This window comes from Squalius cephalus (assembly GCF_949319135.1).
Source record: "Squalius cephalus genome assembly, chromosome: 4".
Lineage (NCBI taxonomy): Eukaryota > Metazoa > Chordata > Actinopteri > Cypriniformes > Leuciscidae > Squalius > Squalius cephalus.
The window spans coordinates 26,569,388-26,641,476 of record NC_137125.1 but is presented as its reverse complement, the minus strand read 5'-3'; the positions used below and the strand labels follow the sequence as shown (position 1 = coordinate 26,641,476).

The 72,089-nt window shown below is 40.6% G+C and overlaps 1 protein-coding gene across 2 annotated transcripts; it reads right to left on the bottom strand.

Moving 5' to 3' along the window:
* Positions 1–14,496: 14,496 nt before the first annotated feature.
* Positions 14,497–61,668, bottom strand: LOC307157466 (uncharacterized protein). 2 transcript variants are annotated; one of them, XM_079869379.1, is made up of 3 exons: positions 32,633–32,697; positions 31,865–31,984; positions 14,497–15,861 (listed from the first exon to the last, which is right to left on the bottom strand). In XM_079869379.1, the coding sequence occupies exons 2-3, from the start codon at positions 31,938–31,940 to the stop codon at positions 14,852–14,854; spliced, it is 1,086 nt and encodes a 361-aa protein (XP_079725505.1). In that variant the 5' UTR covers positions 31,941–31,984; positions 32,633–32,697; the 3' UTR covers positions 14,497–14,851. The 2 variants fall into 2 exon arrangements, with proteins under 2 accessions (XP_079725505.1, XP_079725504.1); XM_079869378.1 differs by lacking the exons at positions 31,865–31,984; positions 32,633–32,697 and adding exons at positions 55,454–55,575; positions 61,611–61,668 and having other exon boundaries at positions 14,522–15,861.
* Between the last annotated feature and the right edge of the window lie 10,421 nt (positions 61,669–72,089).

The window sequence follows — 72,089 nt, the reverse complement described above, 5'->3', positions numbered from 1 at the left end:
TGTATCAAATGGTATAATTTGCAGAAAAACCGATTGACGGTATTTTTTTTTCTGGAATCATAAGCTATGTGAGTACAGCATGAAATATCTCATCGATATTTTTTTAAAGGGTAACTAAACCCTAAACCAACTTTTTTTAGTTAATGATCTGTAAGAATGGGGCTTTATTAGTGCTGTTCATTGATTCGAGTAACTTTTTTGACATTTGGGTATAAAGTGTTTTAATTCTACAATATATGGTGTAAAAACGTCTGAGTGCTGCCCTCTTCAGGTTGAACGGTGGCTACTGCAGTTGAATTTTCCTATTGGATGTTGCGGTACTGCGTGACGCAAGCGGTACTGCGTGACGTAAGCAGGTTCCAGCTCACCACGCCCTCCCTTGGTACGAGCTCACCACGCCCTTGGATGAGCTAGCGTAGATTTATCTGTATTTTAGTACAGTGGTAGGTGTAGTGTTGCTAGTGGCAACAGCACTGCTGGACTGCATAGCTTTCCTGCAGACTTGGAAATTAGGCGCCAGTGTTTGCATGCACTTGGCCTGGAAGACCGTGAGTGTGAAACCTGCATTTTACGCGGAAATGCTTTTCCAACGCAATAGAGGTGAAAATGGGCTTCTCCACACAGCTCGCGCTGAAAAGCGACGCAGTGCCAAACGCTGCTCCTCCTGCATGGACTCCACCACCGCAGCGGCGTCTTGATGTGAGTGATCATATATATTTTAATCACAATTTATGGTTAGGCTAAAGTTAATCCTCTGGGGTCGACAAACGCGGCAGCGCATTTTGCTGGATTTTTTCACATAGCGGCAAAATATGAAAATGCCTATAGAGAGCGCGCGCTATTGACATCAACTCGATAAAACTCATCAGATGCATGTACTTTACGTCGTCTTGCGACCCTGTGAGTCACTCTCCATTTTAGAGAGTCTGACAGCAGGTCTCAGGTGCACGCCCCCTCCCGCTCACGGTTCGTCCCCTCTATCTCCGCTGGGGTCTGCCCACTTTTCTAGCATTTTTCAAATATTACCAGTGGGTGGAGTCAGGCTCTCACCAGGGGTTTAGTTACCCTTTAAGTCTGAAATTACTTGAAATAAAAAAAAGTATACACATTTAATTGCACTTGTTTCACACTTTTTTAGAGGATGTTTACATACATTTAAGTAAAAGTAAGTGAAGAATCTGGGGTCAGTTAGGGACTGTTTGGTATTTATGGAATGGGCCAACGGAGGAAAATAGGGGAGGGTCATGTCTTTTTTTTCTTTGTTGAGGGGAGGGTCATACAACTTTTTTTTAGTCTAGGGTGAGGGTCACTCAACTTTTATATTCATGAAAACAGCAAAATTTCAAAGTGGCTTGTTTGGTGCATATTTTCCATGTAGCTCCATGTAGCTCCCTCAGTCTCGGCCCCCCATTGCTAGTAGATGGGTCTGACCCAACAAAAATCACACCGTCCCCCACCCCCTTAATGCACAACACCTGATCCTACCCCCACAATCACAGGTAGGCTTACTGTGAACAACGAGCTAGCTTTTGTGAATGCGCTTATTTCAAAATGGATCAAAAATGGAGGACAAAAATAAGGACCGCTAGCTGGAAGCACTAAAACCTATGAGTTTCACTCCAGACGCTGTCGGGTGAGGAAACATAAAAAAAAAAAAAAAAGATTTTTTTATAGATACATTTGACGATCCAAAATTACGGGGAGTCCAGAGAGTGTTGGAGGAGTTGCTGGTACCCTATGAAGACAAGCCATGTGGTGTACTGAACATGGATTTTGCCTTCGAACTGTTTGCGTCATTTTTCTAGAGACAAAGAGTCGAAAAAGAATGGTTCTGGGACTGCATACTGAATCCCAAATATGGGATACCAGTTTTAATATATAGACAAACAGGCAAGCAGTGGATTATATTGGCCGATGGGTCGGTGTCAATGGACAACATTTTCCTGCAGCTTGTCAAAGACGAGGACGAAAAACATGACCAAGTCATCGAGGACGTCAATACTGAAACGGTACGTACAGTTTGGTTTTGAGCTACTATGCATGTGTTTTGTTGAGGTTTCTGGTGTAACGTTGCGACTGGATCGCAGTATCACAGAACAGAAGAGTAGGCCTAGTCCACAGAGCCTAGCCTACTGTACATAGTACAAAACATTTTAAGAGCCAGAGCTGCTGCTGATTCTGTGTTTACGTCCTACTCATCCAGGTTTGGTTAAAGTGAGAGAGATTGGAAGGAGACTGAGAGGCTGAGCCCCCAAAGGAATTGTAATATTTTATGTTTTCACTTTCATTTGTCGATTTCATGACACCAACATCCAGAAACGTCTATAGCAGCGGTCCCCAACCTTTTTAGTGCCACGGACCGGTTTAATATCAGACAATATTTTCACGGACCGGCCTTTAAGGTGTGGCAGATAAATACAACAAAATAAAATGATACGACCGGCATAAAAACTGTGGTATTTTTTAAATATAATAATAAATGTGAATCCAATGTGGAGGCCTAGTCACAACTTTATTTAACATCACACCTAAAGACAACTGAGAAAGCCTGAACACAAACAAAATGCCCCCCAAAAGAAAAAAATCTCCATGTTTTCGGTGCTGATGCATTCATGTAACATGTAGCCTAATGGCGCTTTTCCACTACACAGTACCAGCTCGCCTCGACTCGACTCACCTTTGTTTGGTTTTCCACTGTGTAAAAGTTGTACCTGTACCTGCTTCCAGGTACTCTTTTTTGTATCACCTCCGGTGAGGTTCTGAGCAAGCTGAGGCGAGCTGAGGCGATACTAAAATGTGACGTGAAAACACGGCAGACTGCTGATTGGTCAGAGAGAATCGTCACTATTCACTGCGTCATCATTGCACGCACCAAACGGAGTATCCTGAATAAAAAACAGCAAAAACAAACAAAAAAAACATCCAAAAACAGCATACACTCGATTTCCTCCATTGTCCTGTGTGTTTGGGTAGCGGGTGTGTGTCGCGTAGAAGATTATGTCACGGCAGTTTCCTGCGGCGTCGCTATGACGACCAGGTACTATTGTGGAGGTACTATCTGCAATGGAAAACGGAGCGAAAAGCGAGCCGAGCCGAGACGAGATGAGTCGAGTCGAGTCGAGTTGAGCTGGTACTGGAAATGGAAAAGCGCCATAAGGGTGGCTGCCAATAAAGCACCTAAAAGCTGTCACAACGGACCGGCAAAATAAATAATTATACATATGTAAAATATAGCAGGAGACATTTTAATTGTTTACTAATAAACCAGTTTTTTTTTTTTTTATGTCAGTGTCAGCTGGAAAGATGAAGTTGACGATGCTGACTCGCGATCTTCGCAGAAGTGAACGCGCTTGAGAGAAATGCACATTTCATACAGATTACATAAGCAGAGAAGCAGTCAGTTTTCTTTCGTTTTGAATTGTTCTGTTTAAAAGTAGACATTTCAAGCTTTCTATATATGTCTTAGGTCTATGAGGCAAGTAGGCTACCTTATCACTGAGTTTCAGTTCACGCGCCGGCGCCTCCGTGTCGTGATTATCTATTTTCTAATATATTTACTTCTTATTTATTAAATCCAGACAATTGGTTGATGAAACATTGATTAAAATTAAGATACAATTAATACAAAACTAGACAGGCAGGCTTTGTGCTTTCTGGTTGAGGTCTCTGTGAAAGTTTTAAAGCAGTCTTTTAGTGCCGCTTTCAGAGCGCTCACGTCCAATGGGGTGAAGAATCAGTCATTTTTTTGAACAAATCCTCAAAGGAACACTTCACCGTTTTTTGGAATAGGGCTTATTCACCTTTTTTCCTACATTTAGATAGGTGGGCAAATGCATTTTTGTCTCAGTGCATGCATTGTTTTAGTTTGACAGGGTCGGCGCAAGCTTAGCTTAGCTTAATGCATGGAATCCTTTGTTGCCAGCTAGCATGTCCTGATTAAAAGTGATTAAACCCCCCCCCCCCCACCTAATTACTTTGTGTGGCCTGCGTATTCACAACGAGTACAAATAGCAATGCAGATTAACACTAGGCGATTTCCTAGGCAGATTTTGACTTGGGACTATATTAGGGTGAAGCACAGGCGAAGCACTGCTACTTGGCGCAGAGATATCACGCAACACATGAAATCCTTCAACTTGTGAATACAGGTATAATATGGGTTGATCTATACATGCGTCATGTTTAAAATAATCACTTACTCTGTGGACAGCTGTCCATTTGGTCCATTCGGCGTTGGGCGTTTTTTCCAGTTCACATTATCACACCGGGAAAAAAAATCGAGTACTGCAGGATGGATCAACGGCGTTCTCCACACAGCTCGCGCTGAAAAGCGACGCAGTGCCAAACGCTGCTACTCCTGCATGGACTCCACCACCGCAGCGGCGTCTTGATGTGAGTGATCATATATATTTTAATCACAATTTATGGTTAGGCTAAAGTTAATCCTCTGGGGTCGACAAACGCGTCGGCGCATTTTTCTGGATTTTTTCACATAGCGGCAAAATATGAAAATGCCTACAGAGAGCGCGCGCTATTGACATCAACTCGATAAAACTCATCAGATGCATGTACTTTATGTCGTCTTGCGACCCTGTGAGCAAACTCTCCATTTTAGAGAGTCTGACAGCAGGTCTCAGGTGCACGCCCCCCCGCTCACGGTTCGTCCCCTCTATCTCCGCTGGGGTCTGCCCACTTTTCTAGCATTTTTCAAATATTGCCAGTGGGTGGAGTCAGGCTCTGACCAGGGGTTTTTTCATTACCCTTTAAATATGTATCTGTTTATTAAAGTCAAACGTTTTGTTTAATTATCGATTGTAGGCTAGCCTACACTACAACATACATTTTCTACATTCCAGTAGAGCCTCACAGACGACAAAACTTATGAAGGAAGATTGTCAGCCGATCGCACCAGAAAATTATGAAGCTCGTCTTTAATCTGCTAAATTATTGTTTTGTGAATCATTCACGAAATTGAGATGACTGACAGTGATACCCGGCCATAGCAACGGAAGACATTTTTCAGAACAGATTTAAAAAAAGAGAAGACTTTCAATCCTACAGTATTGCTTTCAATAAAAAAATGAAAATGTAAGAGAACACTAAATTAATTAAGTTTGAAACCCCATCGAATATTTCAAGGTATAAATAAAGTGTCGGGACAGTTTATTTATTTAAAATAGGTTTGCATCAAGTTTAGAGTTTATTCCCTTTGCGATGCAAAACACGGAATCTTATTCTTGCAACATTTTAAATTTGTTTTGCCAAAGAAATTGCAGCCAAGTTAACCAATTAAAACGGTACAAAAAGAAAATAGTTCAAAGCAACATTAATTAGGCGCTACAATCACAGACTTCGCAAAGTGTCAGTTTAATTCTCTCTACTGCGTAATCTGCCGCCGCGCCGCGGCTCATTGAGAGCTATTGAAAGCTGGTAGCAGATCAATTCAAATGAAACATTTAACGAATTAATCACAATACTGAAATTACTGAAATTAAATTGAATACATTTAATAATGAAAAATATCAGGCTACATCAACGAGGCTTTGCAAGAGCATAGACGTTAACTTGACTGCATTCAGACGATAGCTCATAAACATAAACATAACATAAACCTTGCGGAGCTTCAACCGATTCAAGATCGAATTTCAGAGTAGCCGACAGCGTTTATGTTTTAACGTTCTTGATGCTTAAATATGTATTTGTTTATTAAAGTCAAACTATTTGTTTAATTATCAATTGTAGCCTACATTACAACATAAATTTGCTACATTCCATTTGAGCCTCTGCACAGACGACAAAACTTATGAAGGAAAATTGTCAGACGATCGCACCAGAAAATGAAGATGATGAAGCTCGATCGTCTTTAATTGGCTAAATTATTGTTTTGTGAATCAATCACGAAATTGAGATGACTGACAGTGATACCCGGCAATAGCAACGGAAGACATTTTTCAAAACAGATCGAACAAATCAGAAAAAGACTTTCAATAGCTATTGCTTACACACACACACACACACACACACAAACAAAAACAAAAAAAGTAAAACAACACTCCCAAATGAGCACATTTCAAGGTTTAAATAAAGTGTCGGGACAGTTTATTTATTTAAAACAGGGTTGCATCGAGTTTAGAGTTTATTCGATGCAAAATAAGAAACAGAATCTTATTCTTGTGACATTTTACATGTGTATTGCCAACGAAATTGCAGCTAAGTTAAAAAATTAAAACGGTACAAAACAAGTATAGTTCAGAGCAACATAAATTAAGAACAGGCGTTTTTCTTTGCTTTTCTCTCGCGCTGGATCTCTTTTTAGTAAGTTTATTTTGTCTCCCTCACAGCGCGCCGGGTCTCTCTCGAAATTAAACATTTCAGGGTAAAAACACACCATACAGCTGATAATACTGTATATGTCGCTGTGTGTCATCCACACAAATCACAAAAGAAAAAACTGTAAGAAAAATACCTTTGTTGCTTCAAAGACACAGCATGCCTTGCTGAATTCATCTTACAATAAAACGAGGTTGATCGCGAATTAAAGAGCTCTGTATCTGCTAAATTGAAATTGTGTGTGGAAAACCTTTAAATACAATAAATAAAACTACAATCTTTATAATTTAATAAGATATAGTGGCTACAATGGACTTTTGGAGATTTTGAGATTTATCCTTAAAATAATTTTGCCTTTGCCTGCTCATCAGGCTGGCTATCCGACACTCTGCATATGAAAGACGGAACATTAACACCGCTTGTCCTGCACCCCCACGATAAAGCCACTATACTGCCTTCTCCAAACCCCCCACAGGCTAGTTTGAGACTGACTTAAAACAAAGAGTTTGCAATTCGAAAATTGCAATCGCTATTCTAGACATTAGCAATAGGCTATTAAAGTGTTGATAATGAAGGAATTAAATAATTTAGGCTATGTAGTAATATTTCTGTCATATGTTTATTACTAAATATTTAATTATTTCAATAATTGAAGAATTAAAACGGTACTTTGGGCCAGCTTTTTCCAAGCAAAACTAAATACAATCTTCAAACGCATGTTCATTTGTTGTCATGAACAAAATGTTCAACTCAATATTAAATTCCACAGGGATCTTTGAATCCTTACAACCACGGTGCGATTTGTGAATAAAGTTTTTTATTTTTTTATTCAAATAAATCTCGAACCAGTGCTTCGTGCCAATGACAAATATATTTATTGGATCTGTTTTTACAATTTAATTCAGGGCGATTTAGCCTACATTTAATTAGAGCGAGATTTTCACCCTTTCCTTGTCCTTTCCTCATTGGGAAGCGCTCACATGATAGCTAAACATGTTTGAGTAGATCCTCTGTATCTTTCGGTTTCATTTGGATTTCATAATCAGGCTTTAGACATAGACAATTTCGTATCGTGACTGAGCTGAGGCGAGTGGCTTTCGGTTCATTTTTGTGACGCGCAGTTCCCAGAGACAGAGACGAGACGACAGACAAACTTTTGTAGTTAGCCTAATATGAATAAAAGTTTACAGTTTTGAACGATGTAGGCTACTCTACTCTTATCTGTATGACCGAAAAATTACAGAGTAGCCTATTAGGTTATTTTATCTGTTAAGAGTAAAATAAATCCAAATGAACGTGCCGCCGCATTGGTTTGTCGAACACTAATTCAACATGCCAGAATAAAACCCGACTTTAGAACAATGCATAGCGCCACTCGTCATGGTGTGCCAAAACACTTAATTATAAACTTCAATATTTCATTCAAAACAATCTCAAACCGCTTTGTGACATTTTGAAAAGCCGTGCATGCATTACTGCCACTGGAATCATGAACGTAACAGAATACTGGTTCTGATTTTATTGTTTGTCGTTTAAACGCGCCTGTTGCATATCTTTATTTTATATATTTTATATGGTTTATTGGTGAAGTAGCAATATATATACAGTGCAATGCAATAATGAGTACACCCTCTTTGAAAAGTAACATTTCACACAATATGACAAGGAACACAAAGATATATTTCCAAAATGTTCCCAGACTAAGTTAAACACAGGTTGTGTTGTGCCTTTGAACTCAAAACAAAGGCTAATAATATAACTTAAATTATTTTTATTTCAGTTTTAGTGAAAGTGGGGTGGAACAAAAGTGAGTACACCCCAGTACATTTAGTACTTTGTATGGCCTCCATTATTTGCAATGACAGCCCCAAGTCTCCTTGGCATGGAGTGCACAAGTTGACAACATTTGGCTACATCAATCTTTTTCCATTCTTCAAGGATGACATCTTTCAGAGCCTGGATGTTGGATGGAGAATGATGCTCAACCTGCCTCTTCAGTATTCCCCAAAGATGCTCTATAGGGTTCAGATCAGGTGACATACTTGGCCATGGAATCACTCTCACCCTGTTCCTCTTCAGAAAGTCAGCAGTGGCCTTAGATGTGTGTTTTGGGTCATTGTCATGTTGAAAAATGGCACGACGACCAACGGCCCGAAGTGATGGAAGCATCTTAGCTTTCAGTATAGAGCAGTACATTTGAGAATTCATGATGCCATCAATGAAATGCAGTTCTCCAACACCCGCAGCACTCATGCAACCCCACATAAGAACACTACCCCCTCCATGTTTCACTGTGGGCACCATGCATTTTTCCTTATACTCCTCACCCTTGCGACGCCAGACTGTTTTGAAGCCATCAGTTCCAAAAAGATTGATTTTGGACTCATCACTCCAGAGTATAGAGTCCCAGTAGCCTTCATCCTTTTCAGCATGTGCCCTGGCGAACTCTAGACGGGCTTTTTTGTGACTGGGCTTTAGGAGAGGCTTCCTTCGGGGACGACACCCATGCATGCCATTCCGCTGCACTGTACGGCATATTGTGTCACGTGACACATTCACTCCAATTTCAGTCTCTACTTCCTTAGATACCTGTTGTGCACTTGCATGCCGATTTTCCTCAACTTTTCTCATTGCAAGCCGCTCCTGCCTGGGTGTTAATTTTCTTGGCCGGCCTGTACGTCTCTGTACTTTGGCTGCAGTTCCATCTGTCTTGAATTTTTGGATCACTTTTGCAACCGTGTTCTTACTGATAAGTAAGGCTTTACTGATCTTCTTGTAGCCCTCACCTCTCTTGTGTAAAGCAATAATCCGCTTTCTCAGATCCAGAGACATTTCCTTGCCATGAGGTGCCATTGCTGACAGCAGGAAATGGGAAAGGGTGGTTTGCTTTAGGTAACAGCCTTTTGTAGGCAACTGCCTACTTAACACCTGTGTACTTACTAATTAGACTCACCTGTGGTTAATTGTTTGTTCAGGTCCACATTGGTAGCCTAAAACGTTGCTTTACTCAGAGCCCTTCAGTGGGGTGTACTCATTTCTGCACCACCCCACTTTCACTAAAACTGAAATAAAAATAATTTAAGTTATATTATTAGCCTTTGTTTTGAGTTCAAAGGCACAACAGAACCTGTGTTTAACTTAGTCTGGGAACATTTTGGAAATATATCTTTGTGTTCCTTGTCATATTGTGTGAAATGTTACTTTTCAAAGAGGGTGTACTCATTATTGCATTGCACTGTATATATAACAGAAATGCTTTTGAAATTACGATTGGAATTATTATAGGCTACAGATGTAAAGTCATTGCATAATATTTGTTCCTTAGTGTAAAATGGAAATGCATGGTAATTTTATTTTATAAATATAAGCAAAAACTTTTTTTAGAGTTTTAGAACTAGACAAATCTCTCTGCATCAATAATAGGCTATAAAATGCATTAATAGGCTAATATAAAAATTCCAGTAGTCCAAGTTGGTTTGGGATTTGAACCCGTGTCATCTAAATGATCGAAACGTAAGTTCTACCACTCGGCCATGACTTTACTCTTTGCGAAATGCCCAAACGTTCCAATGTGTGTTCGCTCACACGAGCGAGAAGCGCTCTTCATTCGTCTCATTCCTCAATAGAATAGTACAAATAATCAGCTTCATTACACATAATTTACTTTTGTTTGTTATTTTTGGTATTCATTTTTGTGTGTGTGTGTGTGTGTGTGTGTGTGTGTGTGTGTGTGTGTGTGTGAGATCGCACTGCTCCCCGGGGAATAGGCTTGTCGCCCACAATATGAAATACAGGTTATATTGTTATCGTCTCTATTTTTAATTTGTTATTCTATTTTTCTGGCCTTATAAAAATGTTCTATTCTGTTTACCATAGTTGTAGTATTTCATCCTTACTGTTAATTGACATTAACCCCACTTACGGCAATTGAAAAAAATGCAGCAATTGCTGCTGTTTTGCACAATATCCCTTTGCGCCACCTGGCGGTCATTTCGCGAATGACTTTGAAATGCGACTGTTTTATTTTTGCGGCGGTAATAGGCATTCTGGTTGAGTACCATCTGTACGATCACAATGTTTACTGTAATAAATACGGTTATATTTGAAAACTATACGATCACTAGAAGTTTACTTTGATAAGAGTTAGATGTAAAACCACTATACGATCAACAGACATATGGAAGAATTAAGTCCATGCATGAATACTGCTGGTCTGCCATTTCTTTGTTTTCTTGTGTTACATGTAAGGCAAGGCAAGGCAAGGCAAGTTTATTTATATAGCACATTTCATACACAATGGCAATTCAAAGTGCTTTACATAGAAGAAATTTCCTAGGCCATTGAATGATTTATATACCAGTAATAATACTTTAAAATCAATCCTAAATCTAACTGGGAGCCAGTGTAAAGACCTGAGGACTGGTGTGATATTGTAAGATATTTTTAATTGTAGTGATTCGTCAATTTAGCTCAAAGGAATTATTAATTATTTATAGGGAATTCGAAAGAGTCACTTATTACAACCGAGCAAATGACTCGTTCGCGGTTCATTTGAACTGGCTGTAACTATCAACTCTGCAACGGATATAAATATCCGAACTATAGTGAAACACTATAGTTAGCAAGGTAACTTAGATCAGAAGTTTAAGACATTAAATTCGTAAGCAGATAACACAAGTAATCTCTTTTCAAATACAAACAATACTTTATTGATTATATACTAACACATAAAACTAATGTCTAACACAAACACACGCACACACACATTAATACGCGTTGCAGAAAGGGATAGAGTGAGGAAAGAGTGGGTTTAAGAGTGAGAGGATGAAATCTCAAGATTCCATATGCACTTAGACATGACCTGAACGAACCATCAAACATTAATTTAACCCTTCTATCGTTTTAAGCAGGTTATTAAATTTATATCAATACACCAGTTCAGCTTTTAGTCTGGAGGTACTTGCTTGTCTTTGCGTTCCTTTTTGGAAATTCCCTTCGTTGCGTAAAAGGGGGGTTTTCCCGGTCAGTTCGTTGGCTGGTCTCCTCGTGCCTGATGTCTGGGACGGCCCGTCACATGGTGTGCTGGCGGAATGAAAGTCTTTGTTTGAAGCTGGCTTTGCAGAAGAAACGTGGCTCGAAATCTTGTCGCAAAACTTAACTTAGAACCGAGACTTACAACGGAAAATAAAGGAAATGATAACTCAGAAAAGAAAGAAAATTGAGAATAGAGTAGGCTAGTAAGATGGCTTGAATAAAGCTGTTGAACCCGTTCTTCTGATCTTAATTTGGGTTCCTTCGTCTGCGCGTTTGTTACATGGTTACTGGTCGGGTTTAGATCTTCATCTTTTTCTGCTCATCTCTCTTGAGAGTGATAGCAGAGCGTTTCTTGTCGGTGAACCCAGAGAGCGAGAGCACAGAGATAGAGCAGCACAGAGAGAGAGAGCTTTGTTTCGTGTCTAAGATTTTAAACTCAAAGTTTGTCCCCCCTCCTGAAGAGATCGGACCAATTAGACACTGGCTTTGTTTGTCTCATCGTAAATCATGCATTATCTGGGATCTCCTTACTTTCCAAGCTCTAGCAGAGAGTACAGAGGCCACAGTTTAGACATCATTACTATTATAAGAATACGAAACATTTTACCCAGATTTCAATCAAGCCATCTTGCTAGTTGTGTTCGTAAGATAGCACTGATATGAAACAGTACACACTTTCATTCACACACCTAATAGTTATACAAATACATGAATTATATGGGATTAAAGCATATTAAATGGACACATATATCGTAGAAACACATAGAATGATGTATGATGTTTATAAGTCCATTGAAAATTGTTCTTGAATGTGTTTTATGGATTTTGATATGTAAAGTCTTTTTGGTGTGTAAAGTTTAGACATTCCAATCTGAGGTCATGGATAGTTCCTGCTGAAAAGAGGTTTTGTTCATCTCTCATGGGACCAAGATGGGGTCTGTTAGTCGCAGGGGTCAGCAGTACCATCTCTGAACCGATCCGTCTTGCAAAACTATCAAACGTTGACCAGTTCTTCCTTCAGTTAACCAATAAAAGTCTTTGGTTAGAGACTCTCTGGAGCCTGGGTGATTTATGGCTCTGGTTTGTGATTTGAGTCTGGGATGTGAAGACTCTTTGTGGGATTATGTATGAACAAAATCACCTAAAAGCTTCAATTGTGTTTGGTTCATTCTCGTAGTTGTTACAATATGTTCATATTTTCTGGTTCTGCTCAGAATCCTGGCGGCAGCGTTCTGTATGAGCTGCAACTGTCTTATGGTCTTTTTGGGAAGGCCAGTGAGGAGTCCATTACAATAATCCACCCTGCTGGTGATGAAAGCATGCACAAGTTTCTCTAAGTCTTGTCTGGAAACAAAGCATCTAATTCTTGCAATATTTTTCAGATGAAAGTATGCTGATTTAGTAATTGCTTTGAAATGACTACTGAAACTAAGGTCTGACTCTAGTGTCACACCAAGATTCCTGACTTGATGTTTAGTTGTTTGACCCCTAGAGTGAAGGTATGCGTTCACCTTGAGAACTTCATCTTTGTTTCCAAATGCAATGACTTCAGTTTTGTCTTTGTTTAACTGAAGAAAGTTTTGGCACATCCAACTGTTGATTTTATCAATGCATTTGCACAGGGAGTCAATGGGGCTGTAATCGTTAGGCGATATAGGGCTAAGTAGATCTGTGTGTCGTCTGCATAGCTGTGGTAAGCAATTTGGTTCTTTCTCATTATTTGGCTCATTGGGAGCATATACAGGTTGAACAGGAGTGGTGCAAGAATTGAGCCTTGAGGGACTCCGCATGTCATGGATGTCCACTCAGACTTGTGGTCTCCTATACTCACATAATAACCTCTCCCATCTAAGTATGACCTGAACCATTTTAGGACTATCCCAGAAAGCCCCATCCAGTTTTCCAGCCTGTCAAGAAGTATGTTGTGATCGACAGTGTCAAATGCAGCACCGAGGTCGAGTAGTACTGATAATTTGCCTGAATCAGTATTTCAGTATGTATGTGTGTATGCCATGATGTCTTCACAAGCGGCAACCTGGTGTAAAGCATCACCTCAGATTTCCATGAACAAGCCTCATGAGGGACGAGTCATCGTAGCGACTTTACGTGGGAAATGGACTCTACAGGAAACAGAGTTCACAGCTATTCAGGCGCCATGGATTTTCAAGACTTCCACTCTTACGCTACATGGTTTTGTGTGTAATCATGTAGTTTATACAACATTTTACCACCCTGCGTCGTATGTCAACAGTTATGGTTTTGAGAAGAACTATGACACGACACAGAATAAGTTATATGTGCCTGTAACTTTCAAGTTACATGACTGGAAGATGGGCTTATGCTAACAAACAAAAGCTACAAAATGGACTTATGAAGGTTTAAATTAGTATATTATGTGAGAGTTATTAGAACTCTCAAAGAAGGGACTTGAGTCTTCGACTAACAGTTTAGGAGTTATGAGCAATTTAGTACTTTTGATCACTATAGTGTCACCGCTGTGGCACTGTGCGTTTGAACCCCTTATTACTTCTTAATGGAACGTTGACTTTTTGTAAAAAATGGTGAGACAAAGGATATTGCATCCGCCAAGTTCCCAAAAAAGTTTTTCTGCACTGCAAATGTGTATTTTGGGATACTCAAGGTTGAGGGCATAGATCAATCAATCAACATTATACATGCAGTAGTTCTGTTTCCACACCCGTTCAGCACTTTGTTACCCCCTCTATAACTACACATCTGCAGGGTTCTCCTCAGCTATGGGATTGTGCACCTTTATTACTTGGGTTGTTTTTGAATCTGCTCAAGGAAAATTACTGATCAAGTACCCTGTGTTTTGGATAATTTGATTCAGTAAGTAATGGCTCTTCATTTCCAGTTCTGAAGGGCCAGTGTCCTGCAGACTTTAGTTCCAACCCTAATAAAACACAAAAAACTAAACTAAACTAAACAAAGTTTTTGGAGATGGTGGCCCTTTTTTAAGCTGCAATCTGCATTGTGTAAAAAACAGGGATGAGCAACTTTGGCCTTGAAACCAGCTTCCAGATTTTAGAAGATGAGCCCCAACAGTAGTCATGATCAAGTTCATATTGACAACATATGCTTACCTGTGCAATCACTCACTAAATGAAATAAACATTGCCATGTATTATTTAATTTCATCTTTAGTTTATGTCCTTTTATGTGCAATCTTTCATTCATATTTTGGCATTTCATAGTAAAACTAATATTTTGATTTTGAGGTGTCAATATTAAGAATGGAGTGACTTCGCCATACAATTGAAATTGTTCAATATTTGAATATTGAAAAGATAAAGAATATAAAAAGCCTATAGTCAAAGTATAAAGAATATAAGAATGCAAATAAAATAAGCATTCAGTAAGGTGGACGATCAGATTTGGCCAACATTCAGCTGCAGTGTGAACATAGATATACAGATTTAACAGATACATATTTCTTTTTTTGAAACTCATTACACACTAATGACATTTAAACAGTTTCTCTCGAGTGAATCCTCATGTGGATATTAAGGTTTACTTTAATGCAGAAACTTTTCCCACATTGACCACATACGAATGGCTTCTCTCCTGTGTGACTTCTCATGTGGGACCTTAGGTTTCCTTGTTGTGAGAAGCTCTTCCCACACAGTTTGCAAGTGTAAGGCTTCTCTCCAGTGTGACTTCTTATGTGGGAATTAAGTGTTTCTTTACGATTGAAACTCTTTCCACACTGAGCACATACAAACGGCTTTTCTCCAGTGTGAATTTTCATGTGAGTCTTAAGACTATCTTTTCGTGAGAAGTTCTTCTCACACAGTTTGCAGGCGTAGGGCTTTTCTCCAGTGTGAATTTTCATGTGGAAATCAAGGGATTGTTTATGTGTAAAACACTTTTCACACAGCTTGCAGGTGTAGGGCTTTTCTCCAGTGTGAATTTTCATGTGGTTTTTAAGGCTTTCTTTTCGTAGGAATTTTTTTCCACACTGTTGACATGTGTAAGACTTCTCTCCAGTGTGAATTTTCATGTGGATTTTAAGACTGTATTTTTCAGTGAAACTTTTTCCACACTGTTTGCACTTGTAAGGCTTCTCTCCAGTGTGAATTCTCATGTGGACTTTAAGGCCTCGTTTTTCAGCGAAACTTTTTCCACATTGTTGGCAGGAGAAAGGCTTCTCGCCAGTGTGAATTCTCATGTGGACTTTAAGGTGTCCTCTTTGAGTGAAACTTTTTCCACATTGTTGGCAAGAGTAAGGCTTCTCTCCAGAGTGAATTCTCATGTGGACTTTAATGTAGTCATATTTACCAAAACTCTTTCCACACTGTTGGCAGTTGACATTACTTCTAGCTCCTGTCTTTTGAACTCTTTTTCGTGAGGAAGCTTTTTCGATCCCTGAGCAACTAAAATAATTTTCTCCATTTATGAAATCACAATGTCTCTCATACTGATCTTTTTCTTCCATTTCATTTAGTTCTTCACTCTCTTCTTTCAGCTGCATCAGGTCTAAGGCAAAAAATAAATAAAGAGAAATACAAGTTAACCTGAGTTTAATACAGGGGTTCCCAACCACGTTCCTATTAGAAAAATGGTGTGCTCTCAACTGTCTCAAGAATTTCTGAATTACCCCCCTTTTGGCATTTGGGGGTTTATCTCACCTTAATTTTTGCTGATGGATATTTCTGAAGAACATTAGGAAGAGTTTAACTGCTTAACAGTTTCACAAACAAGAGACTCAAGAACAACATCACAAAACAGACAAAAAAAGTTGTGGACACAATATTAAGAATCAAGGATATGACAACTTTTGAATGGGGTTAATTTTATAACCTCAGCAATTTTTTTGTCTTGTGGACTATGCAAACATTTAATATAAAATGTCTTATTTAGGACAGTACTAAATTGAAAATAACATGCATTTTGTATGATCCCTCTTATTTAGATTCTGCAAGGTGTATGTAAACCACCTGTGGCTGTGATCTACAAATGCATGATACTATTGAAGACCAATGGTTAATTATTTACATATTTAATTAACATACATATAACATGAAGAATATTATGCTGCTTCATGGAGTTCAGGAGAAAAAAAAACACTCATCCTTGAATAACTTATGATGGTAAATTTACAACGGAGGGTGATTGTTAGGATTCAGATTGTTTTGTTTCTCTTTTCAGGTTTGATTGGTGATTGGGGCGTGGTCTGAGAACACCTGAATCCTGTCTTGGCTCCTATTTAAGCAACGCAGTGTGGCTAGTAGGGACGCTACTAAGTTGTTGCTTGAATGTTACTTTTACACAACCATGCACATTTCATACTGACTGATATTACTGATGACTAACGGTTTTATGTTATTTTGTTAATTTATATGTAATAAATTATTTCTTTTGAGCTTATTTTTCTGTGTCGTCTTCCCTTAATGTCACATCGTTGAGCCAGCTGTGACATATGGGGGCTTGTCCAATTTTTTGTTGTTTGATTTGATTCGTTCATAAATTTTGTAGGTTTAATTAGTTATGTGGGGTAGACCATTTGACGGAAGTTGTGACTGATGCGTCAATTTTGTTGTCAGCTTTGAAAAGGTAAGTTCTTGAGGTTTAAAATTGTGTTTAAACTCCCCAGCTAGGTTATAGCAACGCTTTGCGTAGATTTTTGTTTTAGTTTATTCTTTTTGTGCGGCTCCTTGGCTGAGTGCACTGCTGTGGTGGTGGCTCCGAACTGTTTGTTCTATTCCACGCCATCGGTATTTGGGTGCTTCAAAGGGCTCGATTGTTGGAAGTGCACGGAAGACTATGAGTTAGTTAGAGGGTGTTTTTAGGATTAGATGGGGAGATGAGAATGTGCACAGTTTTGACCATTAGAATTACCTAGGCTGAATTGTATTTTTGGGGTAGGTTAAATTCGTTATTTGAATAATTTCGTATGTAGATTTGACTGGATATATCTGATGCATTATAATGTTAGGTTAAATTCATTATTTGAATAATTTCGTATGTAGATTTGACTGGATATATCTGATGCATTATAATGTTGATTGAGGAATTTCGTAACGCTCCTTTTGAGGAATTATTGAATCATTGTTCTGAAAAACAGTTGTGGAAAATTGCAGAATTACATGATTTGAATAGAATAGATAAGCGATTGAGGAAGGATGAGCTTAGAAAGACCATAAAACAAGAATTGAGTGATTTGCAGATTTTGCCGAATACATCAAAACGAGTAATAGCTGCTGCGGTTCAAAGTCCTTCTGTCATTTGTGGGTTTGACATTTGAACAGCAAAAATAGCTTATTGAATTACAACAGTCACATGAGAAAGAGATGCGAAAGCATGAAATAGACATGGAAAGGCTTTTGAGTTAGTTCCAGAAGCCTATCACCAGTGTTTTCGTACTTGGAGGAAGAGTGAAAGACAAACACACATTGAGGTTATGAGAGAGTTAACTAATCATTTTGATCATTGGTGTGCAACGTTCTAACGTACAGTCCTTTAGCGAGTTGCGCAAGATGATGATTATTGAACAGTTAAAAAAACATTTTTTATTGATCACATTGCAATGTACATTAATGAAAATAAACCTCACACTGCTGCTGAAGCTGCATCCGTGGCAGACGATTTCGTTTTAACACATAAGAACCAATTTATTCCTGGGAATCAGGGAAACGAAAATCATAGCCTTAACCCTTTCACGCATAGTGGTCACTACAGTGGACAGCTATTAAAAATGCATTTTCTTGAATTTGCACGGGTTTTTATGGCAAAGTTGCACATCAATCTCTTCATTGGACCCTTGTGCATCATCCTATAAATTGCAATCAAGTGGCAAGCCTTTGTGTTTCGATTTTTCCCCCCTCCAAACTAAGATGGCCAAGGGTCAGTCAGACATGCCAAGTTGCTCCAGAATATCCACCCATTCCTTCGAATCTAGGAGACTCTTGGAGGTAAAAAAAATATTGCAGCTCTGATTAATCACATGTCCACTGTAGTGGACGTCATGCATCAACTGCTATATTTCAGCTACAATTCATAATTATAATGTGAATATTGTTTTTGAAATTTAAAACTTAAAAACTTAATCTGCAGTGACTTTTTTACTGTAAATAAATGTACTTGTATTATTAGAAAGTAATTTTCATTGACATTGAAAAAAGTCATGTGATTACATAATGTATGACACTTGTAATGCATTACTTTATTTGTTAGATCAAAAAGTAATCTGATTTCATAATGCACGTTATTGTAATGTGTTTTTTTACTCATAACATCAAAAAGTAATCTGATTACGTAATGCATGTTACTTGTAATGTGTTTCTTTACTCATAACATCAAAAAGTAATCTGATTACATAATGCATGTTACTTGTAATGCGTTTCCTTACTCATAACATCAAAAAGTAATCTGATTATGTAATATGCATTATTTTAATGCATTTCTTTACTCATAACATCACAAAGTAATCTGATTATGTAATGCATGTTACTTGTAATGCGTTTCTTTACTTGTTACATCAAAAAGTAATCTGATTAGGTAATGCACATTACTTGTAGTTAATTACCTGTTAGATCAAAAAGTAATCTGATTAGGTAATGCATGTTACTTGTAACACATTACTTTACTTGTAACATCAAAAAAGTAATCTGAATGGGTCATGCATGTTAGTTGTAGTGCGTTACCCCCAACACTGATCATTTCAGATGAGATTGAAAAAACGTATCGCTAGGTTTTCTCAGAGGAGGGCTATGATAGAAATGTGCATGTCCATCTTGAACATAATCAGAATTATCAGCTAATAAGGGTAAATCTCCATACTCTGGTGCACTGGAGGGAGCATCTGAGTGGTTTCCACAGTTGTACCTTGACAGACTGTAGAAAAATCTGATGGAATCATGTCCTCATGTTCTGATATCAAAGATACGCCAAGTGCAACTTGTATGAAGTTGTATGAAGCCTTTGCAATATTTTGCATTTAGATTTTTTGTATATATTTTATAGTTTTCACATGATTTGATATAATTGTATTGATTAGTTCGTTAAATTCACATACTTTATGTGTTTGATTATTGTCTTATATTAAATCTAGTATATCTTAAGTTTAAACCAAATGCATGCTGTCCACTCAAGTGGACATCTGAAGATCTCTTTGAAAAATTTGTAAAAAAATAAAATAAAAATCAATTCTTGTTTTTCATGCCCTAAGAGCAATAAAAACACATAGGAAAAAAATCCTGACTGAGGATATCATAATTCATGCATGAAAGGGTTAAATATTTGCAAAGAAACGGCCGAGGACCACCTTCTCAAAAGGTGATAACTAACTCTGTGTCGATATTGTTTTGAAGTCAGGCACTGGAAAAATGAATGTCCTGTTCCAAAAGGCAAACAGGGACGCAGTAAGAGAAATTCTGCGCCTGTACTACTGACTAGTTGCACGCAATCTATACTACATTCAGAAAATATGTATGTCAATGGTAAAGAGAAATTGCTCCAACATTGAACAAAGTACAGGTTATGCACCATTTATTTCTGAAGTTTTTGTCTCTCAGTCAAAAGTAGATGAGGATGTCCCCGTGAGAATTCTACGAGATACTGAATCAACGGAGTCATTTATTTTGGAATCTGTACTTTCATTTTCATCAAGTTCATGATGTTTTAATTCAGGGAATTGCACTTCAAACATTATCTGTCCCTCTGCACAAGTTTATCTTGGAATCTCAGTTAGTGAATGGGTTAGAGTTTTAGAGATGCTGTACTTCAATTGGCTCACGGCGAGATAGCGGGCCATTTAGGGCTAAAGAACACATGTGACAGAGTTTTGCAGTATTTTTATTGGCTGCTATTGAAAAGATAATTTTTTTATTTTTGCAGTTAATTAAAACTTGTCATACGTGCCAAATGACTGGGAAACCTAACTACACCTTAAAACGAGCTCCACTGTGCCAAATACCTCCAGTGGAACAACCGTTTGAGCATCTGTTAATAGATTGTGTCGGTCCGTTACCTCCTTCAAAGTCTGGAAATAAATATTTTTTGGCCGTGATGTGTCAGAGTACTCGCTATCCAGCAACTTATGTGATGCATAAAATCACTACTCGATCTGTAGTTAAGGCCCTGTCGCAATTCATTTAAATTGTTTATATCCCTAAGGTCATTCAGAGTGACCAGGGAACAAATTTTATATCTAATATGTTTGCGGAGATATTAAAACAGTTGGGAATTCAACATCACCAGTCCAGCGCGTACCATCCACTGAGTCAGGGCACGCTGGAGCGTTTTCATCCTAGTCTCTTTTACGTGCATATTAAAATGAGACTGGGAGAAAGGGGTTCTGTGGCTTCCGTTAGCTGCTAGGGAGGTCACTCAGTCTAGTTTGGGTTTCAGTCCAAACTAATTAGTTTTTGGACACAAGGTGTGCAGTCCGCTTGCTGTTGTGTGTAATCAGTTAAAGGGTAAACAGCCACCAAACAGTCTGCTGGAATATGTGGATGGTTTTGGCATTGTTGCCATTGCCAGGTTCTCTGTTCTGCACTAGGTTTTTGGGGCCATATACTGTTGTGCGTGCACTGTCCGACAATAATTATGAAATTTCCACTCCAGACAGGAGGAAAGAGACTTGTAAATTTATTGAAACCATGTTTGTCCCACAATTATGATCCAAACAAGGTTAAATCAGCCGTAGTGGTTGGTTCAATGTCGGATTATTTTCCAATTCCATTGGTAAAAGCATTAGTGAGAGTGCAGAAACTGCTTTGCAATGATAAGATCTTTATTCACACGATCAACAGGCTGTCATCTGCTCAATGCTCATCACTGCACCCTTTTATGTGATGGGAATAGATCTAAATACTTTAAAAACTTATCACGATTCGTTACTCTCGATAGCTGTGATAGTAAAAACAGATAATAGCTGTAATAGTAAAAGTTCCCTTTCAAGGCGGTCACTTCGACATTACGCCGTGTGACGTATATGGGAACTCCTCCCCTCCTCCACTTCTGCTGAAATCTTATGGCTAATGCCAGCTGAAACAGCTGGCCAATTGACGCAAATATGCAAATACTGACAAGCCCGCTGGCAGTATAAATTGCGTGAGCGCGACAATTGCGTCAGACTCTCTTTCTTCACGCTCAAATCGAAGTGTGCTACTTATCATATTAACTACTTCGCCATCGTTGAAGGTGCAACCAGAAGATACTTACCTGTCTTCAGCATCCAATGGCGTCCTCTTGCAACCTGTGTTCGGGCCCTATTGGGCCGCCCGACACCCATCTGTTCTGCGTCACCTAACGGATGAACTCTTGTGCGCCCACTGTGCGGAGATGCCAATGCGCACCCTCAAAGCAAGAAGGGAAGTGGCTCGAGCATCCGCGGGGATTGGGCCCACTGCTGCCAGCGAGCCGCTGGTGGGCCCTTCCACCCCCAGGGATAGGGAGCTTGACGCTGTCAGCTTCCCGGACGCGAGCTTCCGCCCCCCTCGCGACGTCGCGGACTTTGTCTCCTTCGGCGCTGGTGGGGAGGATGACTCCATGTCTCTTTCGGCGTCGGAGAAGGACTGGGTGTCCGAGCCGGCCCCTCCTGAGCAAGAGAGCCCCGCAGACCTCCAGGAGGAGCTCTTCAGGGTCCTTAGCAAAGCCATCGCCGAGCTGGACCTCTCGTGGAACGCTCCGGACGAGCCAGCGAGGAGCAAGCTGGACACGTGGTTCCTCCAATCGAGCCGCCGTCAGGCCACGTCGAAGAGGGGGACCCTGTTTTTCCTGGACGTCCACGAACACGTGGTGAGATCGTGGGCTGCTCCCCAGTTGGCGCGCACCTACTCTGCCATTCAAGCCATGTTTGCACACGTCGCCGAGGCGGAAGCCCACAGTTACGTGCACATGCCCCCCGTCGAGGAGACCGTCGCCACCCACCTGTGCCCGTCGACTTCTGCATTGGGTTCGGACCGCAGCTTGCCGTCCAAGCCATGTAGATTCACGGCCCACCAGGCTGATAAAGCCTACGGAGCAGCGGGAGAGGCAGTCTCAGCTCTCCATGCCATGGCTATCTTGCAGGTGTTCCAGGCCAAGCTGCTTAAGCCCCTGGATGGCGTCGCCTCTGTAGACGCTGACGTCATCCGGGATCTTCGCTCGGCAACGGACCTCGCACTAGCGGCCACCAAACGCTCCGCACAGGCTGTTGGCCGCTCCATGGGATTCCTGGTGGTCCTTCACAGGCACCTGTGGCTGACACTTTCAGATGTTAAGGACGCGGACCGGAAAACGCTGCTCAACGTGCCGATCACTCCAGCCGGCCTCTTCGGTGACGCCGTGGAGACAGTCACGGAGCGCTATTCTGAGACTCAGAAACGCGCCAAAGCAATTAGCCATGTCATTCCGCGCCGGGCACCACCTGCTCAACCTCATTCCCGCTCTTCATCGACCTCTTGCCAACCTCAGGGCCCGGCTAGACAGCCAGCGGCGCCCCGCACCGAACCGGATGCTCGCGCCGGCCAGAGCAGACAGTGGTCGGGACCTAGGAAGAAGGGACAGGCTCAGAGAAGGAGCCCGCGCCGAGGGAAGGTCAACGCATCCCCCTCTACATCCAAGCCGTCTTCCTGATGGAGCGGGCAAGAGGGAGAAAGAGCGCGAGGGATGACCCTCCCCCAAGCGCCGTGTTCTCATGAAGTCCCTCATGTTCCGTCGAGTGACGAATGCATGTCAGTTGTGAATGTTGTTTATTCTGTTCAAATAAAAACAAAATGTATCCCTTCTCAAAGAGAGCTTTTTCATGTGCTTTAGTGGATGTAACAAGGGACGTGGGGTCTCAAAGCAGAGGCTTGCTCACTGGATTGTGGACGTTATTGCTCTGGCTTATGATTGTCAGGGGGAAGAATGTCTCCTTAGCATCAGGGCTCATTCGACGAGGGCGGTCGCCTCTTCGTGGGCCTGGGCTAGAGGTATGTCTATACAGGACTTATGTTTTGCTGCTGGCTGGTCTTCTCAGAATACGTTCGCCAGGTTTTATAAGTTGGATGTACCCTCTGTGGCGTCGCAAGTGCTTTCAGTGAGTTCAGGTTTTTCCCATGTGTAGCCCAGTAGTTACCGTTGCTAACTCTGTGCTTGGTTCACGGGTTGTCTCTATTGGAGAATGTGTTGTGCTTATGCAACTGTCACCGCTATGCTGTTGACACTGTATTAAACCCTTTCTATTGCGTTGTGTCTGCCCTGAGCGATTCAGTGCAGCCTTCCTCTATTTCGTTTGCTTGGGATATGCAAATTTGACAGGGTTTTAAAAAGCACACCATTGGCCCGCTTCAGCCTATCAGATGCTTTTATTCCTAGCAGCATGGCTATTGGCTGTGGGTTCTGTCAGTCTCGAGTAGGGTGGCTTCACTGCTCCCACGGCGGGATTTTATACAGTTCCCATATACGTCACACGACATAATGTCGAAGTGACCGCCTAGAAAGGGAACGTCTCCGGTTACTTTCAAACCTCGGTTCCCTGAATGGCAGGGAACGAGACATTACGTCGACCGCCGTGCTCGGTTGTTCAGATTCTAGCGTTCAGTCATGATTCTAACGCAATTGTCGCGCACATGCAATTTATACTGCCAGCGGGCTTGTCAGTATTTGCATATTTGCGTCAATTGGCCAGCTGTTTCAGCTGGCGTTAGCCATAAGATTTCAGCAGAAGTGGAGGAGGGGAGGAGTTCCCATATACGTCAAACTGCCTTTCAGGGAACCGAGGTTACGAAAGTAACCGGAGACGTTTTCGATAGAGTTCCACTTGTAATAATTTGCTATTTCATATGCAAGCATGTCAGCCAATCACAGCAGTGAGCGTTTACACTGAAGTCTCACAGCAGACACGCCCCTTCAAACAGAGCCTTCAAATCAGAGGCTAAAATCAGGCTAGGAAAAATGCCTTTATTTCAAAAATTATAATTTTTGATCTAAAAAACATACTAACATTATAAGGGCACCCCAGGAGACATAGTATAGCATAGTATAGCGTAGCAGTGCAGAGCAAGTGATATTTTTATAATCCGGTGAAATCATAGTTTTGCCTAATAAAAAACTATGCAAAACCATAGACCTTTATCTACAAATAAAGTATAATAATGGGAACATTGATCTGGGAAAGAGTGTCATCGTGTTACTGTCGTAACCGAACGCGACGCGCTGTATGAATGCTGAATGGAGAATGACTTAGGAGAGTTGAGTTTCCATTAACTTTAACTTAAATATTAATTATTACCCCACATTATGCTATCGAATGACTTTAGAAGTCTTGGAATATAGTGCACAAAAACTTTATGGTGATTTACAATGTTTTTTATGCCTTTAATGAGGCTTAACAAGTATGCACAATATCGGACCTCACTGAGAAGCTGCAGCCGTGGCGGGATGATTTTTGGTGTGGCGAACCACCACAGCAGAATGAATGTAGCGGAAACACTGGGGTTGATAACGTATTCGCTGATACCTTGTCACGTGCTCCTGTGACGGAGTAAGGAGATGGTGCTTTGGTCTCTATATGATGTGGCGGACTAGGAAAGAGTGTGCCTACCTATATTAAGATTCATTATTAGTATTATTATTATGGGTTGATTGTGTGTGTTTTTAAAGGAGGGGGGGGGGTGTTAAGATGCAGATTGTTTTGTGTGGGTTTGGTTGTTTTGTTTCTCTTTACAGGTTTGATTGGTGATTGGGGCGTGGTCTGAGAACACCTGAATCCTGTCTTGGGTCCTATTTAAAGGGGACATATCATGCTAAATCCACTTTTTTACCCCTTAAATGCATTTTGTTGTATATTTGGAGTGTTTAGAAGTACAGAAAAGTTGAAATTAGTCTCTTCAGGCGCTTCGTTGATATCTTTATATTCTGTTTTGGTCATATTTTGCAACCTGTTCCGATTTTTCTATTCTCTATAACGTTTTTTGAACAATTACGTCACAGTATTTGCAGCGGAACTGCCAAATAAGGACATCGACTCCCGGCCCAACACTTCGAGCAATCCTCCATCTTTATTTCTCGCTGTGATTTTGTAGTCTAAGCTCAAGGATGCAGAAGTTACGAGAGGGTAAGTCAAAATGTTCGGTTGTTGGATGTAGTAACCCACACGCTTCATTACACCGTCTCCCAGCATCAGAACCTCTTGGAAGTGCCTGGTTGAGTTTTATTTTTAACGGAAATGTACCCATAAAGTCATTTTTGTGTGCGCGAACGCAAAGCACTTCAAGGATAATTAATGTTACTTAAGCAACAACAGGGTTTATCTAGCGGCACAGAAACTTTTGGACATCCAAGATTTGTGTCAACACAGAAAACATTTCATCATTGGATAGTTTTTTCGTTTTATTAAAGTGTTGTTTTATGTCAGCTTAATGCCCAGAACGCTTTTCAGAATTGATAAGGCAACTTATTTAGCACAATTCACACGGTAATTCAGGAAAAAAATATCTCTGAATGCTCCACATGAAAGTTTGGTCTTCCGACCTTTTACCACCGTGTCGATTTATTTTGATTAATATGTGCGAGGGAGAGAGAGCAAGACAGCGCCTCTTGTTTACACTTTCGCCTGGCTCCGAAGAGAGAGAGAGAGAGCGCGTGCGCGCTCTGCTCGTTCTTTCAGTTAAACATGCGCCCTGTCACAAGCGCGGCAGTTCATCTACATTACTCACCGATCAAATAAGACTTTGGCGGGACAAAAAAAATCACTTTGGCGGGCGCTAAAACAAGTTCAATGCAGGAAAATCGTATCTCTGCTATCAAACTACAAAAATGGCCGAACGGGGTGGAGTTGAACCGAGTGTCACCTCTGCAACCTGGAGTGTGAAGTGTCTCATTTGCATTTAAAGAGACCGGCACCAAAACGAGTTGCTCACAGACGCACATCAGAAAAGGGGTAGAAAAGGGGCCTGTGGAGCTATAATAATGAGGAATTCAGACCCAAGCATTGCAGTTCCGCTTTATATAGACCACAAATGTATGATTTATATGTAAAAAGGAACGATTTAAAAGCATGATATGTCTCCTTTAAGCAACGCAGTGTGGCTAGTCGGGACGCTGCTAAGTTGTTGCTTGCTTGAGCAGTTTCGGCGCATCAGTTTTGAGAATGTTACTTTTGTTTCACTACCATGCACTTGTCCTGACAACATTCTATAGTTACTAGGGCTGTCAACTTTAGTCGTTTAGTCGACTAATCGGTCGATGCCGTCTTGGTCGACTGACATTCTCATTGGTCGACCAGTTGCATATTTTATTTTATTTTTTTCACCAATAAAGAAATTTTCATTGATTTACTCCTTGATATTTATTCCTTTATAAGCAGTTATATATTACTGTATTCTAAATATAATTAGCCTATGTTTTATCCCCAACTTTAAATGCTTTAATTTAGGCTATTTTGTAACAGCGCCACAGTTTAGCACACCACGTAGAACACTCGTAGGCTGCACTGCTGCTTCGCGCTCAGTAAGGAATATAGGTAGTAATCTCTATGTGTCTGTCTGTCCCTTTGCATTTTGATTATTTCGAGAACCTTTCATCCAATTGACTTCACAAGGGAGTGCAGTGTCGCATTTGGTGCAATATAGACAGACACGCGAGACGCGACACGTTCAGAATTAATAGTAAACTACCTCACGCGAGCAGGGCTTATATTCTCCGAGAACGGACACTGCACTAGTGAGATAAAACGCACACAGTCTTTTAACTTAAGCAATACTTTTAAGGTAGTCTAATATTTTTCTGACTAACAAATTATTGACACAGTAAAGGGTAGATTTAAATAAAGAAAAACGAAATTTAAATAAAGCAAAAAACGAAATTTAAATAAAGAAAAAACGAAATTTAAATACAGAAAAAACTAAATTTAAATACAGAAAAAACTAAATTTAAATACAGAAAAAACGAAATTTAAAGGGGTCATGAACTGGATTGTTTTATTATTTTATAATGTTGCCTGGGGTGCCCTTATAATGTTAGTATGATTTTTACATCAAAAATTGTCATAATTTATAAATAAAAGCCATTTTTCCAAGCCTGATTTCAGCCTCAGATTTGAACGCTCTGTTTGAAGGGGCGTGTCTGCTGTGAGACTGCAGTGCAAACGCCCACTGCTGTGATTGGCTGACATGCTTGCATATGAAATAGCTAGTATTACATGAACTCTCTCGATAACTTTTACTACGTTTTTACTATTACAGCTATCGAGATTAACAAATCGTGAACAGTATCGTTTAAAGCATTATATTTAAATCTATTCCATGATCACATGAAAGGTTGCAGCATGAGCACTGACTGAGCAGATGACAGACAGTCTGTTGATCGCGTGAATAAAGATCTTATCATTGCAACGCAATTTTTGCACTCTCACAAATGCTTACTCCAAATCACAAAGCAAACACGATGTGAATACACAGTAAGAGCTTCGTTGTGTAGTGTAACAGTGTCATTATTTCATCACGAGTTTGGTAAGTGTCCAGATAAGCTCTCGCGGCTCGCGCTGTGCTGTTTGATTGACAGCTTGGGCGATTGGAAAGGGATTGTTCTTTGATCGCTTTCTGTATATAATTTAATAACAGTTTAAAAAAGATTATTTTCATAATACTACGAGAAATTATGTGAAGTTGATCGTTTAGTCACTGATGCATAAACAGTATTGAACGATTTTAAGAGAAAGATATCTGAACTTGAATAATTACACATCAGAAATCACTGATCGCAGATCAGGCATTAGAATACACATGGTTACTTACATGTTGCTGGCAGATCCGTGTCGGGAAATTGTGATTGACTGATTTAATAAAGTTTAACCATGCTGGAATCCGAAGGAAGCTTATGCAGACTGTCTTCTTCCACAAACAGGCACTGCACAATATTTAGTAAACAGCATGTTTATTGCTTGGAAGTAGCTCGATCCGGTTTAGCAATATCATGTCGTCCTATGTTATTTAGCATGTTTGGGCGAATCGGTGGGCGGGGCTAAACAGGCCGTGTTGAAGTAGGAGTTGATCTTCTTTTGTGGAGGCGGTGTTTTATCCTCTTTGACGTCATAGTTCCCCACTTTGAAAAACGAGTCGTTTGCTGAGCCTGATGTCTATAAAAGCTTTTATTGGACTAACAAGGTAGTTTTCAGTTCTGAAACTTACAGGATATTATTATAGTATGATGATCTCTTATATGTCAAAAGGTCAAGGAAATTTTGATTTCTCAGTTCATCACCCCTTTAAATAAAGAAAAACGAAATTAAGTTAGCCTAAATTAAAAACGAGATTAATTTAGATTTATAATAACAGGTAAAAAGTCTAATACATTTTGTTTCTATTATTCTATTTTCCACAATGTCAAAGCAACAGCAGCAATACAAGCTCAGACATGCACTTCGGTCCATACAAACTCCGCTGTTCTGCACTCTAGCCAGAGAACACTCCAGTTGCTGGAACACTCAGGCGTCGGTTCTATTTCTAGCATGCACGCATTTTCCGCGTGGCTCGAGCCGCGCCTGAGACGCGTGTCTCGCGCAGGCAGTGTGCAAACTCCAACCTGTTAACATGGGAGCCGAAATAAAAACAGACACGCCACAGCAGCTGAGACTCTCACGCCAGCAGCCAGTGTGTCGCCGGCCTTATTCAAGCGCGAATGAGAACCGTTTCGCGGGGGATCCCAGGTGTCAATAAAAAAAAAGAAAAAAAAAAAAAGTTTTTTCGTTGTTGTTTTATAAATGCTCTGACAATAGTTTAATAAATGTTCAATCAAAATGCAAAACATTGTGTCTTTTTTTTTTTTTTTTTTAGTCGACTAATTGTTGCGCAGGACAGGACTTTGGTCGACTAAGCATTTCTTTGGTTGACTACAGCCCTAATAGTTACACATCCATTCACTGGCATTTCATACTGACTGATATTACTGATGACTGACGGTTTGATTGTTATTTTGTTAATGTATCTAATAAATTCTTTCTTTTGAGCTTATTCATCTGTGTCGTCTCCCCTTAAAGGGGACATATCATGCTAAATGCACTTTTTTAGCCCTTAAATGCATTTTGTTGTATATTTGGAGTGTTTAGAAGTACAGAAAAGATGAAATTATTCTCTTCAGGTGCTTCGTTGATATCTTTATATTCTGTTTTGGTCATATTTTTCAACCTGTTCCGATTTTTCTGTTATCTATGACGTTTTGTGAACTATCACGTCACAGTATTTGCAGCGGAACTGCCAAATAAGGACATTGACTTCCGGCCCAACACTTCGAGCGAACCGCCATTATTATTTCTCGCTGAAATGTTGTAGTCCAAGCTAAAGGATGCAGAAGTTACGAGAGGGTAAGTTAAAATGTTCGGTTGTTGGATGTAGTAACCCACACGCTTCATTACACCGTCTAATGTAGATGAACTGCCGCGCTTGTGACAGTGCGCATGTTTAACTGAAAGAACGAGCAGAGAGAGAGAGAGACCCGGTCTCGCGCGCGCTCGCACTCTCTCTCGGAGCCCGGCGAAAGTGTAAACAAGACATCACCGTCTCCAAACTAGACGCTGTCTTGCTCTCTCTCCCTCGCACATATTAATCAGAATAAATCGACACGGTGGTAAAAGGTCGGAAGACCAAAGTTTCATGTATAAATACAGTAACACACCATTGCGATACATCCATATGAAGACGTTGTTCTGCAGGTTCGTCGTCTTCATTTTCATTTCGCTCCGGCTCCAACTCTGGCTCGAACATCTAAGGCTGGCTGGACAAGTCTTCCGTTGTTGACATTTTGTTAATAACGTGTGAAAAGTTTCTGTGCCCGCTAGATAATCGTATCTCTGCTATCAGACTACAAAAATGGCCGAACGGGGTGGAGTTGAACCTCTGCAACCTGGAGAGGGGGCGGGGTATGAAGTGTCTCAATTGTATTTAAAGAGACCGCACCAAAACAAGTTGATCTCAGAAGCACCTCAGAAAAGGGGTAAAAAAGGGGCCCGTGGAGCTATAATAATGAGGAATTCAGACCCAAGCTTTGCAGTTCCGCTTTATATAGACCACAAATGTATGATTTATATGTAAAAAGGAACAATTTAAAAGCATGATATGTCTCCTTTAATATCACATTGTTGAGCCAGCTGTGACAGTGATAGAAGATATGAAAGTCACAACAGATGTTTTCTTTAGTGCTCAATCTGTGTCTTTGATTTTAATTGTTTGTGTAACTAACAAATACTTAAACAGTTTTAAGACATCTATTGTTAGTTTGTTATAAAATAACTAGCTGTTATATTTGCTCACCAAACAGGCTAGTGTTTTTGATACAACTTATTTGCTGATTGTAAATTAAGCATTTTTTGGCCCTCTGAATTTTAAGAGGACACGTTTTGATAAGACACTAGTTTGAAACAGCGAGCACTTTTGAGATGAGAAGAAAAATTGGCTTGAGTCATCGAATATTTACTGCTATTATGTTCAGGTATGTTAATATATTTATTATGGTAATGTGTAAAATGTTTTGACCCTCTGGATTTTAGTTACTGTTATTACTGCAACATGCTTTGCTAATGTTGCATAATTTAGTGATAGAAATAAATGATTTTCCTTGTTTCAGTTCAGAAGTAGATATTGGGCCCATTTTAACGATCTAAGCGCATGGTCTAAAGTGAACGGCGCAAGTGCACTTAGGGCATGTCCAAATTCACTTTTACTAGTTTAACGGCGTGCATGGTCTAAAAGAGTTGTCCCTATTCTCTTAATGAGTAATGGGTGTGTTTTGGGAGTAATGTGCAATGAACTAATCAGAGTCATATTTCCCATTCCCTTTAAAAGCCACTTGCGCTCGTGCCATGGCGGATTCGCTATTTACATGGCTGAATTTACAAGCGTAAAGACTGAACGCTTCTCTAGCAAGGAAACGGATCTGCTCGTACGCAAGGTTAAAGCGCGCAAGCAGACCACCTACGGGAAAAGCCAGATTCCACCATATATTTATGTACACAATAATAATCTTTTACATTGTAATACTTTTATTTTTAACATTTGGAATGTTTGTATGCTGCTGCACGTCCCTGTGTTTGTAATAAGATGAGTGTACGTGCGTTGTGCATCCGCCTATAGGAACATATTAACGCAATCTTTAAACACAAACGGTAATAAAAAAATACTGCGTCATTGACTTTAGGCCAGGTTTCAGTTGGTCAATGGCTCAGTCTATTTCAGTTGCCTCAGAATATAGCAACGCGCCAACATCGCACCTGAACACACCTCGTTTTCAGACCAGCAACCAATGGGCGAACAGATGGGCGCAAATGCATTTGCTATTTAAACAACATTTCACGGGATGTGAAAGTCCTAACTGTGTAGGGCTGAAACTAGCAAAAAACACTTGCGTCGCATCTGGTGCCACATTACGCTAGGTGTATGATAGGGGCCATTGGATTTAATGTTACACACTAATATGACATTCTTCAAAAATATAATTCATTTCTGTAGAGCTGGACATTTTAATCAAAAAAGGATGTGCAAATGACTGAGTTAGCCTAAGCTTTGAGAATGAAACCAACCTGTTTGTTCCTCAGTATCTTCTTGTTTCATTTCTTCAATCGTTATGTCTTCACTCTCCTCTTTAATAAACGCCATCTTTATAATAGTGTGTCACTATTTACAATAGTGTCTCAGTTTTTCTGTGTTTGGACAATAAGATGAGAATAATTAACAGAAAGGAAAAATAAATCCAAACTAAATCTCTGGGTGCGTCTCAGTCAGCTCTAGTTCAGTAGTTCAGTGTTAAGAGAGTCAGTCAGAGTGAGAGTTAATGGACTTAAATCACCTGATTAGACAAACAATAAAAAATGAAGTTAATACAAGAACACACACTAAACAAACTCTTATTATTAAGGCATTTAGGATTTACACGTGGTATTTACTGACTTGAAGATTCTAGAGACATTCATACAAATTGGTTTGTTAAAGTTGTCATTTATGTTCTCCTTGCATCAACACTGTTTTGATCAGCGTGCGACGATTCGAATCACTGAATCATTTCGCTAAACATTTGATTCGATTGACTCGAGGTTTCAAAAGCTCCATTTCTCCATCTGCACTCGCCAGTGACCGAAATCGGTTTTACAATAAACTTACTTACGATATAGGGAGCGAAATGAGACGCACCTTTTCTGTTACTGGTGTGTGGATGAGCATTAATGTAGATAAATCACTCAGATGTTACTTTCAATAATATTTAATAATTTTTACATCGTTTGCAAAAACTGTAAAATTGCCTGGAAGGCTTGCATTGATTTAAATACTTTAAAACGTTTAAAATTACAAACCTTTCAGCCGAATCACAACAGAGGCTGGAGAGCGGCGCAGTCTTATGACGTCATATCAACAAACTAAAATAAAAGTCCTAAAGGTAGTCCTAAAAAGTCCTATGGTCAATAATTGGTGAAATACCTATTTAAATGATTGTTGTCCATAATGTGATGGAGAAAATAAAAACTACTAACAAAAGACAATGAGACCGAGACTTGGGTGCACAAAGCATTTATATCCCAATATTAAAAGGTGTTTTTTTTTTTTTTTTTTATAAGTGTCAACACTGAAGTGCATATAAGAGTCGGTGTGTTTCTAATATTAAAATATAGGCATATAAAGTTCATTAGACTTAAATGCCTGAAAAAATATGATCTTCAAAGAATCAGTAGAATTATAAATGTAATTCAATACAAAATAATTATTAATCTAGTTCAGTCTAATTAAAAATCAACAATTTCACATATCTCAAATAGCAACTCAAGTCTCAGATGTCAAGAGTCATTTGAGTTGCTGCCAATGTAGAGTGATTCAAATTTAATGAAGGAACAGACACAATTTACAAATTCTTAACTCCACAGAAAGCTCTGCAGTTTTCCACAAATAAAATCAATGTTCAATCGATTCATCAATGCTCAGTAAATTTTGTCACACTTTTTTCAAGTATCTGAAAATCAGAAAATTTCTGCACAAAAACTAAGGCCTGGGGCCTCATTTATAAAACTTTGCGTATGATTTGCGTCATAAGTGGCGTACGGATGAAACATAGGACGTGCGTACGCACAGAAATATTCGGATTTATAAAACCGTGCGCACGCACATCCTACGCAGTTTTCCCTTAATAAATCACAATCAATTCTAAATGTAGCGCAGCTTTTGCGGCTTCATGTCACGCCCATAGTTGCCCATAAATAGTCCGTGAAACGCCCACAAGTTAATATTCATCGATTGCGAAATCATGGCAAACACAGAGGAAAACCAAGAAACGTAACTTCACTCACGTCATTACGCATTGTGATGGCATCATGGCATTTTATTACCATCCATTTGATTGCATCTGACAAGCTACAGATGTGTTATGAGGATGAATTGCATAACATGCCAATATTATTGCAGAACATATTTCACTTTTCTTTTAGCAAATATGTGTTAATTTGCATTTCTGTTCTAATCTTCATTTGATTTTGTTTGTTTTACACTGCAGATCGATCAAACGGGTGTTCGTGTAGGCTGTTAATTGTAAGACTTGCTTTGTGAAGTCTTCATGTTATTTATGAAAGGCAGTGTTGCCGTTTATTTTACACAACCGTCTACAGTTTCACACACTTTCACGTGTTTCTTCCAACTGCCGACGGTGTCGCCATTTCTCATTTCACCCGTTTTTGTGCGTACGCCTGGGTCAGAGTGTGCGTGAAAGACCGCACATTTTCCCGTCAAGTTTGCTTTTTATAAATACCAATTATTGCGTAGAGAGCGGAGTACGCCTTCTTTTGTGCGTACGCAACTTTTATAAATGAGGCCCCTGGTCACTAGAGCACAAATGCAATTTGCTCACTCTCACACACAAATAGACACAGCTGTGACTGCAACAGTTTTTATTGAAATAAACGTGTGACTACAATTGTTAGAGACTCAGACAGGAGGATGTTAGAGGACTCAAAACAAGACATTTATTTCATGAGACGCAAGTATGTAACAATCATAAAATGGCAGAGATATGGCAAGTGGGTATGACAGTTAAACAACAGTCTTTCAGAATGAGTGGGAGTTACTTTGATTTTTAAATATATATATTCACAAAAAAATATTAAAAACTTGTTATAGAAGCACTTGGCTCTCATCCAGAACAGTGAATGGATCAAATTGGTTGAGACTGTTGAGTCAAGATGTGAAACAGAAAAGGGGAAATTTTAAACTCCCTTTATTTTATTTTTCTGAAGTTAAGCACTTTATTTGATCACTGATCAAGTACCCTTTCAAGTCTTTTGGATAATCTGATACAGTAAGTCATGGCTCTTCATTTCCAGTTTTGAATGGCCAGTATCCAGCAGACTTTAGTTCCAACCCTAATAAAACACACCAGTCTCAAATTAAATAAATAAATAAAAAAGCAAAGTTCCCCTTCTTTTAGTGATTCTGTTTGTTTACAGCAAGTGTCTTCACTAATGGTCAATTATCGCTTAATTATCTCATTAACTTCAACACTGCTCAATGTTACTTTTTAACACTCTTGAGCAGGGTTCACCAATCTCGGTCCTGGAGGGCCGCTGTCCTGCAGAGTTTAGCTCCAACCAGCTCCAACACACCTGTTTGAAAGTTTCTAGTATGCCTAATGAGACCTTGATTAGCTGGTTCAGGTGTGTTTAATTGGGGTTGGAGCTAAACTCTGCAGGACAGCGGCCCTCCAGGACCGAGATTGGTGAACCCTGCTCTTGAGTGTGGATTATATAAACACTGTGCAGTTCATAATAAACCAGTGGTTCCCAATCCTGGTCCTGGGGACCCACAGCTCTGCACATTTTATATGTCTCCTTTATCTGACACACCCATTTCAGTTCATAGAGCTCTTTCCTAACGAGATGATGATCTGAATCAGGTGTGTTAAATGAGGGAGACATACAAACTGTGCAGAGCTGTGGGTCCCCAGGACCAGGATTGGGAACCACTGCAATAAACATTCTGCTGTTTACAACCCCTGTCCCACCATGGTCAAATGTGTCATCAACAACACAAACACAAAAAACTAAACTTTGTGTTTGGGGAGATGGTGGCCCTTTTTTAAGCTGCAATCTGCATTGTGTAAATCAGGGATGAGCAACTTTGGCACTGAAACCAGCTTCTAAAAGATGAGCCCCAACAGTAGTCATGATCAAGTTCAGATTGACAACATATGTGTCACATAACACGTTCTGGAATTAGGACCCAAGTGCAATGCAGGATAAACAGTTCTTTAATGAAAATAATGCAAGCTGCGTTGAGCTGACAAACAGAATGTCTCTTGTTGCAGATAATCAGAAGAACAGAAAAAGTCTCTTGAAATTTATAATCAAACTGAGGATAGGTTCCCGCAAAGATACTCAGCATACAGCAGTAGCGAATCAATACTGGGCTCGGGGTCCGTCTCTTGTCGTCAGATGCAGTGGGTGTGTCAGAGTGATGATGAATAAATCAAGGAAACAAAAAGCCACAAGGGGGAGACAGAGACAGGAGAGAATACCGGGATCATGACAATATGCTTACCTGTGCAATCACTCACTAAATGAAATGATAAACATTGCAATGCATTATATAATTTATCTTTAGTTTATGTGCTTTTATGTGCAACCTTTCATTCATATTTTGGCATTTCATAGTAAAACTAATATTTTGATTTTGAGGTGTCAATATTCAAGAATGGAGTGACGTCGCCATACAATTGAAATTGTTTAATACTTGACTATAGAAAAGAGAAAGAAAATAAAAAGCCTAAAGTCAAAGTATAAAGAATATAAGAATGCAAATAAAACAAGTATTCAATAAGGTGGACGATCAGATTTGGCCTCTTGTGTGACGACGTCTCATGTGGGTCCTTAGGTTTCCTTGTTGTGAGAAGCTCTTCCCACACAGTTTGCAAGTGTAAGGCTTCTCTCCAGTGTGACTTCTTATGTGGGAATTAAGTGTTTCTTTACGATTGAAACTCTTTCCACACTGAGCACATACAAACGGCTTTTCTCCAGTGTGAATTCTCATGTGAGTCTTAAGACTATCTTTTCGTGAGAAGCTGTTCTTGCACAGTTTGCAGGGGTAAGGCTTCTCTCCAGTGTGAATTTTCATGTGGAAATCAAGGGTTTGTTTATGTGTAAAACACTTTTCACACAGTTTGCAGGTGTGAGCCTTCTCTCCAGTGTGAATTTTCATGTGCTTTTTAAGGCTTTCTTTTCGAAGGAATTTTTTTCCACACTGTTGGCATATGTAAGACTTCTCTCCAGTGTGAATTTTCATGTGGAGTTTAAGGGTTCCTTTTTTAGTGAAACTTTTTCCACACTGTTTGCACTTGTAATGACTCTCTGTAGTGTGAATTCTCGTGTGGACTTTAAGGTTTTTGTTTTCAGTGAAACCTTTTCCACACCATTTGCACTTGTAAGGCTTCTCTCCAGTGTGAATTCTCATGTGGACTTTAATATATCCATGTTTACTAAAACTCTTTCCACACTGAGGGCATTTGAAATTACTTTTAGCTCCTGTCTTTTGACCTCTTTTTAGTGAGGAAGCCTTTTCGATCTGTGTGCAACTTAACACTAGAACGGCCATGGCGGTCATTTTGACCGTTTTGAATTTTATATCTGCAATAACTTTGTTGAAAAAATAAATACAATCCTGCTGGTACCTGACTTTTCCTAAAAGTGTCTGTATTTTCATTTAAAATGTTTTTCATATAAATTACACATAAGGCAAAAAAACAAATGAACATATTTACCTATTTCGGCCATAGACGGTCATATTGACCGCACGGAATTTCGCGGTATTATTATAGGCTATACCAATACACAACAATAAAATGTGGTTAAAAATACACTAAACATATTCAACAACAAATCATTTAAATGTAATGATATTCAGAACAGAACAAGAATGAAAAAATAACTATAAACAAGCCAAAATGAAATGCGTTATAAGCGAAAGTGAAAGTAAGCGGTGTTAGGCTCAAAATTAGAATCAAAATGTTTCAACATTTGCGATGTATTTGGATGGTAAACTATTTCTTTATTATAGGCTTTGTACTTCACTCACGTTCCAATATCGACGGAAAAAATCATCCTCTTCACATGCGCAAAATGGTACGAATTGTAGGCTAGCCTACTAGGCTACAAGCAGAGCAGTGGCATTTTTATATGTTAGGTTGACTATTTTATTATTATATTTTATTGTGGCTATAATGAACAGGCTGCAATGTCAAGATTGCAATACTGGAATATGGTTGGTGTGTGTGTGTGTGTGTGTGTGTGTGTGTGTGTGTGTGTGTGTGTGTGTCGGCGGGCGCGACGCGATCGAACTGTGTAAACAAATATGGGCTACTCCGTCATTTTGTTCAGGACATCTACGGATATTATTTATTTATAAATGTATAATTAAACTTGTTTAAATGTACAGTTTGGTGTTGTTTTGTTTTTTAAAGACATATTAATACAATAAATGCATTAATCTCTCAATTGGGTATTTATCATTAAAGATATAGAGTTTGGAATATAGCGGTCAAAATGACCGCTTGCGGCAGTTCTAGTAGTTATGGAATTCTGGCACTTCTAGTGTTAAAGATTTTTCTCCATTTATGAAATCACAATATTTCTCATACTGATCTTTTTCTTCCATTTCATTCAGTTCTTCACTCTCTTCTTTCAGCTGCATCAGATCTAAGGCAAAAAAAGAGAAATACAAGTTAAAGGGATACTTCACCTCTGGAAAGATGAATGTGTATTTAAATTGGGTCATTTATGTAGTAGAAATGTGAAATTATTTTTGAATTTGGAGCCTTCTAGACTGAGAAAAGCCAGAAAATGTATTTTTGGCTCATGTGGATGAAAGACAACAACTCCCAGAATGCACTTGCTTCGCTGCTCTACGAGGCCACTCCCAAGCCACGCCTACCGGTTAGAGAGCAGTTGTAAACAACAAAGCTAAGCTACTAACGTTAGTCTCTGTGAGTCTGCCCGGGTTTTTGAGATCGCACAAAATGTCCGGGATTCGGCTTTTGCGTTCTACAGTCGCGCACAGGACAAGACTAGGGCTGCGGGAGAGCGAGGCCATGGCGTGATTACTGATGACCGACACCTGTGAGACGCACTGGTCTTGTATCTCTCACGGAGGAGCGGGTATTTTCTTAGCAATGATAAAACGCACATCAACCGATCACGCCACCGGCCTCGCGACGTTCTCCTGCGGCCCTAGCCTCGTCCTGCTCGCCACAGTAAACATGTAGAACGCACATGTAGAACGCAAAAGCGGTGGAGTGATTACTGATGAGCGTCTGTGAGACGCACCGGTCTCGTGGGCTATCTCTCACGGAGGAGCGGGTATTTTCTTAGCAAGGGTAAAACGCACATCAACCGATCACTTGTTTAGCGTTCATGTAAACACTACATTCAAATTCACCAATCGGAATGAATTCAGTTAGATTGAAACAAAAGGTGTGCATGTAAACAATGAATGGTGAAATCAAACGCACTGGCAGTGATCTGTGTTAGGTCTGTTAGCGCATTAGGTCCAACCCCCTATGGGCGGGTTTGAAAGGGTGGGAACTAGTGCTTGTAGTCTCAACAGAAATCCCCCCTCTTACACTTCCTCCGACAATGACGCAAAATGACGATTTTTGCGTCATTGTGGGAGGAAGTGTAAGAGGTAAATACGGATTTCTCCCATCTCAGGGGAAAATGAGAGAGTGTTGCACGACCATTCAATAGTATGACTGGGTTTCTAACAATGCAAAGCTTAATGCAAATGGGTGGAGTGTTCCTTTAACCTGAGTTTAATACAGGGGTTACCAACCACGTTCCTATTAGAAAAGTGTCCTCTCAACTGTTCAGTTTTGCAGAAAAAATTAAAGAATTTCTGAATTCCCCCCCTTTGGGCAATAGGGGGTTTATCTCACCTTAATTTTTGTTCACTCAATTTATGTTTTTACAAAGGGGTGTATTTTTTTCTCCCATCACCATGTCCCTTTAGGGGCTCCGTAGTATTAAGAATCAGGGGTACTTAAACTTTTGAATGGGGTTAATTTTATAAATTCAGTTTATATTTTAAAACATATTTTTTGTAAAATGTCTTATTCAGGACAGCAGGGGCGTAGCAAGCTTTTCAAAAGTGCGGGGGATGGATGTGGTTTGTTTATTAACAATAAAAACGATGAATACAATGACAGAAGGGTACAAAAGGTATAACATACAAGATAGAAAAAGCTTCCCATTTAAATGAGTGATGATAGAAAAGTATAAAAACACACTCGGAACACATGGAAAATAAGTCAAAACTCTGTTGTGAAAATACACAACAGTAGACTTGCTAAAGAATAAGAATCAGAAATACTTTAATAATCCCAGGGGGAAATTATTTTTGTTACAAACTCCAGATATACAAACAACATATATTATACAAACAACATATATTAAAGGTGCATTGCGCAAGTCTCTGAGTTTTTGCAGAACTATGCCCCCTCTGGCGACAAGCAAAACTGCAACACTGCAACTGAACGCGCATGACGTCACGCCCAGTTTCAAATTCCGACCCAAATCCCTCTTATTTATTTTACTGTACAGGATTATAGAGGCAATCGCAGTGATCAGAGAAGGGCTCATTCAGCCCATCAGGCAATTGTTTAAGCATGTATGGGTTAGAAAAACGGATATTTTTAACATGAAATGTTGCGCAATGCACCTTTAAGAACAAAATATATATATAATATAACTACAGTCATGGCCAAAAGCCAATTAATAATCTTTCATTGCATCACTGTATTATGATATGAAAGGCTCCAATGCAGTGCGGCACAAAGCGTTTACGCGCATTCCGAGCGCAGAATGATGCGCTTGAAGCAACATGAGTCACAGCGTGCAACGCGTCGAGTCCGCATTGAAAAGTTTAAAGCACAAAGAAAAGACATATTGAGGCGTAGTGTATTATACAGTATCTATCTATGCAATAGTTTATTCAGCATTTTCTTTTAACAGTTTTAAATTTCAGTTACTGTGCACGTGAAGAACAAATAGTACCTGACTTTACTCCAGTGCTGTGATCTAACAGACACCCGGTAGAAAGTAACATGATTAAGGTACAGCAATAAAGTCCAGCAAGATAAAGTTGTTTTATGCGAAACCATAGACCTTTATCTACAGATCAAGTATAATAATAGTAACATTGAATCATCTTGGAGAGAGTTTCATCGTGTTGACAGTCGTAACCGAACGCGACGCACTGTTTGAATGCTGAATGAAGAATGATTGACAGCCGCAGCTGAGGGAAACGTTTACGTGATCTTTAATTTAACGACTTAAATATGAATTTCTATCTCACATTATACTATATAATGGCTTCAGAACACTTATAATATTGTGCACGAAAACTTATGGTGCTTTATAATGTTTGTGTGCCTTTTGTGGGGCTTAACAATAACACAGAATAGTATACGCACAATATCGGATTTGGATCGGCCTCGTCTGACCGATACCCGATCCGGCAAAAATGGCAGTATTGGAGCCGATATCGATACTGAGTATCGGATTGGTGCATCCCTAATAAAGACCAATAAATTCTTCACGACGGACTAAATCCTTGTTAACATATCTCAAACAGACTGCCTCTTGCTCTTTTCCAGTCAAGTCTTGTGTCCCATCCATCATCACAGAGTACTGCAGGTGTGGAAGTGATCTGATGTTTTCAACTATTTTTCGTATGATCACGCTGCTGAACAAAGTCATTTTGAACCACCAACCACCTGTCAACCACTTGGTTAGAGAGGGGTCATCCTCTGATTTGTACTTCAGAACCTGTTCAAAATTTCCCTCACCACATTCATGGCCCCTAAAAGGTAAGCCCTGCCTAGCCAACATCTGCACAGCACCAATGATTTTGAGAAGACATAATTCTAAAAAAATCAGAGATGTAAATAACCATAACCATAAGTTCCCGCCTCCTCAGCACGAGCTGACCGATAAATCTAACACACCAAGAGAGGCGGGACTTAAGGCAGAACAGCCAATCATCAGCCGGTCACACTCAAAGCCGGTGTGATGTTTAAGAGGGAGGGGGAGAGGAGGCAGCCGCAGCGAGCGCCGCAGACACAGAGCGGCCAGAGAAACGGAGGAGCGACTGTACTAAGGCGTTTGTGCAAAACTGCGGAAAAACTGCAGAAAAAGTGCGGGTGTTGAACCCTCTCACCGGGTGCGACGCCCCTACAGGACAGTACTAAATGAAGAAATAACATGCTTTTAGTATAATCCCTTTTATTTTGTTAAAATAATTAACATTTAGCAGATTCTGCAAGGTGTATGTGTGGTGATGCGATCTACCATTATAGCTGTATAGACCCCTTCACGGTTGACGTCACAGGAAAGTTCGCAGGTAGGGGTCAGAAAGTTAATTCCATCCCATTGAATTGTGTGTTAACCAGAGAATTTCTTGTCAAGAAAAAACTGCCTGCTTGTTGCATTGTGCACTGTAAAATTAGCACCGGTTGTAGAGTAAATTTTTTCTGGATTCCTGCAGGATCTCATCCGTTTAAAAAAAACAGACGACATCTGTTCGGATAGATACTGACACAGGTCACAATTAATGCCAGATATCAAACTTCACCTCAATATTAAAGGGCATATTGCAGGTTAGAGTACCCAGTGAGCCAATGTACAGAAAAATAATGTAGGAACTAGATTTAAATATAAACATATACTATGGTAACTTCTCATATGGTATTTTCATATAATGTATGTTATATATTAATTTAAAAAACCCTGCAATATGCCCTTTAAATCAGTCTACAGTTTACAGAAAACATTTGTTTATTTACCATGGCTTAACTAAAAATATTTAAACAGTTTTAAGACATCTATTATTAGTTTGTTATCAAATAACTAGCTGTTATATTTGCTCACCAAACCTTGTAAAAAATACAAATGTACAAAAGTTTTGTTTGTATTTTGTTAACTTATTTGCTGGTTGTAAATTAAGCATTTTTTGGCCCTCTGAATTTGAAGAGGATCTAAATATTATTATCTTCCATGTGCATCATTGCACAAAAGGAGAAAAGATTTACAATAAGGTTCATATTAGTTAATGTATTAAAGGGACTATGTGTAGCTTTTTTTTTTTTTTTTTTACTTTCTTTTTATTGGGAAAAGCAAAACAATACCATATTTCCATTCACAGATACAATTTATCCATTTTTTCCCCCTTTTTTCCTTTTTTCTCCCTCTTTAAACATACATGAATATGTACATGGACACATATACACGCACATAGAACATATTTATATATCCAATCTATATATCTATATATCCATATATCCATGTATCTATATATCTATATATACACACATACATACACGCACACATACACATACATATATACACAGATACATACATATAAAAATATGAATAATCAAAAAAAACAAAAAAAAAACACTGATAAAGATGTAGGAGAAAATAATTACAATGGATCACAAAGTACCACAATAAACAATGAACAACCCCCCACCCACTTGGCACACCACGACCAACACACATATTACTGGTTATTTATGCAATAAAAACAGTACAACAAAACAAAAACAGGCACACATTCAATTGGGTAGTACCACTAAATCAGTGAAATAGGAAATAAAAGGTTGCCATTTATGGAAAAATTTGACTGTACATCCTCTCAACGTGTATTTAATTTTCTCAAGTTTTAAAAAATACATGACGTCTCTGAGCCATCGGGAGATAGAAGGATATTTAGCAGACTTCCAGTGTAACAATAAAGAGCGTCTTGCTAGTAAAGATGTAAAAGCTATGATGTCCTTTTGGGTAGGGTTAAGTGCAAGTGAGGGGTCAGGAATTCCAAATATAGCAATCAGAGGACAAGGTTGGAGATTTACCCCAAGAACAGAGGACATAATATTAAAATAACCCAGCCAAAAATCTTTCAAATCAGGACAGAAAAAAAACATGTGGCTAAGATGACAAGGTGAGCCATGACATTTATCGCATTTGTCTTCCACATCCGGATATATTTCAGATAGTCTAAGCTTAGAGAAATGTACCCTATGTAAGACCTTAAATTGAATAAGTCCAAGACGAGCACAAGTCGTGCTAGAACGTATCCTCTCTATAGCCTGTACCCAGGACTCCTCCTGTATTTGTATTCCCAGTTCCCTTTCCCATGTACACTTAAGCTTGTCATTTGAATCATCGCTAAAAGCTAAAATAATGTCATACAGCTTGGAAATGATTCCTCTGATATGAGGGACAAATGAAAGCATGATTTCCCAGCAATGCTCTGGAGGTAAAGAGGGGAAATTAGGGAAATACTTAGCCACAAAATTGCGAATTTGAAAATAGCGAAACAAATGACTAACAGGGAGTTCATAGCGAGATGACAAATTGGTAAAACTGTCAAAGACACCGTCTACATATAAATCTCTAAATTGTGTAATACCCTTGTCATACCACAGTGAAAATGTCGAATCCGAAAATGATGGAGGAAATAAGTGGTTGTAGTTGATAGGACCCAAGGAAGAACCATTTACAAATTTAAAGTGTCGTCTAAACTGATACCAGATTTTGAGCGTGTTAAGAACCACTTGATTATCAGTATATAGAGAAGGTTTTGTGGGTAAAGAGGTATAAAGTAAAGCAGGTACAGAAGATCCCCTACAGGATGATAGTTCCAATTTACACCAAAAGGATCCAGGGGATTTTAACCAGTAGCAAAGTTTATGAATGTGAGCCGCCCAGTAGTAATTAAAAAAATTAGGTAATGCTAGTCCTCCACTAAGTCTGCATCTCTGCAGTAGAGTTTTACGAATCCTAGGTGGTTTTCCACCCCAAATAAAAGAACAAATTAACTTATCAAGTGCGTCAAAAAAATGTTTTGGTAGAAAAAGAGGAATTGACTGGAATAAGAATAGAAATTTTGGTAAAATATTCATTTTAACAACATTGATCTTGCCAATTAATGAAAGGGGGAGGTTACCCCATCTTTGAATATTGGTTGTAATCTTAGAGATAAGGGGAGTGAAATTCGCAGAAGCAAGGCTAGACAAAGAACGAGTCACGTTGACACCGAGGTATTTGAACCCTGATGGACTAAATCGAAAAGGCAAATCTGACTGTTGCATATGACATGCTGCAGTATTAATGGGAAAACACTCACTTTTCTCCAAATTTAATTTATAACCTGAAAAAGAGCTGAAGTTCTCCAGAATACTTAAAACAGCAGGGATAGAGAGTGAAGGATCAGATATATACAATAGCAAATCATCCGCATACAATGATAGTTTACATTCAGTTCTATTACGGATGATTCCTTTGAATAAAGGGGAAGATCTTAATGTAATTGACAGAGGCTCGATAGCAATAGCAAAGAGCAAAGGTGATAAGGGACACCCTTGGCGAGTTCCACGTTCAAGGTTAAAATAATCAGAATAAACATCATTAGTATGAACACTGGCCTTAGGAGATGAATAGAGGAGGCGAATCCAAGAAATAAAATTTTCACCAAATCCAAATTTTTTTAAAACTGCAAACAAGTACTCCCACTCTACCCTATCAAATGCCTTTTCGGCGTCCAAAGAAATCACAAGCTCAGGAAGTTCAGCAGAGTGTTTAGAATAAATTATATTGAAAAGTGTACGGGTATTAAAAAACAATTGACGTCCCTTTATAAAACCATTTTGCTCTTCGGATATAATATGAGGAAGCACATTCTCTAAGCGGGATGCAATTACTTTAGCCAATACCTTGACGTCAGCATTAAGCAAAGACAATGGTCTGTAAGACCCACAGGAGGTTGAATGTTTGTCCTTTTTGAGAAGGAGAGCAATAGTGGCTTGTGTCATGGTTGGTGGTAAAGAACCACTTTCCAGAGATTCAGTGAATACAGATAAAAGTAATGGTGCCAATTTGCCAATACATTTTTTTAAAAATTCAATCGGAAACCCGTCGGGGCCTGGGGCTTTATTAGATTGCATGACATTAATTGCATTTAATACTTCTTCAAGAGAGAGTGGAGAGTCCATTTGCATGGCAGTAATAGAATCAATGACAGGGTTCGAAAGATTCTGAAGAAATGTATTCATTTTGGTGTTATCTGTAGGAAATTCAGATTTATATAATAAAGAGTAAAATGATTTAAAAGTAGCATTAATTTCTAAGGGGTCTGCAGTAATAGTGTCATAAGTGTTTTTAATAGTAGGTATCAACCGGGAAGTGGCCTGTCGTCGTAACTGATGTGCCAATAAACGACTTGCCTTATCACCATGTTCGTAATAAGAGCCACGACTGCGTAGTAGCAAGCGCTCTGCTTCTTTAGTTGAAATAAGATCAAATTCTGCTTGCAAATCGAGACGCTGCTTAAGTAGTTCTGGAGAAGGGTTCAATGCATATTTCTGATCAAGGTTACTAATCACAGATGTAAGTGCATTAAGCTTACCATTAATCTTTTTATTAGAAAGAGCAGAGTAAGAAATAATTTGACCTCTCAGGTAACATTTAAGTGTCTCCCACAGCAACGAATACGAAGAGGAGTCATTGTGATTGAAAGACAAGAACTCATCAATAGAGTTTGAAATGAGTTCACAGAATTCTTTGTCTGCCAAAAGAAGAGAGTTAAATCTCCAAAGTGGTGGGCTAGGTTTATAATTAGAGAGTTGAATATCTAATAATAAAGGTGAATGGTCAGATATTACAATACCTAAATAGTCAGAAGAATTAACACATGAATTAAGTGTACTATCAATAAAAAAGTAATCAATCCTAGAATATGAATGGTGCACCTGGGAAAAGAAAGAGAATTTTTTAATAGAGGGGTTACGGGATCTCCATGGATCAATAAGACTATTCTGTACCATAAAATCAGAGAATGCTTTAGACATACCAGATTGAGTCAGATTTCGAGGATTAGACCGATCCAAGATTGGGTCAAAAACACAATTTAGATCCCCACCAAGGATCAGCAAGTGTGTATTCAAGAAGGGGATGTTACTCAGAAATCTGTTAGCGAATTCAACATCATCGAAGTTCGGGGCGTATACGTTTACCAACAAAACCTTTTTTTGCATCAGGGTCCCAGCAACCATGAGATATCTGCCATTCCTATCAGCAATAACATCAGTGGATGAGAACTGAACTTTTTTGTTAATTAAAATGGCGACCCCCCTTGCTTTTGAATTAAAATTTGAGTGGAAGACTTGGCCTACCCAAGGGCAATGTAACCTACACTGATCTTTAACACGAAGGTGAGTCTCCTGCAAAAATACTAAATCAGAGTTTAAACGTTTCAAGTGCGCAAAAACCTTAGATCTCTTAACAGGATTACCCATAGCACGTATATTCCAACTGATAAATCTGAGAGGTGTGCCTGACCCAGCAGTGCTGGGATATATATTGTCAATAACCATCTGAATAAAAAAAAATTAAAATGGTCATACGGAGCCGAGGTGAAACACCCTCCCCACATCCCCACCCCAACAATCCCCTAAACACAAATACACCCAAAGTCCCCAAATAACCACAGAACAAAGGAGACAGCAGTGTTTCCCACAATAACCACAAGTTGTCCACAATAGTGTTGAACAACCCGGAGATCATGCCGAGCAATCAAAAGCGAGAGATAAAAGAAAGAGAAAAAAAAAACTCCCGCCGATCTCAACATTATTTAAAGCGCATGAATACAGTAAAGCACGTGAAAATACAAATGAACAAATAACAGTAGGCAATCCCTCAATCTTGCGCAAATAAATGCAGAAAGCATAAAATGAGAAAATACAAAATGTATAGTCTTGTTAACAATGTCCAGTAAGATTGAGGAAAATAAATATAAATAAAATAAAAATTTACCTGCTACAAACAAACAATAGTGGCACTAATTTAGTAAGTGTAGCAAGCCAGAAAACCAACTAATACTGAACAAATAAAGATTTAAGACTGGAATAGAACAGATCTGAAAAGCTATTGGAGCTCACCCAGGAACCAAAGTTTTGACAAAGTCGCTGGCTTCCTCCGCAGAAACGAAATCCTTCTCAACACCGTTGTATGTGATGCGAAGTCGCGCTGGATGAAACAGACCATAACGAGCACCATCAATGCCACGAAGTTGGCGTCTGACCTCATTGAATGCCGCCCGAGCCCGAGCTATCTTGGCGGTGTGGTCAGGAAAGACTGAGACGGTCAAGCCTCTGACTTTAATCTGTCGGAGCTCTCTAGCGCGGCGCAGAATGTCCACACAGTCACTGTGATAATGAAACTTGCACACAATGGCTCGCGGACGATCACCAGGCTTGGGTTTGGGTTGGAGGGTCCGGTGGGACCGGTCCAAAAGCGGCTCCTTTTCCAGATTGAACGCTTCCTTCAGCAAGGCGGCCACAGCTGCAGCAGTACAGGTGTCAGGACCCTCCGGTACTCCCATTATCCTAACGTTGTTGCGCCGTGATCTGGACTCCAAGTCTTCACATTTATTTTCCAGCTTGGCTACGTTAGCTGTGAGGCGCTCGATAGTAGTTTTCATCACGGCGATGTCATCGGAGCACTCAGTGAGTGCGTGCTCCATTTCTCCAACCGTACCTTTAAGCTTGGACATGGTAGCCTCGGTAGCAGCTTTATCATTCGCCAGCTGTGACTTTACCGCTTGCAGGTCGAGCCTAATAGTAGGCAGAGCATCCCCGAGTGTATCCTGGAGTTCCTTTTTAAAAATATCAGCAATCTCTTTCCTCACCGAGGCCAACAACTCGAGCTTGAGTGCATCGATGTCAAGGTTAGCATGCGCAGAGGCGCCCTCGACCTCTGAAGCAGCAGATGACCCACTCGAGGGTGTGGTCGCGATTTGAGGACTAGGCCGCAGTTGTGTCTGAATAGTTTTGCGAGTTTTAGAGTTCTTTCCAGCCATCTTACGCAGTCCAGAGTTAGACTTCCTAACAAAAAAATTCAGCGGAGTAAGACTATACTAAATATGTGTCGAAAAAGCGCAAGAGATTACAATATTAATCAAAATCGGCAGGAGCTTCCAAACTCACGTCTTACTCCATTAGAGCTCAGCAGCGCCCCCAGCTTTTTAAGTATTTTATTATCTAAAATCAATATTTTTATTCATAAATATGCCCTCAATGGTGTACAAATACCTATGCCAATGATCAGACTAATTCTCGTAAACGAAGAATTTATTATCTTTATATACATGGGACGGGTAGGTCCACGGAGGCTTCCATGTAGTTCCGCCATCTTGAAAAACTATAATAGCAGAGAGGGACAAAAAGTACTAGGCCAACGCGTTTCCACAACGCGTTTTCGTTCAGAACCAGCGTCACGTGACTGAAGCCAGCAGAAGCGGAGGAGCAGAGCAGTGAGAGGCGCTTTTGTCACTGCCGCGGCAAATTTAAAAGGCTGCACTGCACGGTTATTTATACACCGTTCATTCATACATATGCTGAGTCACAGGATGAGTCCTCGTCGTCGAAAAAGTCCAAAATAGACCGTAAAAGGAAACGTGACCGGAGATTACAAAAACAAGGGTTAATGTCGGGATAGCTAATGCAGGAGAAAGCTTTCAAAAGAGACGCTGAAGTTGCCTGCTTTCTTCTCGACAGGTAAGTCAATGTTACGGTCTTAATTACAAGCTTTTTTTTTCATTGCTTGGTTGTGTACTTTATTATATAGACAGTAGAACATTTATAGTTAAAAGTTGAACAGGCTCTTTGATGAATAGCAGCTATTGAGTAAAGTAACGTTAGAGAATGCGCTGATGATGATGATGATGATATCTAACAATGCACGTACTTCAAAAAATATAACGAGTAAAGAAGGCATTACTACTAACTACCATAGTTAATATTTTTCACAGTCAGTAATTCAAACTGTAGCATTCTTTTTTTCGTTGTTTCAAGTTTCAGTTTGTTTTAAATAACAAACCTGTTCACCCGAAGAAAAACTTGAAGTGCTATTATAAGACATCCTGTCATAGCTTTTTGGTACATAACGGCTACCGTAGATGCAACGCGCATTTGAAAAAGTGAGGCGCTGGAGAGCATTATTCGTTTGAATGCAAAATACAATTTCACCACTAGATGGGAGTAATTCCTACACACAGTAATTCCTACGCGGTGAATCTGACTGCAGTAGATGTGAAAGATATGAATAAAAATGAAGTTAATTCGGCCAGCGCTCATACCTGTATTTATTTCCTGTTTTCGGTCGCAGTCCACAGTAGTCGATTGTCGAGTTCTCCACTGTTGCTTAGATACCTATGATCACGCGCGTGAACTCGACAATCGATTACTGTGGGCTTCGACCGAAAACAGGAAATAAATACAGGTATGAGCGCTGGCCGAATTAACTTCATTTTTATTAATATCTTTCACATCTACTGCAGTCAGATTCACCGTGTTCACTCTGAAGGAATCACTCACATTGGCTGTGCACTTGTAATGACACATCAAGGATGTTAAGAGGCTAAAAGCAGGTTTAAAACTTGCCCCGTTTAAGTCAACAGGGTGCGGATTTTAAAAAGAGGATAACACGATTTAGGAAACACCGATTTTTGTCGTTGTTCTCTGTATTGACAGCACTCCAAATTTACAAAAAAATGAGCTCAATGTTAAAATTGACTGGAGTTCTCCTTTAACTAACATGAACTAACCATGATCAATACATTTGTTACAGTATCTGTTAATCTTTAACACTAGCTAATAAAAATACAGCTGTTCATTGTTTGTTCGTGTTAGTTCACAGTGCATTAACTAATGTTAACAAGATTTTAATAATGTATTAGTAAATGTTGAAATTAACATTAACAAAGATTAATAAATGCTGTTTAAGTGCAGTTCATTATTAGTTTGTGCCAATTAATGTAGTTAAAGGAGAACTCCGGTCAATTTTAACATTGAGCTCATTTTTTTGTACATTTGGAGTGCTGTCAATACAGAAAACAACGACAAAAATCGGTGTTGCCTACACCGAGTTATTCTATTTTTAAAATTTGCACCCTGTTGACTTCAATGGGGCAAGTACTAAACCTGCTTTTAGCCTCTTAACATCCTTGATGTGTCATTACAAGTGCACAGAAAATGTGAGTGATTCCTTCTGAGTGAACACGAGTGAGTCTGACTGCAGTAGATGTGAAAGAAATGTATAAAAATTATGTTATTTAAGCCAGCGCAAATACCTTTGTTTACATCCTGTTTTTCGGTTGAAGTCCAAAGTAGTCGATTGCAGAGTTCACACGCATAGGTTTAATACCTATGATCACGCGCGTGAACTCGGCAATCGACTACTTTGGACTTCAACCGAAAAACAGGATGTAAACAAAGGTATTTGCGCTGGCTTAAATAACATAATTTTTATACATTTCTTTCACATCTACTGCAGTCAGACTCACTCGTGTTCACTCAGAAGGAATCACTCACATTTTCTGTGCACTTGTAATGACACATCAAGGATGTTAAGAGGCTAAAAGCAGGTTTAGTACTTGCCCCATTGAAGTCAACAGGGTGCAAATTTTAAAAATAGAATAACTCGGTGTAGGCAACACCGATTTTTGTCGTTGTTCTCTGTATTGACAGCACTCCAAATGTACAAAAAAATGAGCTCAATGTTAAAATTGACCGGAGTTCTCCTTTAACTATTGCTAACTAATGAACCTTATTGTAAAGTTTTACCAACATTTATAGTTGAATCTCCCACTGCCACCCAAATATTTCCTAATAAGTATTATGTCAATGTTAAATATTGATGCGGTTTTCAATCAAACTGCCTGGAAAAAATTTATTTTCTTCTAGGACAGTTAAGGTGTTTTTTTTGTTTTGTTTTTTTAAATTTACAGGACACTAGTTGTATAGTGAGCTCTTTTGAGAGGAGTAGAAAAAAAAGATTGGCTTATGGTTTGAGTCATCAAATATTGCTATTATGTTCAGGTATGTTAACCCCTTGACGCCTGAATTTATTTACAATTATATATAAAAAAATGTATTATGTGTGTTTCTGGCTCCAAGCTGATGCTAAATTAAGTTGAGATTGTTAATTTGTCTATAGCATATAGAATAGATATAAATTTAGGTATGGTGCAAATTAGCGACAACAGGCATATATGGTAAAAAAAAAAAAAAAAAAAGACAAAATGGTACAATTAATAAAACACATTTTCCCATCTCAGGTATGTAGATTTTATTCATGTCACAAAGTTGTTTTGAACTTCAAAATTTTAATTGACATATTAATGAATCTTGACAACAGCAAGAAACAAAACACTCTCCTACTCCCTAACATTGACAGTAGTTTTTATACATTCCATGTTACACTCTGTTTAACTCTTTCCTTGTTTCTCCAGTGCATAAGTGAACAAAAAAACACACTATAATATGTAAATTAACAGCTCTGGAGAGAGGGTGGATGATTTAAAGTGTTGCCTAATGTGCAAGTTCAGATTGCCTAATGTGCTTATTGTGAGATTGATTTGTTTAGCAGATACATGAAACAGTTAGTGTATGTATGTATTCACTCGGGCAGGGTTTCTCAAACTTTACTGGCCTGCTTTTAGATTTCAAAGTTCTCAGGATACAAACAATTACTGAACTTTTCATCTGTCATGTGAAACTGGGTCATGTGGAAAGTGACCATGTCACTTGAAGTGCCTTTGCATAAAACAGTCTTACTTGTGGAATTCACGAAAGCAGTCCTTGTTTTTGTTGAGGCACAGGTGAACGGTGCACTTTGCACATTTGATTACAGTCTGGCCCTTGCAATGTGGGAGTTTGCAGCAGTCGCTCACTTTCAACCACTAGCCAGTGACCCACAGCATCTGAACGGACTTCCTGTGTCGGCATAACCGTAGCTGGACCTTGATGTTTCTTCTTCTCAAACTCCCTTTCAACATCCAATGAAGGCCGCCCCCTCTTCTTCTTTGACAGATCCTTGCCTTGCATGCAGAGTGCCTGTGCAATAGATGTTCTGAAAGCTAGCAAATCATTCTGCTTCTTTCTTGGGACTGTCAGTGACTCACAATCCCGCCGATACAACAACCAGCTGTTGACAATGACCATGTCCACAAAGTGAAAAAAGAGTCTATGGTAGTACTTTTTTTACCTTATGTGGATGCGGTAATATGCAATCAGTGCATCAGAGCATGAACGCCGCCCATGAACTTGTTGTACAGGCTGATGATGCTTGGGCATTCCAGTCACTTTCTGTTTCAGATTTTTATCCCATCTTTCAATGTTGGAAACCGGCTGTGCACTGGCAAATGTGCTTGCAACGATCACCCCTCTGTTGTCAAACCATTTGACTGCTCTTATTTCCACATTGTCAACAACAACCTGTTGCTCTTCAAATGTGCCTCTTCCCTTCTTCTTCATTTCTGTGTCTGCACTGAAACTGCACCCTCGCAAGCGACACTACCGTACAGTCCCAAGAGCTGGTATCCCATTGTTTGCAAGAGCAACAAACAAATCCAAGGAGGAAAACCAGTTGTCAAAGTACACCAGATGACTGACATCACCATGGATAACTTGTGCAAGCTTTAGCACAATGTTTCCACTTGCCCCAATGTCTGGTATTCCTGGTACAGGCTCAATTTTCCCTGCAAATATGTCAAATGAATGCACCAGGCCTTTTGTGTCACAAAGCACAAAGATCTTGTATCCATATTTGTATGGCTTATTGGGGATATATTGCTTGAGACCTTTTTCTTTTCCTTTGAATGGCACTATTTGATCATCAATAGACAACATTTGGTCTTGAGGGAGAGCCTGAAATTTGGGGAGGAGTGAATCAATAAGTGACCTGACTTTGAAAAGTCTATCACTGTTGTTGGGTGCCATGTTGTCACTGAAATGAATGAAATGTTTTATTTCTTCCCATCTGTCTCGGGACATCACATCAGCAACATGCGGTACTCAACATGCACTGGACCAGTACATTCTTGACCTCGGTAAATGGAAAACACTCATGTACACTACAGTGCCAATAAACTGCTCCAGTTCATTCTGATCCAATTTGAGGGCACCATTTGGATTTTGTTGTGTGCAATAAAGATTGCTTTGTTCCACAATAGTATCCAAAAGATCAGAATCAAAAAAGTCTCTGAAGTGTTGAATGGGCAATCTGATTGCATCAGCATCTGGAAGAGCACCTTGCCAAATTGGAATGTCTTTTGCAGACTTATTTTGCTTCACTGTCTTCCATACTACCTTTTGTCTTTTTCTTTTTGTAGTGGTAGCTGATTTCCCTCTTGCAGCAGTAGCACTGGTGCTAGGATGTACATCACGATTTCCATCGGAGTCTTCATCATTGTTGCTGTTGTCAGTACTCTCACCATCGCTGCTTTCATCGCTGCTTTCATCACCTGGTGTAGGAGTGTAGTCTTCATCACTATCCCCACTGTCACTGAGACAGCTGTCGTCACTTTCGACTGATGGAATCCTGATTTTAAGTCCACCTGGTCGCTTCCCATAGAACGTTGTTGCATTCATTATGTTCTGTGTTAAAACAAAGGACAGGAATTGCTTTTATATCCTAACATGCTATTTTTGTAATGATTATAGAAATAATCTGCCTAAATAAAATGCATGTGAGTGCTGAAAGCCATCTAAATACAGCATTATTAGGTAGCCATTATAGCCGAATCCAGCCGTTATGGACGAATGACGCGAATTCGCTACAAAAAGTACGTAAAAAATATTCGTCACATTAAGTCTATTTGAATAGCATAGCTATAGAAGCAATCAATAAGCTGGTACATATTTTTATCTTAGCACAACTTACCTCATTTTGGGTAATTTCTCCACATTTGCGGCCTTGGTATGCGGATTTTGCTAACCAAAATATTAGCTTCCGTGAACCGGATGTAGTTCCCACTTCGAATGGTCCTACGAGAAGGGTTGCCAGGTCCCAGAAATATTTACAGCCCAATGACAACTCAAAACCCACCCAAATGGAATGAAAACTAGCCCAATTTTCCAGTGTCCAATCAGATTAGACAACGGCTGGATTCCCACAAAGGGCCTTAAAATAAATGTATATATGTTTAAGTTTAAAGTTTTGGCCTTTTGTTTCACCCAAATTCTTAAAATCACACACTGTGTTTTTTTATACACAATCTCATACTATAAAGGTCAAATAAGAACATGTCCTCTCTGATATTTTCTGACCCTCCTAGTCAGAAGTACTAACTTGTATGTACTTTTTCTCTTCTTAGCACTTCTCTCTGATGCTTTTCTCTCCAGATCTGCGGTTGTTCTGTTTACACACAAGCATCACTATTAAAATTAACACACTGTTAAACTAAATTAACATACACTGGCTTTTAATAATATTATTACCAAAATGCTTACTGGGTGAACTTGACCACTTGTCCCTTTGTTTTTGTTGTTTGTCTTCTCTTTTTCCAGAACTTTTCACAACATTTTCTTCTCAGATGGTCTAACTGTGCATCCTCATTTTGATTACAGCTTTGAAGAGAACTCTCAGGGCTGTTTTATTTTAGACATTTGTGCTCTCTTCCCCACCCTTCTCAGGTGGTGCTGAATAGATTTCAGCAGTAAAGAGAGAAAGCATCCGTGGTGATGGTTTAAATTCATGGCAGCATATGTTTCTTTGCATGTAAGCTCGAATCCTCATTATATTTAGCAAAGAATTCTCACCGTGGTGAGCTCTTACTTCACATTTGCAATATTTGCAGAATTCCATTCTTTCCCCATTTATCTGACATTTTAGAATGCTGCTTGTTCATCCACGGACAACCGAACCGACGCTTCTACTACGCTCTTATGTGAGTGACGTGATGATGCTTGACTTGTGATGTTGAGTCAAAAGCACATGTGATGCGCTTACTCGCGTCTCACGAGTAGCAGCGGTTGTTGCCATGTATTCATTCCCGGGATCAACACCCACTAATAAAAGGTTCCCTTTTCATTTTATCTTTGTCTACAATTATTTTATTTTTTTTGCGGCCACAGTACATTATAAATGTAGCCCAAAAAAACGCTTTTGGTTTTCCTTGTTCCAGTTCAGATATTGGGTTTAATGTTACACACTAATATGACATTCTTCAAAAATATCATTAATTTCTGTAGAGCTGGACATTTTAATAAGGATCAAATGACTGAGTTCAGCTTTGAGAATGAAACCAACCTGTTTGTTCCTCAGTATCTTCTTGTTTCACTCTGAATGTTTCTTCAATCTTCATGTCTTCACTCTCCTCTTTAATAAACACCATCTTTATAATAGTGTGTCACTATTTACAATAGTGTCTCCTTTTTTCTGTGTGTTTAGACAATAAGATGAGAATAATTAACAGAAAGGAAAAATAAATCCAAACTAAATCTCTGGGTGCGTCTCAGTCAGCTCTAGTTCAGTAGTTCAGTGTTAAAGCTCCAATATGTAGGAATTTTGTAATAAAATTTCCGAAAATAACTTGAACAGTGTGATATATTTCCTCCAGTTGTGTACTTACAATATCTCAAAAGTCTCCAAAGATTTTTTATTTCAGAGAAATTCCGATTTTAAATAACTGGCCGTCCCGGAAAAGAAATGTCGCGCCTCAGTGACGCAATGTCCGCTCTATCCTTTTTTTCCTGTGTGGACCATGTGATCGGATATTCCACCACCGGATTTATTTATTTATTTTTTTTTTTTTTTTCAACAACTTTATTGAGTTTTTTTTTCTTATCACAATAAACAATAAAGACGTCTGACAAAGAATAAAAAAGAATAAAATAAAAAATATGACCCACCACACCGGAATATCACATGGTCAAATGCGGAAGTGGTGGTTAAAGCGTTATAGCCATAGACTGTATGGTTATAGCTGTTATGGATCACGATTACTCTTTGGCGAGTATTGAAGTGCCAACAAAACGAAAGCGTCCATATTCGGATACACGCGGAGTCACGGACTGTGTGACAAACGGAGGAATAAAACCCGGATAAATATCGGCAGCCGTTTTCGAGATGGAGAGAGCTGCGCGACTATCTTGGACTTGACAGAGACTCTCTCGCGAGTGTATTGATAGACAGGTAAGACATGCAACTGTCAATAATAGCACTTATAAACAAAGTTATATTGCTCTTTGTACTTCGGTAAGGCTTTTTATCACGTGTGGTGACCGAGATTATGGCAGTACAATTAAATACAATCGGATATGTTGTTAAAAAATTATATTTAGTCATTACTTGCAAATGTTCGTTCAAATTTACTTTTAGATATTGGTTTGAACACGTTAAACAACACGGCATTAACCATAAAAACGTAAAACTGCACAACATAAACCAAACAAATCATTTGACAAATAGCTGTAAGTTGTAACGGGATAATATAGCATAACATTTCACGTTCCTTGCAGTTCATTAATTATGATGACATAAAATAATACGATCAGACATACAGGTAATACAAAAACGAATAAATTACCTCATCCGTGATCATGATTCATTAATTCCATTTAGATACATCGCTAGATGGTGAAAACGCATTAAAAACGACATCTCCCATCGTCACCTCCTTCATAGCGTCATCAAGCTTCGCCTGTTATTGTTGGAAACTGCGCCCTCTTGTGGTAAAAAAAATATCACATACTGGAGCTTTAAAGGAGAACTCCGGTCAATTTTAACATTGAGCTCATTTTTTTGTACATTTGGAGTGCTGTCAATACAGAGAACAACGACAAAAATCGGTGTTGACTACACCGAGTTATTCTATTTTTAAAATTTGCACCCTGTTGACTTCAATGGGGCAAGTTTTAAACCTGCTTTTAGCCTCTTAACATCCTTGATGTGTCATTACAAGTGCACAGAAAATGTGAGTGATTCCTTCAGAGTGAACACGAGTTAATCTGACTGCAGTAGATGTGAAAGATATGATGTTATTTAAGCCAGCGCAAATACCTGTGTTTACATCCTGTTTTCGGCTGAAGTCCAAAGTAATCGATTGCCGAGTTCACGCGCATAGGTTTATCACGCGCGTGAACTCGGCAATCGACTACTGTGGACTTCAGCCGAAAACATGTAGTAAACCCACCACAAATGCATTTAATTAAAGCTGCAGTCCGTAGTTTTTCCTCTTTGTCGCCATCTCTGTTCGAAATCTGCAATTGCAGTTACTTGCGGAATCAACTTTAGGTGGGTTGTACACAAGCGGCAACATTCTAATCTGAAAAATGAAGCCTACCCGGAAGTGTGAAAAACTGCAATACATCGAAAATCCGCTAGGGGAAGGTCCCAAAAGGGAGCATATGTCCATAGCCCCCATGTTAAAATGTCCGTTTTCGCAGCATAAATTCATGTTTTTACAGGTTGGTCCCATGGACTTTTATTGTATTTTTCGATAGGTTCCGGGTGCCTGACAACGGTGAGGGGAGTGAATTTTTTTCTAACTCGTTAGTTTAGATCGTATTTATTTAGATTTAAAATGTATGACAAATAAGGGCGTGGTTAACTTTGATTGACAGCTTGATTGACAGCTGAGCATAGGCTGCGCCGAGTGGAATTCCTGAAATTTGACGTCTCGGCCATGATCTGACACAACACATCATACCACCTCTGTATCCTTTCTGAACATTTGTATTGAAATATCGTACATAAAATGGGTTTTTCCGGTAAGTGACAATCCACTACTATTTCACGTAACTAGTGAGCACTATTTAGCATCAATGTTTGTGGGCAGTGGCACTGCAACAGTTAGCATGTATTTTAACTTATAAGTTTCATATATTAGTATTTAACCGAAGCTATAGTTTGTGAAATTAAACATTTCTCGTTGTTAGTGTGTTTTTCAGTTAGCTTAGACAGCCATTATGAAAGTATAAGTAGCCTAAAAGGTATAAGAAGCCATAAAACGATTTGCCAGGGGAACAAATTATATATTAATGAGATCAAAGATCGTCCATTAGATATAGCGGCAAACGTGATGCACTAGCCAAGGTAAGGCTGTTCCAGGCGGATACATAGCGCTGAGCGCCCGGTGATCCCTTGGATCTCACAACTCCGCAAACGTCAGATCAAATTTTTAAATAGGCGCTATCTGTATAAACAAACAACATATTTGAGATTAAAACAACTACATTCTTGACTGAAAAACTCTTAAAACTACATTTTGTGACACAATAACAGTAGTAATTTTAAATTTCGCGGTCTTTCTCCTCTGCTATTGACGCAACTTGAGATTATAGTAGCGGGATTTAGGATTCTACATAAAGCTACCACATAATAACACAAAAACAGCTCACGTTAGCCCGGACCAGAGCCATAGAGAGTATGGCTCTCTGGCTCGGACTCATCAGACCGGCTCAGTCTCACACAAGGTGGGCGGGGTTAGGATTTCCCAAGATTTTCCAAGATGGCGCCGCCATCAAAACAGTTCTTCAAAACAGTTCTTCAGAAAGTCTATGGGTGACGTCACAGGCACTTTGTCCATATTTTTTACAGTCTATGGTTGTACATCGGCATGAAACAGCGCGGATGAATCCAATGTTTTGAGGTGAGTGTGCGGCTGTCAATCACCGCGCTGGTGTGAATACGGGCATTCAGAATCACAGAATATACTTTTTGGAAGTATGACCAATATTAGAATTTTCAACGGAAAATGACGTCTGAACAAGTAAGTAACATCCACTTTTGTTCTGATCAACTAAGGGGGAAAAAAAGCATTGCAGTAAATCGCGCTGATTAGGCTAAATCTAACGATCGCTTATCATATGTCAAACCATGCAAATCATAAAAGAGCAGTTATTTTGTACAAACAAATAACAATCATAGTGCTATGAAATAAACGGTGTATGAACGGAATCCCTGTTATGCATAAAGGTGTTATAATATAGGCTAATATAGTATAAACATCTTATATCAGGAAAATTTTCACTTTAACCGATCTGATTCAGATCCAATACTTGACAACGGAGGAGGCGGGTTTGATTTTCTTGGAGTAGAGGTGAATTGCTCCCTCTCATAGCTAGCACAAAATAATTCATATTTACGATAATAGCAAAACGATAAAGGCACAACAAAGGAAACTCAGTAAATTAAGCTAACAAGTGTGCTACTGTAACGTAATTAAACTATTGAAATGTTTTACTTGTCTAGCAAAAAAAAAGCCGTCTCTGCGTCCGTTTTGAACACTTGATTTTAAATCCACCAGTACCACTGGAATTAAAATCATTATTAAAATCTAACCGATTTGAATCGAGCTAAGGCAAGCAGATAGTTCTGAACACTGGCTGGTTATGTTTTTTGGTTTTTTTTGGATAATTTTTAACACAAAAAAGTTACGGACTGCAGCTTTAAATACTACTATTTTTCACAGTCAACTTTTTACTTTAAGACCTGGGTAAAGCAAAGAAAACAACATTTACTTCAACAAGGTGATCAGGTGGAGAAACAAGTCCTTTGTGCAAGATTTATTGTATACAGATTTAAATTATGCAAAAGAAAAAGTATGAGTCTGCTGTTTAGTCAATTTTATGTTTTAATTTAAATTTTTTGTGATTTTAATATAAGTAGCCTACATGGTTAAATATGTTACCAATTGCTTGAGCAACTTAATATATACTATATGAAGTGATGCATTGAATAATACGTTGTTTAAATTGTGTTTAAAACTTGAATACGTCTATTAAAGAGTGCATGTGTACAAAGAGAATCGCACTGGTGACAAAACTTTTTTTAAATAAAAGTTGCTGTTAACTTCTAGGTTTGAAATACAAATAGTGAGTAAATGTGTTTGTGGTACATCCATGGATCAAACGTAGCATAAGTGACAGCATTATAGTGCGTGCTGCTCCTGCACCGCATACGCAAACGGAGTATGTGTGAAACGGGCGTAGTTGTATAACACTGACATATTACTGACATTAAAAAGCAGTAAAATGCTTATAGATAATTAAATGTACAGGGCTATGAAAAAAACACACAGACTGAGAATCTGCTTATTTCCAAGAGCCTCCATTACTCCCGCTGCATTCACACATTTTTAACACATTTTAAAATTTTCATTCAAAATGAAGAGACAAATTTGATTTATTTTTCCCTGTATTATAAAATGTATATAAAGACATTTATTGTTTAGGTATGAATGATAAAACAAAAACCTGTGTGTTAAACTGTAAGAATAAGGTTAGGAGGAAAACTATAAATAAATTATATAATTGATATATATAAATATAATTGGAGACGAAACCTTTCTCGTACTGCACGCAGGTCATAAACCATTGAAAACGGTTGAGAAATCTAAAGTTATTGTGCTTTTTGTCCAGAAAAGCCACAGCCAACCCGTTTACTTGTAGTTGTTTATAGAGCGGTCTTGCCCTGATCAATATGGCGGACTCGTTGACGTATCGCAGCAACGGTCCAAAGCGGCCGATGGGAATCTATGTATTTATTATATCTATGGTTTTGATCAGCGTGCGGCGATTCGAATCACTGAATCATTTCGCTAAACATTTGATTCGATAGGCCTATGTCACGAAAAAATTGAAGACCGGAAGTACGTCTTTTAGTAGGGATACGGCTCTTCCGGTTAGCTTTTTACAATGGCGGAGTCCGATAGATACCGCTGGACCAAATCTCTCCGCAACCTGCCTGAAGTCACATATGACGATGTGGTTCGGATGGTAAATGAAAACTCTCAAGTGGAAACGTCAAAACTGAGGAAAGGGTACAAGTTCTTCTGGGAGAACCATTGTTGTTATAGCTCTAGCCGTTCGCCAGTAAGGTAAACGTTTCTATGGTAACAGCGAGTTGGACCAATCAGCAGACGTTGCTGCTACGCTTAGGATTGTGGGTAGTGTAGTTTTTTTCATAAGATCGCGGATAAAACATGTTTTTCTTAAAACAAGGTTGATTTCATACGAACTTATAGCTTCTACAGGAGCAAAAACCTTCGTTTCACAACCTCATAGCTCGTGGTCAGTCTATCTCGGATGGTTTAGACATTATGGCTGATAATCTAAATCCTTATCGAGATATACTGTTGACCGGAAGTTCTGAATCCCTACTCCGCGTTCCGGAAGCAGGAAGTGTGACATAGGCCTATTGACTCGGGGTTTCAAAAGCTCCATTTCTCCATCACCACCCGCCAGTGACCGAAATCGTTTTTACAATAAACTTATTGACGATATAGGGAGCGAAATGAGACGCACCTTTTCTGTTACTGATGTGTGGGTGAACATTAATGTAGATAAATCATTCAAATGTTACTTTTAATAAGAATGAATCATTTTTAAATCGCTTGCAAAAAGTATAAAATTGTCTGGACAGCTAGCATTGATTTAAATACTTTAAAACGTTTAAAAATTACAAACCTTTGTTCAGCCGAATCACAACAGAGGCAGGAACGCGGTGCGGTCTTATGACGTCATATCTCCAAACTAAAATAAAAGTCCTGTAATCCTAAAGCGCGAATGGAGAATTCTTGGTGAAATAACTATTTAAATTATTGTTGTCCATGATGTGATGGGAAAAAAATATGATCTTCAAAGAACCAGTATAAATATAAATGTAATTCAATATGAAAAAAATATTAATAGAGTTCAGTCTAATTAAAAATCTGCTGGAAACCGCACATAAAACACGTTAAGGCAAAACTGGCAAAGACCATAGCAATATTGAATAAATCAAGATATATTCTGGATAATAAATCAATGCATATTCTGTATAATACACTTATACTACCATATTTGAGTTACTGTGTGGAAATCTGGGAAACAATTACAAAACCAGCCTACAGTCATTATGCACATAACAAAAGAGAGCAATCAGAATCATTATAATGTTGGATATCAGGAACAGACCAATTTATTATTCTTAAAGTCACATATATTGACGTTCATTGATATGGTTAAATTGAGGACGGTACAAGTAATGTTCAAAGCAAGAAATAATCGACATCCGCAAAATTTACAAAAATGTTAATGGAAAGGTGTCATGATCCTGTTTCTCTTATCTTTATCTGTCTCCATCTGCTGGCCTTTTTCGGTCATTACTTCCCCGCTCTTTCTCTTTGATGCATTATCTCCCTTTCATCTATCTCAGCTGTTTCTCATTCTCTCATCACACACCTGTTTCCCATCTCCTGTCGTTTGTCTCTCTATTTCTAGTTCTCTCTTTCTCTTCTGCTCTGTCGGATTATTTCCTACCGTCACGTATGTACTGACCATTGAGTTTACTCAGCTTAAGAGTATTGTTTCTAGTCCTGTCTTAGTCCAGTCCTGTCTTGTCCGGTCTGTTCGTTACCTGCTGTATTACCTGATCTGTGCTGTGCCCAGCCGCCTGCCGTGGAGAGTCGCAGAGTGTCCGACGCCTCACCAGTTTCCCTGGTCTCGCTGTGTACCAGTTATCCGGACCTGCCAGTTGAGCTTCTCATAGTCACTATCTGTGATCTCCTTATTTACGAACTGCCTTTGTTAACCGGCCATTGTTGGCTTTGACTTATTTCTATTAAAGAGAACTGTTTACCTGCCATTTCGCCTTTTGGATTCTCTCTGCATACCGTGACAGAATAATCCGACCAAATGGATCCAGCTAAAGGGCACCCTATCCAGGCCGCTGTGGAGATTCAGGGGGCCATGCTGGGTAAGCACGAGGAGGAACTCTCCGCTGCTCGCCTTGCCGTTGATACGTTGGCGTCCCAGATTAATGATCTCTCCAGACAGTTCCATCTTCTCGGCACGGACTCGTCCTCCAGCACTGCAGACGCTCCAGAGCCGCGTGTGAATAATCCCCCTTGTTATGCGGGTGAGCAAACAGAATGTATGGCATTTCTGACTCAATGTGAAGTTGTCTTCTCGCTTCAGCCCCTCACCTTTGCCAGAGAACGCTCTCGTATCGCCTACATCATCTCTCTTCTCAAGGGACGAGCTCGTGAGTGGGGTACGGCCGTGTGGAACGCTGATTCAGACTGCCTTGATCACTATACCCTTTTTAAAGAAGAGATGTTAAGGGTTTTCGACCGTTCTGTCCATGGTCCTGAAGCATCCCGTGTGTTGTCCACTCTCCGTCAGGGAAGAAGGACGGTTGCGGATTTTTCTGTGGAATTCCGCACTCTCTCCACCTCCTGTGGGTGGAATGAGCCTGCGCTTGTGGCGCGTTTCATCGAGGGACTCAACGCCGAGATCAAGGATGAAGTCCTGGCTCGTGAAGTCCCATCTCGTCTCGATCCTCTAATTGATCTGGCTCTGCGAGTGGAGAAACGCTTCGAACTTCGACGACGCGCTCGCAACATGCAACCTTCATCCTTTACTCCACCGCTGGCCACCTCCTCTGCCGCTCCTCTCACTGATCCGGAGCCCATGCAGCTGGGCGGGATTCGAATTTCAGCTGCCGAACGCCAGCGCCGCATCATGAATCGACTCTGCCTGTATTGCGGTTCTGACACTCACTTCGTTAACACCTGTCAGGTAAAAGCCAGAGCTCACCAGTAGAGAGAGGGTTACTGGTGAGCGCTTCCTCTCTACACCCTCCGCCGCCTTCACGGACTACTTTTTCTGTTCACCTCCGCTGGCCCTGCTCTTCCGCCTCTTGTCATGCCCTGATTGACTCTGGTTCCGAGGGTAATTTTTTGGACGAGACCTGGGCTCTCTCACATGGAATTCCCCTTGTCGATCTCAAGGATCCCACCACTGTCTTTGCTCTGGATAGACGGATCCTTGCCAGGATTTCCCGTGCCACAGCTCCATTAACTCTCACCGTTTCCGGAAACCACCGTGAGACTATTTCTTTTTTAATTTTTCATTCCCCTAATACTCCTGTAGTTTTGGGCCATCCGTGGCTTGTAGAGCATAATCCTCAGATTAATTGGCCTAAGGGTACTATCCTCTCATGGAATCTATCTTGTCATGTTAAGTGTTTGATGTCTGCTGTTTCTCCTGTGTCTTCTGTTTCTGTTTTCCAGGAGGAACCAGGTGATTTGTCAGGGGTCCCCGAGGAGTACTTCGATTTGCGAGCGGTCTTCAGTCGTTCCCGGGCCGCTTCCCTTCCTCCGCACCGCCCCTACGATTGTGGCATTGAACTTCACCCGGGTACTACCCCCCCTCGGGGAAGACTTTACTCTCTCTCCGCTCCGGAGCGTAAGGCTTTAGAGAAGTATCTTTCCGAGTCACTCGATGCTGGTACTATAGTCTCCTCCTCCTCTCCTGCCGGTGCGGGGGTTTTTTTTGTGAAGAAAAAGGATGGCTCTTTGCGTCCCTGCATTGATTACAGAGGTTTAAATGACATAACTGTTAAGAACCGTTACCCCTTACCACTTATGTCATCCGCTTTTGAGATCCTGCAGGGAGCCCAGTTCTTCACAAAATTAGACCTCCGCAATGCTTATCACCTTGTTCGCATTAAGGAAGGAGACGAGTGGAAGACCGCCTTTAATACTCCCCTCGGTCACTTCGAATATCGGGTTTTACCTTTCGGGCTGGTCAACGCCCCCGCCGTCTTTCAAGCCTTGGTCAACGACGTTCTCAGACATGCTTAATGTCTTTGTTTTCGTTTATCTCGATGATATCTTAATTTTTTCCCCCTCTCTCCAAGTTCATGTGCAACACGTTCGTCAGGTCCTTCAACGCCTTCTGGAGAACAAATTGTTCGTCAAAGCCGAGAAATGTTCGTTTCATGTCCAGTCGGTCTCTTTTCTCGGCTCCGTTATCTCTGCCCAGGGTATTAGTATGGACCCCGCTAAGGTTCGCGCTGTCATGGAATGGCCCACGCCCGACTCTCGTGTCTCCCTTCAGCGTTTCTTAGGCTTCGCCAATTTTTATCGACGTTTTATTTTAAACTTTAGTCAAGTGGTCGCTCCTCTCACCGCACTTACTTCTATCAAGACCCGTTTTGTTTGGAGTGACGCTGCGCAGACTGCTTTTGATCGCCTTAAATCTCTGTTCTCTTCCGCACCCATTCTCATCTCTCCTGACGTTTCTAGACAGTTTATTGTGGAGGTCGACGCCTCAGAGGTGGGTGTGGGAGCCGTCCTCTCCCAGCGGTCCCCCACGGATGAGAAGGTCCATCCTTGCGCGTATTTTTCACACCGCCTATCTCCCTCCGAGCGCAACTACGATGTGGGAAATCGCGAGCTTCTTGCTATTCGTCTTGCGTTGGGTGAGTGGCGTCACTGGCTGGAGGGGTCTTCGGTTCCGTTCATAGTCTGGACTGACCACCGTAACCTTGAATATATTCGCTCTGCTAAGAGACTTAATGCGCGTCAGGCCCGTTGGTCTCTCTTTTTTACTCGTTTCGATTTCACTATCTCCTATCGTCCTGGCTCCAAGAATCAGAAACCCGACGCTCTCTCTCGCCAGTTTGCTTCCCCCGAAGTCGAACCCACGGATGAGAGGATTATTCCTCAAGGATTAGTGGTGGGCGCGGCCGTCTGGGGAATTGAACGTGTCGTTAAACGCGCCCTGTCTCACTCTATCACGCCTCGCCACTGCCCCAAGGGGTTACTTTTTGTTCCTCCCTCTGCTCGTCGCGCTGTCCTCCAGTGGGGCCACTCCTCCAAGTTCTTCGGTCATCCGGGTGTTAGAGGTACTATTGCCTCTGTTTCGCAAAGGTTCTGGTGGCCTTCTCGGGAACGAGATATTCGTCGTTTTATTGCATCCTGTTCTGTCTGCGCTCAAACTAAGATCAGCAACAGACCTCCTGCAGGTCTTCTTAGACCTCTACCTGTCCCGTCGCGTCCTTGGGCACAGATAGCGCTCGATTTTATTACAGGACTTCCTTCTTCGGGAGGAAATACAGTAATCCTTACGGTTGTCGATCGCTTTTCTAAGGCGGCTCGTTTTGTTCCGCTTCCAAAGCTTCCCTCCGCGAAAGAGACTGCTCAGATTGTTGTCGATCATGTATTCAAAATACACGGTCTTCCCGAAAATATCGTTTCAGATAGAGGTCCACAATTCTCCTCCCTTTTTTGGAAGGAGTTTTGTCGCCTCATCGGAGCCTCTGCCAGTCTCTCCTCCGGTTTCCACCCGCAAACCAACGGTCAGGCAGAACGCGCTAACCAGACCATAGGACGCATTTTACGCAGTCTCGCGTTTCGTAATCCCGCTTCATGGTTCGAGCAACTCCCGTGGGCTGAATATGCCCATAATTCCGCCCCCTCGTCTGCCACCGGGCTATCGCCGTTTCAATGCTGTCTGGGTTACCAACCTCCTCTTATTTCTTCCTCTATCACCGAGTCTAATGTTCCATCAGTCAAAACCTTCATACAACGTTGCAAACGAACTTGGAAAGCGGTGAGGTCTGCCCTTTTTAAATCTCGTTCTATCACTCGCCGAGCCGCTAACAAGCACCGTGTTAAGAGTCCTCGTTATGTCCGCGGTCAAAGAGTGTGGCTTTCCACTCTCAATCTCCCGCTCCAATTCTCTTCTCGAAAACTGGCTCCCAAATTTATTGGACCGTACCGCGTTGTCAAGGTCCTTAGTCCTGTCTCTGTTAAACTCAGATTACCATGTAATCTTCGTCGTGTCCATCCGGTATTTCACGTCTCCTGTCTCAAGCCCGTAGTACACCCTCCACCCCGTCCTGTCTCTACCCCCATCCGCGTCGAGGGCTCCCCTGTCTACCGAGTCCGCAGGCTCCTCGATGTTCGTCCTCGTGGTCGTGGTCACCAGTTTCTCGTTGACTGGGAGGGGTACGGTCCGGAGGAGAGGAGTTGGATCCCTGCCCGGGACGTCCTGGACCGCTCGCTCATTGACGACTTTTACCGCTCCCACCAGTCTTCCTCCTCTGGTGCGCCAGGGGGCGCACTTTGAGGGGGGGGTACTGTCATGATCCTGTTTCTCTTATCTTTATCTGTCTCCATCTGCTGGCCTTTTTCGGTCATTACTTCCCTGCTCTTTCTCTTTGATGCATTATCTCCCTTTCATCTATCTCAGCTGTTTCTCATTCTCTCATCACACACCTGTTTCCCATCTCCTGTCGTTTGTCTCTCTATTTCTAGTTCTCTCTTTCTCTTCTGCTCTGTCGGATTATTTCCTACCGTCACGTATGTACTGACCATTGAGTTTACTCAGCTTAAGAGTATTGTTTCTAGTCCTGTCTTAGTCCAGTCCTGTCTTGTCCGGTCTGTTCGTTACCTGCTGTATTACCTGATCTGTGCTGTGCCCAGCCGCCTGCCGTGGAGAGTCGCAGAGTGTCCGACGCCTCACCAGTTTCCCTGGTCTCGCTGTGTACCAGTTATCCGGACCTGCCAGTTGAGCTTCTCATAGTCACTATCTGTGATCTCCTTATTTACGAACTGCCTTTGTTAACCGGCCATTGTTGGCTTTGACTTATTTCTATTAAAGAGAACTGTTTACCTGCCATTTCGCCTTTTGGATTCTCTCTGCATACCGTGACAGAAAGGCAGGGTGGGTATAGCTTGAGAGAAGTATTAAACTTTAAAAAGCTTATTATAATAACAACTTATCATACACTATGTGGGTACAGCATGAAACAACTTGTTGATATTTTTGTATTTATATAAACCAGCAGGTGAGAAACAAGAGGTGTAAAAAGAAGTGAGAAACTACTGATACTGTCAACATTAAATATTAATTGCACACATTTAATTGCACTTGTTTCACACTTTTTAGACGATGTTTACATAAAAGTTAAGTAAAAGTAAGTGAAGTATTTGGGGTCAGTTAAACCCTGCATTTTAACTCTCCTTAAATAAAAAAATGGTTCCTCACATATCAATGGCATGAGATTTTGTCACACTTTAAGTATCTGAAAATTTCGACACAAAAATTAATGCCTGGTTCTAGAGCACAAATGCAATATGAAACAAACATGATCACTCACTCCCACACACACACACACACACAAATAGACACAGCTGTGACTGCAACAGAGATCATTTGTATAGAATTTGGAATTTTTATTGAAAAAACGTGCGACTATTGCTACAGAGACTCAGACATGAGGATGTTAGAGAACTCAAAACACAAGACATTTATCTCACAAGACGCAAGTATGCAGGCATGTAGTAATCATGAAATGGCAGAGTTATAGCAAGTGGATGACAGTTAAACAACAGTCTGTAAGAATGAGTTACTGTAGATGCCTGGCTGTAAGGCGCAGAGGAGTGTTTAAGGCATGACGCCCTCCTTTGGTCGGACATCACAATGTGCTGTAATCCTCTAACTGCCCTCTCATCAGGTTCGTCCTGAATTGCAGCGAGGTGATTTCCTTTCCTACTCATAGCAGAGCACAATAACACGGAGTGAGGAGAAGGATAGAATAGTATGTGATAAATGATCATGTCCTGCACATAACCAGTAAGCACTTCACACAAAACAGAAAAATGCAACAAAAGGAGGAGGTGAGAGCAGTGAATACATTTCAGTTTTTTTTTCAGCAAGTCGTTGTAAACTGCTGTCACATTGTTTGCGAAGTGAAGACAGCGGAGGAGCAGAAGGAAGCGGTCCTGTAAAAACAAAGACCCGAAAAATGGTGTCAAGAGCATGGGGTCTGTGCTCCAGTGATCACGAAGTGATGCTTTTTTGATCACCCCCATTAGGAGAACTGACACTAAAAATGTGTATATTTCAGGGATATTTGTTGGAGCCCATTTAACCAGTTTTCCTTTCATTTCTCTTTCTTGCAAGTCAGAGGCATTTCTCCGATGACTTCTGTGAGGAACAATTTAAAACAATTGACCTCACTGGTGGATTTTGCACACCACACAGTTGATCGTCAAAATTACGTGGGCTAGGAGGATTAAAAAGGTTGGTTCTCTTACGAGAGGTTCTCTCGTATTGCGTAAGTTGCTTACGCTACGGGTAAAGTTGTCTTTTCTCGAGATCTGAAGCCAAAAATTATCCTTAATTTTGTATTTATTGTCGACGCAGTGCGGAAGCCAGCAGACCATAGCAGGCTGTATAAGCATGCTCATTGGCTGACCTGTGGCAACTGCAGCAGCCTATCTGTGAGCCCTGCGTGACGTCGCGCCCTTCACGCGTCACAGCCCGCCAGAATGGGTGTGGCTAGCGTGTATAAAAGAGGGGCTCACAGGCTGGAAATCTGATTTTCATGTCTTCAGCGAAGCTCTACGCATCGCTGGATCTGGGGAGCCGCCGCCGTTGAAACAAGCGACCAGCAAGCCCAGGAAGCGTCTGAAGAAGCCGGCCATCTTCGCCGCCTTCAGCCATCCGTGCCTGCTACGCTATCTGGCGACAATATCCTTTATTGCATATTGCTTATTGCTTTCTGTGTGTGTGCTCGCCGCCTCGACACACACTTTCTAAAAGAGTGCGAGGCGTTTTTCTAAAAATGCTTCGCAATATCTGTGGCTCTTGCGAGCCCCACTCAGCGACAGAGACCGCCACGTTATCTGCGTTCTCTGCCTGGGTCGAGACGGGCCGCGCAAGAAGAAGCGCCGCCCGAAAACGCTCTCTCCCTCTGTTCGAGCCGCGCAAACTGCGCCGCTCACAAGGGATGACAGAAGCGGACGGTCACGGGGCTAGTTTTCTTTACGTTAAAAGAAAGCTACCCCACCCTCGCGGCCCGGTCGCGTGCGTCACTCACCGGCGAAAGGAGGACAGAGAGTGGTTTAGTCCCGCCGAAGCCGGACTAACCTCCATTTCTCACGCATTTCTCAGTCCCCTCTTATGTTCAGGCGACTGGAAATATCAATATTGCAGTGAATGAGCCTGTTATAATACATGCACGATTGCAAACGAACGCCGACGCAAAACATGATGACGCTCTCTGGCTACTCGCCTCTTCCCGCGCTCTCTCCCTTTGTTTGAGCCGCGCAAACTGCGCCGTTCTCAAGGGAGGTCAGAGCGGACGGTCACGAGCAATGTTCAGCACCCCGCGTGCCTCACTCATCAGCGAAAGGAGGAGAAAGAGTGTTGTTAGTTCCACTGAGGCCGGACCAACCTCCACTTCTCACACATTTCTCAGTCCCCTCTCAAGTTCAGGCGGCTGGAAATATTAATATTGCAGTAAATGAGCCTGTTATAATACATGCACGCCTGCAAACAAACGCCGACACAGACCTTAGGCTTTCGCGACAGAGACCCGTGTTCGAATCCTGGCTCTGGCGGCAGATAAACTTCTCAGAGTTCGCGGCCAGCTTACTTACTTACAGAAAGCGAACCCGCCTCTCGCACCCTCCCGCAAGTATTATGAGCGTCTAAACATATGAGCCTTCAAAGCATTACTCTGTCAGTCCCTTTAGAAAGGCTACTGCAGAAGTGTATTTTGCAACCAACGAGCCGGTAATACAATCCGCTCGCATGCACGCAACCGCCGTTTCCACGGCAACCCAGAGAAATCTCAAAAGAGTGTAATGTCTGGTTGTTCGACTCACGCCGCATGTGTTTTAAGCGTAGAAAATGTGCCCACGTCTCTGTGTTCACCCCTACACACAAGCACTATAACCCCCGTGTCTCTCACAGAGCCCACTCTTATAAAGCTGGCAAAAGCCGCTCGAGTGTTAGATGTAGGTCATGTGCCCACAACCCCGTGCCCACGCCTACTCACTGCCTGCTCTGTTACACGGCCACTCCCTGCCGGTCACATCGCCCGGCGCCGCTCTCGCGCCCCGTTCTTCGCACAATACGTTCCCCGTCCAAAGCCACCGGGACATCACGTGTAAAACGGCCAGCCATCGCTAGCCGCGAGCCGCCGTATTCGAGCACCGAGAGAATCAGCTCCGAATCAGGTTCTCGAGCCCGAGGAATGCGGCAATCGGAACCCGGAGGCCATTCTGCCCCTAGCTGTACATGCAAAAGCATGGGAAGCTATTCCAGACGCGTCAGAATGGGTGCTGAGCACAGTAAAGCAGGGCTATTCATTGCAGTTCGCTCCCCGTCCCCCGCGCTTTCAAGCACGGACCGAGACGAGAGTGAGCGGGGAAGTAGCACATCTACTTCATGCAGAAATAGCGAAACTTCTGTTCAAAGGGGCCATAGAACCGGTACCTCCTTCTCTGAGCGAGTCAGGCTTTTACAGCCGTTACTTCCTCGTGCCCAAGAAGGACGGAGCTCTCAGACCGATTTTAGATCTGAGATATTTGAACAAAGCTCTTATGAAAAGACCGTTCAAAATGCTCACAACCAGACAGATCCTCACGCAGATTCGCCCGGGAGACTGGTTTATTTCCCTCAATCTGAAAGACGCTTACTTTCAGATTCAGATAATACCCCGTCACAGGCCATTCTTGAGATTCGCCTTCGACGGTCAGGTATATCAATACACCGTCCTGCCTTTCGGCCTGTCTTTACCACCCCGTACATTCACAAAGTGCATGGACACGGCTCTCGCCCCCTGAGATGTCAGGGCATGCAGATTCTGAACTATTTGGATGATTGGCTGATTCTAGCACAGTCAGAGGAAGAGCTTATTTCTCACAGAGCAGTGCTCCTCGGCCACCTGGAAAGCCTGGGTCTCACGGTCAACTGGACCAAGAGCTCATTACTGCCCAGTCAATCAGCCTCCTTTCTAGGTTTAGAACTGGACTCTGTGGCAATGACGGCCCGGTTGTCGACACAGCGCACGCGCCGTGTTCAACGCCTGGCCGCGTCTTTCCAGAAGGGCAGCGCCGCACCTCTGAAAACGCTTCAGAGGATGCTGGGATGTATGGCTTCAGCTGCAGCAGTGCTTCAGCTGGGTCTACTGCGTATGCGCCCGCTGCAACGCTGGTTGAACGCTCGAGTGCCTCACCGAGCCTGGGCATCCGGCTGCATACGAATCAGAGTGACTCAGAGCTGCGTTTCAGCACTGAGACCCTGGTTAGCTGTGTGGAGATGATAGCGGTCGAGAACGCGCTCAAACGTTTCCTCCCACACATATGGGGTCACCA

Coding starts and splice junctions, on each gene's coding strand:
- LOC307157466 (XM_079869378.1), bottom strand. CDS start 55,538: ATGGTGTTTATTAAAGAGGAGAGTGAAGACATGAAGATTGAAGAAACA. Junction 15,862..55,453: donor AGATACTGAGGAACAAACAG/GTTGGTTTCATT, acceptor TTTTTGCCTTAG/ACCTGATGCAGCTGAAAGAA.